Below are 72089 nucleotides of genomic sequence, written 5' to 3'. Positions count from 1 at the left end.
ACTAGAGTCGACCAGGAAGTAAACTGGGCAGAGTACATGGGCCTTATGTGCCCAATCTGACGTTACACTCTATGCTTTTTAAATATTTTCAGTGAATTCATTTTCTTTAAGTGGGGCTGCATATGAATCTGCTCTATAATTGGCTCATTAGAGGACAAAGATTAGCACAAAGCAGAAAATCTCAGAACTGCCAAGATTTTTGAGTAGTTGTTTCTAGTTAAGGTTTCTTCTCAGAGTGATGGAAAACACTGATAATTAATGATATACATCAGCAGCAGCAAAGTTTAACCACAATGAAAAATGTCCAGCTGTGCTGTAGATTTATTTATTTTTTGGTCTGGGCTCCAGTTCCATCTTTCTTTAATATTACATACAGTGGCAAGAAGTAAATTCATAAAGTAACTTTTTAAAACTTAGCAGGGCCGCCAGTGGGGGGGGGGGGGGGGGGGGGGGAAGATTCCCCGGGCCAGGCCTCCAAGGAGGGCCCGGCACTGCTGCCAGGGCTTTTTTTGTGCCGGTACAGTGTACTGGCACCTTTTTTTTAACCTGCTGTTCATTACAGGCATCTCTACGGGTCTGATCCCGTTTCCCTCTCCTGCTGCCTGCCTCTGAGAGTCTGGCTGCCCCCTGCAGTAATCAGACATTACTAGACCCGGCGTCAGCACTAACTTCAGCAGTGAGGAACCTTCAAGGCTATCCATTCCTGGAATTCGTTGCCGGAGAACGTGGTACGAGCGGTTAGCTTGACGGAGTTTAAAAAGGGGTTAGATAGATTCCTAAAGGACAAGTCCATAGACCGCTATTAAATGGACTTGGAAAAATTCCGCATTTTTAGGTATAACTTGTCTGGAATGTTTTTACGTTTGGGGAGCGTGCCAGGTGCCCTTGACCTGGATTGGCCACTGTCGGTGACAGGATGCTGGGCTAGATGGACCTTTGGTCTTTCCCAGTATGGCACTACTTATGTACTTATGTACTAACTGTTCCCTATAGTTTAGAAGCTTTTTTATTGAACCACCCTCCACACCCGGCCTCACATGCTCAACGATCCTCCATCTAATATCTTCAATCGTATGATGGCACTGCACCCAATGGTCTACCAGAAGGGCTTGAGCATTATTGGTAGTGATCCTAGATTTGTGTTCTGTCAGTCGGATCTTGATAGGTCTAGCACTCCTCCCTACATAAATCAGTCCACATGGACATACAATACTATATACTACATTACTGGTATCACATGTCACTCTCTCTCTAAGCTTCACAGTTTTACCCTTCCCCAGGACATCCCAAAACTGCCCCGTAATACTCAGCCTACATCATTGACAGTGCCCACACTCCACCTGACCCCCATCCAATTCCCTCTCTCTAGTTCTAAAAAATTTTTTTGAAGACAGACGCTCTCCCACAGTTTTCCCTCTTGTGTAAGATATACAAGGGAACTCCTGAAAACAAGAGTATAGTTGCATAATGTGCCAATGGTTTCTAATACTCCGTACCACCCTTTGGCTCATCTCAGAAAAAGGGAGTACACACGTCAAACATTCAATTTCAACCTGCACCTCATTGGACATAACGTGTTCTTGTAACAGCAGGGGGGCATTGGGCATATCGGGCACGTAAATACGCTTTTCTAATAGACGACTGAGGATACCCTCTAGAGGCAAAACGCTGTTTCAACTCCACATCTTGATCTTTAAATTCTTGCAACGAGGAGCATACCCGTCGCACTCGCAAAAATTGACTAATAGGTAGATTGTACTTCAGACGATAGGGGTGAAAACTCCCAAACTGTAGCAGGGTATTACGACTAACAGGCTTACGATATAAAGATGTCAAAAGTTCACTGTCCCTTTTATATATCCACAAATCCAGGAACTCAATAGCCCGTTGATTAGCGGACATAGTGAATGAAATATTAGAGTCCAACGTATTCAACTATTGAACAAATACGTGTAGATTTTGCTCAGAATCAGTCCACAGGAAGAAGACATCGTCCAGAAAGCGTTTCCACAAACGCACAGATCTGAAGTAATCCGAAGGATAAATATAGCGCGATTCCATTCTCGCTATATAGAGTGTCGTGACTGATGGGGTTAAGGTCGCCCCCATCGCCACCCTCTGGGTCTGGAGGTAAAAAATTCCATCAAACCAGAAATAAGTTTTACTAATAACTAATTCAGCTAGTTGAACCAAAAATTCTGATGATATCCGTTGGGGTCTGTCACGTGCTTCAACTATTTCTTGAATAATTCCCACCGCTCCCTCCTGAGGACAGTGGGAATTACAGACAGTGATGCCAGTAGGTTTAAATGCCGAGCTGGAGTGGACATCGCTGATTTGAAGATTTTTTCTTCGTCCAATAGGAGTCAGGGGGTGGTACTAAATCATCATCGATGATGAGGATATTTAAGGAGGGTGAAAAAACGCTGGCGCCATCTTTGAATGAGAATTTAATTGTCAGAGCTGGCGCTAGATTAGATCGTAGGTAAGAGAATGGGATAAAATTGTTTTTTCAAATGCTCTTTGCTGCTGAAGATGTTGAGGGCGATTTTTGGGAGCAAGGAGAGAATTTTATGCCTGCTTTCTTGCTTTTGTTTGCAGGGGAGGTCCTTGAGACAGCTCTTATTGGAGCGAAACATGCATGTCGGGCAGCAGAGCCCCTGGATCTGATTGTTGAGATAAGTTTCATTATTAGACAAAAGAAAGAAAAGAAAAGTTTATGTATAGTATACTAATCGGGTGTACCGATGACGAAGTTTGCGATACTGATACTGCCATATTAATATAGTGTTGGCAGTAGACGCTACTGAGGTACCCTAAGAAATGAATGTAGTTGTGTTAATATGAAGAAGAGGGAATATGTGACGTTGAAGCTGTTGTCTGAAAGAATATATGAGTAAGAAGTTGGGTCCCATAAACCAAATATACCGTTCTTCATTTGTATGACAGTAGGACTGTTGAAGATCTGATTTTTGATATAGCCATTGAATACATATTAAAGCAAACCACATAGCTAAAAAGACATTTCAAATTAAAAATTTTAAATATGCTCTGCCTATGCTTCTTTCAAATATTTTTGAAATAAAAAAGTTTTCAGATGTCTATGAAACACAATATAAATTGGTAATTGTTTAGCACATGTGGGAATCATGTTCCAATAATGAACTGCAGAGCTGCCAAGTTACCCATTCCAGGAGGGAGACTTTTTGGCTGGTCCTGGTTTTAAGCTTACATCCCAAAGCAGTGTAGTATTTTTAGTCCATGATGCTAGCCATTGAAATCAGTGCTGCAGGTCCCATAATGCACCATGATGAGGTTAGCAGAAATCCGGGACCAGCCAAAAAGTCTCCCTCCTGGAATGAGTAACTTGGCAGCGATGGAACTGCTAAGTGAGTAAAAGAACTATTCAACATTCTTTTAAAATGTATCCCTCTACAGGGTGGAAATCATTCTGGGACATGTAGTCCTGGATTGTGTACAGGACAACATAACCCAGAATGCTTGGAAGCGGTAGCCAAAAGAGCAGGACTGGCTCAAAGTATGACCTGAAGGATTGGAGGTAGCTTAGGGACATGCTTCAACTGTTCAAAACGCAATATAAATAAACCATGCCCTTAAATTCAGAAAGAATCTTGAATAGGTGGGCAGCAAGACTTTTGAGGACCAGCAATTAAATATTTTACTGCCTCCCTGCAGCAAAATGGTAAGTTACAAAATCTCTTGTATTAATAAAAAGAAATTAGAAAATTTAGGTATGTAGGTTGGCGATGACTTGGGGTTAAAATCAATGGACAATTTTACCTTTCTGCCTTTCTGCCTCGCCTCACCCCATGCTTGGAATAAACTCCCTGAGCCCATATGCCAGGCCCCCTCCCTGCCCATCTTCAAATCCTTGCTCAAAACCCGCCTCTTCAATGTCACCTTTGGCACCTAACCACTATACCTCTATTCAAAAAATCTAGACTGCCCCAACTTGACATTTGGTCCTTTAGATTGTAAGCTCCTTTGAGTAGGGACTGTCCTTTTTTGTTAAACTGTACAGCGCTGCGTAACCCTAGTAGCGCTCTAGAAATGTTAAGTAGTAGTAGTAGTAGTACTTGCAACTGACTGGCTACATTCAACAGGCTGGAAAATGGTTTGACTCAAATGGTTGAAAGACTGTGCTTGCAATTTTGAGGTAGTATAAATTCTGCTGTGGACTTTGTAGCTCAAAGGCAATCTGATACAGATACATTTATTTATTGATTGATTTACAAAATTTATATCCCGCATTATCTGATAGTCTAAGCAGGTCACAAATAACATACATAGCAAAACACCATAAATATAACCAATCTAAGACAGAAAAAAACACAACATACAACTCTGAATGCCTCTACTCGTTTTTAAATAAAAATGCCTGAGTATTGCCTCTAAATCCCAATAAATACTCAATTTAATGTCAGCAACTACCAGACCCTGTTCGGGAAGAGCTCCTTGAAATAAATAAGCCTTTAAACTATTCTGAAAAAGTACCTGTGATGTGATAGCTCTTCGTTCCTGAGGAAGAGAATTCCATAGTTCTGGCACATTTGAATCTGCATACTGAACTTGTCAAAAGAAAGGAACCTTAAGAAGACCTTTATTCACTGATCATAACTGAGATACGTAAGGAAGGTACATTAAAGTAATGTTTCCCTACACTGTTCTGGAAAACACATCTAGCCACTTTGGATTTCAGGATTGCCACAGTGAGTATGCATGAGAGATATGCATACAACAGGTCCCCAGTGTATGCAATTTTATTTATTTATTTACTACATTTATATCCCGCCTTTATCCAAAGCGGGTAACAATATTCACATACATAGTCTTGAACACGCAACAATCTCTAAGCATTTTAAGCTAAACCATGATCACTACGCTGGTTTCAATCAAGAAAAGAAAAAAAAACACAGATAAAGAGAGAGAAAGGTCAATCAGATAAGTCTTTATGTAGCCAAAAAGGCTTTCACAAACAGATGCGTTTTTAGCAGCCGCTTGAATTGTTGAGCGTCTTCACATGATCTCAGGTATCCGGGTAGAGCATTCCACGCAGATGGGGCAGCGATAAAGAAGGCCTGCAGTTTTGTCTCAATGCAATTATATGATTTAGCGGAAGGTAAACAGAGCTGATGGGATGCCTCGGATCTTAGTGCTTGTTTTGGTTTATATGATTGCAGGGTATTTTGAAAATAGGCTGGGACGTTCCCAAATAAGCATTGATGAGTCAGTACAAGAGTCTTGAATTGAACTCTGTATGTTACCGGAAGCCAGCGTAATTTTTTTAATGTTGGAGTAATGTGTTCAGACCTTGAGATTCCAGTGATCAGTCATGCTGCTGCGTTTTGGATGGCCTGCAGAGCTTGGATTCGTAATGATGATATTCCCAGAAATAGAGTTACAGTAATCAATCTTTGTCAGTACCAAGCTCTGTACAATTGTCCAAAAATCAGATGGTGTTACCGTGCCTTTGAGCTTGCTCAACATGCGAAGTTGACCCCCCCCCCTTGAAATCACATAGTCTATATGTTTTTGCATTGTCAGATTGGTATTTAGGAAGACTCCCAAACTATAGACAAAGGGCTTCATAATCAATTTTTCACCCTGATATTCAAACATTGTTGGTAGAGATAAGTCCAGAGTCCTACCTACATATATTATTCCTGTGTTTGCAGCATTTAAGGACATCTTGAGGGACATAATCGAATGGGGCGCCAAGTTTTCCTGAAGACGTCCTCGCAGGATGTCCCCGTGAAGGGACGGGGAAACCCATATTATCGAAACAAGATAGGCGGCCATATTTTGTTTCGATAATACGGTCGGGGACGCCCAAATCTCAACATTTAGGTCAACCTTAGAGATGGTCGAACTTAGAGATGGTTGTCCTTGGTTTTCGGCGATAATGGAAACTGAGGACGCCCATCTCAGAAACGATCAAATCCAAGCCCTTTGGTCATGGGAAGAGCCAGCATTCGTAGTGCACTGGTCCCCCTCACATGCCAGGACACCAACCAGGCACCCTAGGGGGCACTGCAGTGGACTTCAGAAATTGCTCCCAGGTGCATAGCTCCCTTAACTTGGGTGCTGAGCCCCCCAACCCCCCAAAACCCACTCCCCACAACTGTACAACACTACCATAGCCCTAAAGGGTGAAGGGGGGCACCTACATGTGGGTACAGTGGGTTTCTGGTGGGTTTCGAAGGGCTCACATTTACCACCACAAGTGTAACAGGTAGGGGGGGATGGGACTGGGTCCGCCTGCCTGAAGTGCACTGCACCCACTAAAACTGCTCCAGGGACCTGCATACTACTGTCAGGGAGCTGGGTATGACATTTGAGGCTGACATAGAGGCTGGCAAAAAATATTTTTAAAGTTTTTTTTAGGGTGGGAGGGGGTTAGTGACCACTGGGGGAGTAAGGGGAGGTCATCCCTGATTCCCTCCGGTGGTCATCTGGTCAGTTTGGGCACCTTTTTGAGGCTTCATCGCAAGAAAAAATGGATCAAGTAAAGTCGGCCAAGTGCTCGTCAGGGATGCCCTTCTTTTTTCCATTATCGTCCGAGGACGCCTATCTGTTATGCACTCCCCAGTCCCGCCTTCGCTATGCTTCCGACATGCCCCCGTGAACTTTGGTCGTCCCTGCGATGGGAAGCAGTTGAGGACGCCCAAAATCTGCTTTCGATTATGCCGATTTGGGCGACCCTGGGAGAAGGACGCCCATCTCCCGATTTGTGTCGAAAGATGGGCGCCCTTCTCTTTCGAAAATAAGCCTGCTTGTGTCATCCAATCAACAATTTTGTCATACACATTTTTCAGTTGTACAGTTAGATCCTGATCATGTTTGTTAACAGGGATGATGAATTGTACATCATCTGCGTATATTCTATATGATATGTGCAGGTCTTGGAAAACAGCTCCCAGAGATGCCATAAATAAGTTAAACAGTACTGCCAAGAGGGCTGAACCTTGTGGTACACCACAAGTGATTGGGAAGCTAGTGGAAAACACATCCTGTACTTTGATGTGAAATCTTCTTTTCTGCAAGTACAAGAGAAACCAGGATAGGACTTGTCCATCAATGCCAAAATTTGGCAAATTGTTGAGTAGGGGATGATGGTCAATAGTGTGAAATGCTAATGTAGTATCGAGTGTGACAGTGCAGAAATTGATGTTCTGGTCCATTCCAGTCCTTAATTCGTTCAGCATTGATAGCATCAAAAGTTTCACACTATGGGTTGGTAGAAAGCCATATTGAGAGTCGTTTAACAAATGATTTTTTCTACAAACTCCATTAGTTGGTGTAAAACAGTTTTCTCAATAATTTTTGCTATGAACAGTATGATTGAAATTGGTCTGTAATTATTCATTATCCTTACATCAAGTGATGATTTCTTTAGTAATGGTTTCATTTTCATTGTGACAATCCTAAAAAGCACTTAACCTGATTGATGTGCCTCCAGTATAGGGTTGGAAAACAGTGAGGTTGGATAGTCTACCCAAATCATCCCTTCCCCCAATAAGTTTCTGGAATACCTAGAGGCCCTTTTATTAGGCCATAGTAGGTACTAGTGCATGCCTATCACATGGCAAAAAGCACTGAGGCATGCCTCAGTAGTTTGCTGATCAGTGCACGCTAATCCTGTGCTAAAAAATGGTTTTTATTTTTTGGCATGGAAGGTGTGGCTATGGGCAGAGAGCAGGCATGCCTAGTGCTAATCAGGTACCGTGGGTACATTGTCGCATGCTGCCCGGTTAGCACGGGTGTTGTGCTGGAGCCCTTACTGCCTAGTAAATAAATGGCAGGAGGGGATCCCACGGTAATGGCCATGCACTAAGTGGGAAATTAGCACATGGCCTTTACAGGAAATTAGACAAATATGGCCATTTTACCCCCATGCTCAAAGTGGCAGCAATGCACGGAAAACCCACGCACTACAAACAGCGCCGACCACTTTTGAGCACGGCTTAGTAAAAGGGCCTCCTAATGTTAATTAATCATTCATGATAAACCAGATTTTCCTTATTGATTAATAAACTATTTAGTCAATAATCAGCTGCTGAGGTCAGTGCTTTCATTTAAATGCCAGCTATGGTGGTGAAAATAACATCCAGATATTCAGCGCTGCTGTGCGGAATATCCAGATAAGGTGGTCAGCACCATAACTCACCACTATCCAAATAATTCTGGGACCACTCTGGCTCTGCCCCGGTCAGGGCCACTGAAGGGGGTGTGGTGGCAAAATTTCCCAGGCCTGGCCTCCAAGGGGGGCCTGGCACTGGGGGTCTGTCTCTCTCCTGTTCCTGTCAGGACCCAGGTGATTAAATTAATGTGATAACCTGAACACAGAGGCAGGAGAGAGACAGACCCCAGAGCCAGGCCCGCCTTGGAAAATTGGGAGGAGCAGGGGCGGCAGTGGCAGCTGTGTCCTGAGTTGGGGGGGGGGGGGTGGCTGTCTCTCGGCAGCCCTGGCCCTGGTACTATCTGGATAGTGCAGAGACAGTCTGTAAAGATCTTAACAGACACTGTTTGGATAGTGCCTCTCAATATCCCAGTCAGCAACACTTATTCAGATAGCAGGTGCTTTTGAATTTTGACCCATATGTTCTTTTTCAGCTTAGTCTTAAAAACTACTGAAGAACTGTATTGCTAGCATGTGTCGATCTTTCATGAGAATAAACTGAGGAATTTAAATCCCAAGATTTTTTTTTTAAATAAAAATAACGGTATCGCAGCAAAATCTTTTAATGGATTCCAGGAGTAAATAAATATTTCAGAGTACTGAAAAAATGAAGCTTCAATTGCTGTGGACGTAAACCCCTGGCATCTTATGGTTTCCGTCAGTCACTGCAGCTAAGACATGTTCATTCTCTTTCTTCTAGGACAGAAAGAGAAACATTTCACAGGCCTCCTGGTTCTTTCAAGAGAAAAGCTGGCATGGGGGTGGGAGCGTAACACATTAACTGGCAAGAAGGCATAAATCTCCACATGAGAAATCTGCACTGAATTAAACAGGCAGCAAAATATACAGCCTGGTGGAAGGAAGAACAGAATGTGCTGTAACTCAGCTCCGAGGAAAACTCACTGTCAGAGCCCTTGCTGAAAAGCAGCAATGGAATATAATTGTCTGTCTGAGAAATTGAGCATGCTGTACTCATCCTCCTGGCTGGCTGCAAGATGTTATCTGAGGACAGACTCGTTCCTGCAGTACCAGACTTGGCTTCACAGCATAAAAAATGGCTAGAACCAGAGCAGTAGTATCATGAATGAAAATGTACAACAGATTGGCTCAGTGACTGGCAGGGAGACCAAAAATCCCAAATTCAGTTCCTGGGGATAAACATATGCAGAAGGAAATGCAGGAACCAGATTTCTCAAGAATGACTTTGCACTGCAATCAGAATGTGCTACTGACTCTGTGGTATCATAGCAGGGAATCTAGACATATTTGGCTTGTTAGTGGAGGATAAAATTCATACAACTACCTGTTTTCAATGCAATGATGTATATTAATTGAATGCCTCGGTGGCCTGCTTTCTATGAAAATACTGCCACTTAATTTAGCCACGCCCCATAATGAACCCCCTTGCTGAGGAGAAAGGATAATATTTGTTTTACTTATTAGGATTTATTTACCGCCTTTTTAAAGGAATTCACTTAAGGCAGTGTTCAGTAAGAATAGATCAAACACGAGCAGTAAACTATTATAGCAGTAAAAATATTCAAACAATAATACAAAGTATGGCATAGTATACACATCAATCCAATACTTAATTGAACATGTAACTGATAGTGAAGGGTAAAGCAAAGATGGAACATACAGACAGGTAAGAAGAGAGTAAGAAGAGTTAGAAAGTAAGGTGTCTAATTTAAAGACAGTTGCACATGAGATCAGAGATGGCTTAATATTATCTCATCTAGGGTAGGAGTGGATAGTATTTTCTATCCAGCTGATATTCAGTGCTATTTAAATACCACGTGGAGGGGCATAATCGAACGGAAACGCCTATCTCCACGGGCGTTTATCTCCGAGAACGGGTCCGTGAAGGAGCGGGCCGAACCAAATTTTCAAAAAAATGGACGTTTTTGAGCTGAGCGTTTGGTTTTTTTTTAGCGATAATGGAAACTAAAAACGCCCAGCTCAAAAACGTCCTAATCCGAGCCATTTGGTCATGGGAGGGGCCACGATTTGTAGTACACTCGCCCCCCTGATATGCCAGGACACCAACTGGGCACCCTAGGTCAGTGCGGTGGACTTCAGAAAAAGCTCCCACATGCATAGCTCCCTTACCACAGGTGCTGAGCTCCCAACCCCCCTCCCCCAAAACTTACTACCCACAAATGTACAACATTACCATAGCTTTTAGGGGTGAAGGGGGCACCTACATGTGGGTACAGTGGGTTTTGGAGGCCTCCCATTTACCAGCACAAGTGTTACAGGTGGGGGAGGGGATGGGCCTGGGGCCACCTGGCTGAAGTGCACTGCGGTACCCACTAAACGTTCTCCAGGGACCTGCATACACGCAGGCCTCTAGGACTGGTTGCTGCTATATAACATTGGCACACCAGTTGACACCTGAAGACTAATCTCTCCAAAAACGTCCTTTATTGGAATAAGCCTTTACTCACAGTTAACTGCAGATCAGAGGTTGTGCCCCACTGGCAACGAGTCTCCCTGGTACTGAGAAGAGCAGTAGGTCAGAGCTGGCAGAATGCTGTACAATGCCCTCTTTCAGCCAGGGGCGTATCTGCGTGGGGCCACAGGGGCCTGGGCCCCCGCAGATTTCGCCCTGGCCCCCCTCCCCGCCGTCAACCCTCCCCCGCTGCTTACTTTTGCTGGCGCCGAGGTCCGACCCGCAATCTCCGTTTTTCGTCTTCCTCCGTGGCCATGCTTCCAGGAAGTAACGCTGCAGTGCTGATTCGTTGAATCCAGTTCGGCGTCTGACGTCAGACGTCGAACTGGATTCAACGAATCAGCACTGCAGCGTTACTTCCTGGAAGCATGGCCACGGAGGAAGATGAAAAACGGAGATTGCGGGTCGGACCTCGGCGCCAGCAAAAGTAAGCAGCGGGGGAGGGTTGACGGCGGGGAGGGGGTGGAGAGAGGCGGCGGCGGCGGGGGGGGGGGGGGGGGGGAGGCAGGCAAAAATGTGCCCCCCCTCTCTGGCTGTGGCCCCCCCTACCGCCGGATTCCAGATACGCCCCTGCTTTCAGCCACATTCAAGTGAAGAACTAAGTTGTCTAACGTGGCTAACACAGGAAAGGGAACTAAAACTGGCTTACAAAAATGGCCACTACCGCATGGACTACAACAGGAAACACACCAGGGCACACTCTGACCCAGTAGGCAGGGGGAAAAGCACCATGGAAGAAGAGCCTACCAACTACCAACATCGTGAGACTGTAACACAAGCTAATGAAATCATGGAGCCCAATACCCTACACCCATCACAATACAATACTGATGTGACCCTGTACTGCACCCGAGAGCCACATCTGACCCAGGGAAAGGCTGTGAGAGGATCGAACACATTCTGCTGTCATGGAGGTGGGTACAGCATTTGAGGCTGGCATACAGGCTGGAAAAAAAGTTTTTAAAGTGGGGTTTTTTTGGTGGGAGGGGGTTAGTGACCACTGGGGGAGTCCAGGGAGGTCATCCCCGATTCCCTCCAGTGGTCATCTGGGCAGTTGGAGCACATTTTTGGGACTTGTTCATGAAAAAAAGGGTAAAAAAAAGTGACCCAAAATCGCGGTAAAAATGCCTTTTTTTTTCGATTATTAGCTAAAGACGCCCATCTCTCCTCGGCTGATAACCACGCCCCAGTTCCGCCTCCACCACGCCTCCGACATGCCCCCGTCAACTTTATTTGTTTCCGCGATGGAGTGCAGTTGGAAACGCCCAAAATCGTCTTTCGATTATACCGATTTGGGCGCCTTTGCGAGACAAACGTCTATCTCCCGATTTAGGTCGCACTATAGGCGTTTTTCTCTTTCGAAAATAAGCTGGTTAACCTGCTAAGCAGTAATAGCGCAAGAGAGACTGTTACCTTCATTGAATATTAGTGCTTACTTAGATCATAGCAACTTTCCAAGGAGGAGGGGGGTGGGGGTGGGAACTCTTCTTCAATGCTCCATGTCATTCCGCATCTCTGTTTGGGCAACCTAAATACCTTCTTTCCTCTCCTTCCACTCCTCTGAGGGGCAGGCTGACTAAATAAATAAATCCACAGCATATGTTGAGGTATACTGAAATCCAGCTTGATGGAAACATCAGCAAACTTCAACTTTTTGACAGTATCTTCCAAGAAGACACTTGGACAGTGGATTTATAGCCCTAGTAGCAGGTTTAGATAGTCTCTTTCTTCTACCTTTAGATCAGTGGCGTAGCTACAGGTGGGCCTGGGTGGGCTGTGGCCCACCCAAAATTGTGGCTCTCTTGATGTGTGGCTGGTGGGAATCCTCAAACCCCACCAGCTAAAGATTTCCTCCTTGTTAGGGCAGCCAGTGCTCTGCCATACATCAGCCCCTCTGCACGTGCTCAGTTTTCACCAGGCAGAAGCACTGAGCATATACGGAGTACTGGTTGCGGAAGAGCACTGGCTGCCAAAGGAGGAGGAAATCTTCAGCTGGTGCAGTTTGGGAATCCGCACCAGCTCGGGTATTTAATATTTTGTGTTTGAGGGTAGGGGGAGAGCAGAGTTGAGGGGGGCCAGAAGGGGCTGAATTCCATGCCCATCCATTTTCGGCTCAGGCCCACCCAAGATTGGCTGTCTGGCTACGCCCCTGCTTTAGATTTTCTCCACTCTATACATCAGATGTTCTCCATCATTTATGCTGTTCCCTCACTCTTTTTCCTTGGAAAGAAAACTTGTTCCCTACCTACAGCTGGTTTAGTTTCACATGCGTCTCACTGAATTTGACAAGATGGATTTATCCAGGAGAAAAACTTCCCTCTTTCTTCCTAAACCCCTTGGTCCAGACACACAGCAATGCTCCTCTCCCTTTGGGAATCTGTGAATGCTGTCCAGTTCCTGACCCTTTCCCTCTGTGGGTTCAAGAGGATTCCTCTTCACAGGTTCTGCAGCTCACTTCCCTATCTGGAACTCGGACTACTGCTAGGCAAGAATTTAGGGTTAACTACCTTCCTCTGACATAGCGGTGGTAATCAGGTCTTGCCTTGCAAACTTTAACTGCTTGCTGTTGGCTAACAGAAATGAGACCTAGAAAAGACAATTTCCTTCTAAATCTAGGGCCTTAAATAGACAAATTAAACCTACCTAGTTACTGAGCCAGAAAACTCTAGGGGGTTATCCCTTCTTGCTGTTTTCTACCTGTTTTCTATTGCTCTTTTTATGATTTTTGATACTTTCTAAACCATCTCAACTGGATTTCATTTTCATTTCATTTATTAGCATTTATATACTGCCCTTGTCCAGAGCAGTGCACTAATCAAACATCCATAATAAAAACATTACATAACAAAACTCATCAAATACAAAACAAGCACACTCATCAATGTACTGTGTCCATCAGCCGCCTAAATCATTATTTAGCCTGTAGCAACAAATGTTGTCTCTGCAGTCTCTTAAACTATCCTGAGTTCCTCTGAGTCCTGAGGACTCCAGGGAGTATTCTACTCTGTTAGACTTGCTACAGAAAAAAAAATCGCCTCCTAGTGTCCTCTAAATGAAACAACAGGAAATGGGGAATCTCCAACAAACAAGTATTGTCTGATCGAAGTACCTGCTACGGACAATACAAATGAAGACAGTCTGATGAATATCGGGATGAATTATGATGCACACCAGTGCATTTTTTCTAGCAAAAAAGGTGCCGGTACTCAAATGGCAGGCCACTCTTCTGGAGTGGGGTGATTACTGAGGGACCCAGCCCACAATAGCCAGGACCCCTGCAACCAGATACAGCCTGAGCTCTTTTATTAAAATTTGGGGTCCATGGGTAAATTTTGGCAGTCAACGGAAAAGGTGCCGGTACTTAGTACCCCCTCAAAAAAGTCCTGATGCACACAATAATGAACCATCATCAACAGTTTAAATTTAATTCTGTCCTGCATGGATAACCAATTCAATTTCTGAAAACAAGGGGTAACATGATCATATTTTAATATTCCACATAATAAACAAACTGTTGAATTCATCACCATCTGCAATGCCTGTGTATACACAGCAGGCAACCCAACATAACAAATAATACAGTAATCTAAACCTGAGAAAATTAAACTCTAATAATCTAAGTAGAGGGTCTATAACAGCCATTCCCAACCCAGTTCTCGGGGCACACCTAGTCCCATTGGTTTTCAGGATATCCACAAAGAATATTCATGAGTTAGTTTTGCATGCAATTGAGGCACTTCACAGGACATGGTGGGACCCAGGGCAGAAATTAAGGAGGAGGCCCCTGATTCCTCCTCCTCCTGTCCTGATCTCCCTACCTGCTCTGCTACTACGCAGTCTGAGTATCTCTTCCTCTTCTCCCCACCACAGTCCGTCTACTTCCCTTCCCCTCACCTTGCGATCTTCTTTAAAATTTTTATTTCTGTTCTCAGAGGGGCCCTGGCGTGGGCGGAAAGCGGAAATTGCATCAAAGGGGGGCAGATCATGGTGGCAGCAGAGAGGGAAAGCTTTGGAGCAGCTGGAGGCAGCTTCTGAGAATAGCTGCCAGGCCAGGGCCTCTCTGAGAAGGGAAATAAATTTTTAAAGAAGATTGGGAAGGGAGGAGGAGATGGACTGTGGTGGGGAATGGGAATAGGACTTGATATACCACTTTTCTGTGGTTTTTATTTTTGCAACTACATTCAAAGTGGTTTACATAGTACATACAGGTACTTATTTGTACCTGGGGCAATAGAGGGTTAAGTGGCTTGGTCAGAGTCACAAGGAGCAGCAGTGGGAATTGAACCCATTTCCCCAGCATCAAAGTCCACTGCACTAACCACTAGGCATGACGTGAGGGGAAAAGCAACCACAGGGCAGGCATTGGGGCGGAGAACAGCACTGGAGGAAGGCTTCTGTTTGCGGAGCTTGGGGACCCCTGCCAGCCAAGGTACGTGGAGCTGCGGCGGGGGCAGGGAGGTGGGGCAAAATGTGCCCCCCAATTTTGGGCTTTGCCCTCCCCCCAAATTTTTGTGGTTTGGCTACGTGGCAGTCCAGGGATTGGCAACAGAGGTCCTAGGGGGTCCTGGCAGTGGTGGTCCTGGGGGGCCCAGTGGTGGCGGCCCTGCCCCAGGCCTGGCTCAGTCTCTTGGCAGCCCTGCCCCTAAATAAATACATGCTGCTTACAGGGCAGTTTCACTTCTAAAAGGCAGAAAAAGAACACCTTCACTTTTATAGACAGGGCTGTTAGTGACACCTGGGTCATACATATATTAGTCTAGGTTATTAATATTAATAAGGTACTAAAATGTAAAGTTAGTTTGGAAAAGAGATTTATGGATTTAAAAAAACCTTGCAAAATGCACATGGGCATTGGAGTGGAGCGGTACCTGTGAGTAGGCATGAAATTCAGCCCACTAGCTAACCTGGTAGTGGGCTGAATATTGAGTTAGAGTCAGAGCTTGCCTTTGCTCTCCAACTCCTTCCAAGAGCAAACCCCTCTCGGACACCCCACCCAAAGAGCAGACCCCTCCTGGATCCCCTCTAAGAGCAGCCCTCCTGTTGAAGCAGCCTATCTGAAGTTCCCTGGTGGTCTAGTGGGGTAGTACAGGCAGGAGCAAACCACAATCATTCCTGCCCAATGCCCATGCTGGCTCCAGGCTTAAAATAGCGGCTGTGACCCCTAGCAATGCCTGTTCTTTGTGATTAGCACATGCTACTTCCCCATAGCATGCCTCTGTCATTCTGTCTAATGATTTGCCACCACTACTTATGATCCAGTTTGCAATAAATTCTTTGATATTCTTTAGTAAATGCAAGTTTGCGAGATGGAGACGTTTGAGTGTTCTTCAGAGGCAATTTCTAAGTGAGCTTTTTTCTAGCAAAAATGTATTTCCTCTGGAAGACGGAAAGATCTATTCTTTAGACTCTAAAACCTGCCTTGTACTAATTTGATGCTAGGGAATTGCTATAAGAATTAAAGTTTATCAGTGAAAATGATGTAAGAGGAACCAAGTTTTGTGAACAGTATTAGCAGCTACGCTGGAAGGTGATAAGAACCTTTGAGTGAAGTGAGAAGGGGAGATAGAAGGTACTGGATACAAACTGAAAAAAAAAAAATTAGACCCAGCTGCTTTCTACTGGCTAATTACATGAATGTCTAATCCATGCCAACACAGCAATTAGTGATGCAGCTCATAACACTCGTGTGCATTAGACTGGTGACATTTAATTATGACATTGGATATGTTAGTGATTCTGCCATAGTGGCGTGGAGAGAGTAAGAAGATATTTGGATGGAAGTTACACCCATATTAATCACAATGTTGGATAAATCAAGTAAGAAACTTGGAAATTTTCAGTTTTGCCACAAGTAAACAGTGTTATCTTTCATGACCTTTTATATACCATATCCAGGTGTTAAATAAGCGTTTGGTTTTCTTTGTTCTGGAAACTTGAGCTTCATAGAAAAAGTCCCTGAAGTTCTATATTACTTATTCCTTCACCTCTTGAGAATAGAATTGCAAAGTTCAGTTTGTCAGCAGCATTCATTTCTGTCATACGATATATTGAACAGGTTTGGATATTGTTGCTGTCACAAAGACATGGTGTAATGAGTGTTATGACTGGGATATGGCGCAGGCCCCAGTCTCCTTTGGCAGCTCGAGATACTGTGGCAGGGGTTAGAAAATTCTGTGGCACATTTACATGGTTTAGCATATAGTTTACATGAGTCCATACACAACACCAATGTTTTAAAATGACAAATGTTTCGATGACTTTTATTATATAAGTCAATGGGGTAAATATTCAGCTGATGGCAGTCAGTGATTTTTTGGCCGCCGCTGGTGTTATGCCCGGATAATTCAATCCAAGCTCATTTCCAGGCACCGATGTTGAATATCCAGGTTTATGCAGCTGGCTATCTTTTATTTGTTTATTTTATTTATTACATTTGTATCCCACATTTTCCCACCCATTTGCAGGCTGAATGTGGCTTACATTGTGCCGTACAGGCATTCGCCAGTCCGGCAGAGAGACAAATACAGGTTATGTTATGGTCAAATAAGATAGGTGTAAATCAAGGACCATGGAGGTCGAAGAGGGTCCAATACGATCCAGTTACGGGGCCCTTTTACTAAGCTGTGATAAAAGTGGCACCGCACTAGCAGCAGCAAGTGTTTTTGCCGCATGCAAAGGAGTGGCCATGCTGTAAGTTCGTACTTTCCGTCGGGCTATTTCAGAGGGGAAGCACTTACCGCTACCCATTGAAGTGGCCATAGGGGCTACCGTTCTAACCCGGCAGTAACGAGGCAGCCTGCGATGCTGCTCGATTACTGCTGGATAACCCCTTGTGAAAATATTTTTGAAATATTTCCGCTAGTGCTGGAAATGGCGCTTGCTGTGGGTGGAACTACCGCTGGCATCCATGTTGGGCTTGCAGTAGTTCCGGGTTGCTGCCCAGCAATCCGTTAGTAGTAAGCCCCCCCTAAGTGAGATAGTCAGCACTTAACCCTCTAAGGGGTCCTTTTACTAAACTGCGGTAGTGTGGGCGTGTTTTTGGCGTATGCCGGGCCATTTTTACCGCGTCTGGGGAAAAGGGCAATTTTTTTAATGGGCCGGGAAATGGGTGTGCGCTAAAATTAAAACAGTCTGAGCCCTTACTGCCACCCATTGACCTAGCATTAAGGACTCATACGCTACACAAGTGGTAACCATTTGCCATGCGCCAACTGCTGATTACTGCCAGAAATGCTGCACGCAGTAGAAAATAAAAAAAAATTATTTCTATCACTGGAATGAACACGTGCCAAATCCGAAATTACCTCCGGGGGTGTGCTGGCCTGGTGGTAGTATCATTTTGGCATGCACTGCATGCACGTAGGGCCTACCACAGTTTAGTAAAAGGGCACCTAAGTGAATAAAGTGATAAAGATAAGACTGTGCTTTCTGCAGTCTGATTTATCCAGTTAACTTAGGCAGTTAAGTGTTGAATATTGGCACTTAACTGCATTAGGGAAAAAGAAAGGGGATGGGATTTGATATACCATCTTTCTGTGGTTTATACTGTATATTATACACAGGTACTTATTTTGTATGGGGGACAATGGAGAGTCAGAAGGAGATGCAGTGGGCATTGAACCCAGCTCCCCAGGTTGTCAAGCCACCACACTAACAATCAGGTCACTCCTCCACTCTGACTCCAGGTCTGACTCTGTCCTCAGACTGCTCAGAAAACAGCCAATTTCCAGTTTGGGGGTTAGTACTGATATTCAGTGGCACTAACCAGTTAAGTTATCAAACAAACCAACCTCTTGTTTAGAAAACTGCAAAGTACTTTGACGGTACTAAAATCCTGTGAAGTGCCAAGACATCTGATACCAAGAAAGGGAAAAAGCCTCTGAGCCCACACCTCTACCCAATATATAGCTTAATAGGGTAAGGAGGAAAACCCGTGGGTAAATTTTCTTCATTGGCATAAAAACCCCTTGTCCTCCTTTTTCTGGAGCCATATGGTAACCCTACCAAAGCCCCCCTGTAGCTAGGCCACTGTTTGGCACATCCTGGAAAGTGGTGTGTGTATGTATTAATCTATGTGTGCTGGATCTCTGGTTGAAAGCTATAGGCCTCTGCATCCCGTTGGATGCTAACTCCTAATATCATCTCTCCCAAAGGTGGAGGAGTGGATTGTCATGGTTTGCTGCAATAAAAAAATGCTAATTAGATAAGTGGCAGATCAGGGATCACACAGAGCAGCAGCAGCTACAGAGAAAAAGGGACAATAAATGCATCTACACCTACAGAAAAGGATATTGCTTCTATTTCAGGGTCAGCCCCAGGTAATGCAACCTGCCCCCCCCCCCCAGTATTCACCATTAATGGCTTCTTTTATCACTGCCTAAACCTCAAACACTAGTACCTTAAGGGATGTATTTTTCAATAGGAATGCTTGAGAAGGATCTACTTCCTTTCCGCTGCAGCAAATTTTGAATAACTGTAAGGCTGTATTGTCAGCATTATGAGGTACTTCACCTGGGTGTAGGAAGACTTAGCTCCCTGTATGGGCTACCACTTCTGTAGTATCCTTGTCAGGTAAAGAGAAATTTGCAATACAAAGAGAGGCGGGTGGTTAGCAGAAGAAGTATCACAGTAAAAAAAAGATTCTCATTTGTAAGGTGGGGGAGTGAGAAAGACAATGTCCAAAAATTCCCAAACCAGGCCCCAGCTTTTCTTCAGCATGCTGCATGTGAGAACTGACCCTTGTCAGAAACCATTAACTTCAGAAAATGGCACATGATACACTCTATAAGAAACCCAGTAAAACTTTACTGAAGGAATCACTTATTAACTGTACACGAGAATATTAAGGGGGGAAGTTATCAGCATGGACTACTTTTAAGATAGGTTATTCCTGTTAATCTAGGTTCTTAGTAACTAGGTCATTGCATAAAATGAGACCTGTGCTACAATAGCAGGAGCTGTAGTAAAATATCTCATCTTAGCAGTAGCCCACGTTGATAACTTCCCCCTTAAATCAGTTGAATTGTCACAGAAAGGAAAAACAGGTTAATGCCTATTAAAACATTCAAACAAATCAAATATACCAGGTTCAGGGTGTACAGAATAATAGGTCTTACTCACTGCACTGAGGGTGTACTAGTTAAACTAGGAAAAAACACCAGAGCAAAATGTCTGTCAGGCTGGGGCAACAGTCTTAAGCAAGGATTGCAGGGCTTTTATCATCCTCTGCAACTATTTAAATGATATATGTTAGGTAGAATTACTGTGGTTGACCGTATGGCATAGTCTGGACTCTAAAGTTCCTGCTAAGTGTACTAGTTCAAGTGATAGAGTAGACAAGTCAGCTCAAATCTGCAGAGAGAGACTTAATACAGTTCACTGTGTGAAGAGATCTGACTTGGTGTTCCTGACTGAAGAATACACTTGTTTCTAGCAATATTTCTCTCCCTTCCAGGCCCAGTTCCAATATTTTTCTGTTCCTGTCCTAAACAAACAGGGAGAGGAACTGGTTGCTTTTTGCAAACCAAATACAGTTCCTTTGCAGCTTTGGCAGTTAGAAGGACAGTAATTTCAGCTGACTGTTCTTATCTGAACACTCTCAGAGAATGAATCCTGTTACTTAGATGGAAGCCTTTCATTATTCACGTTTTCGTGTTGTAACAATGAAGTCTAGCTTGAAGTAACTTTCCACTCATCTGTATCAAGTGCTTAACTGAAAAAAGCCCATCAAGAACTCCAGCTCTCTCTGTGTCGCCATCATTTTCCTTATGGTGAGGAATAGAGTCTGTAGTTAGGTGATGATCTCTCTCTCCCTCAACATGCTGATCCCAAGGTCAGCTCTACCAATAGGTGAGTTAGGCTTCTGCCTAGGGTAGCAGGCTTGGGGGGGGGGGGGGGGGGCAGCAGCTCCATGCTGGCAAGACACTCAAAAAGCAGCACTTTTACTGTGGCAGGCCTTTGAACATGTGCACATATTCAAGATCTGTCTGGTCCTGACACCCACCCCCTCTGACAAGAAGCTTGCATTACAGGTGGCAGGACTCAGCAGGCCTTGAGCTTGGCAGGTTAGCGCCACCTTCTGCAAGGTGGCTCAACTGCAACATCAGTGAGGGAGTGTTCTCAAGGATACCTGCCACTGTACAGCTCACTCCCTCACATATGGATATATATTGTGCCAAATTTGCTGTTGCTCAATGGCCCATAGCCACACTGCTCGTACTTGTGATGCATGTTAATTGGATCAATCTGTTCAGGTTGAGGTAGAGTAGGCAGCAGTGGTAGTGGTAGTAGAGGGAAGAGAAGAGGGGATAGAGAAAGAAAGGAATGCTGGTTACCTTGGGGGAAGATAGGGAAGGAGAGATGCTGGAAAGGGGAAAAAGAAGGGTCGAGAAGAAAAGAGAAGCTGCTATCTGGAAGCAGACAGGGAGATACCAACCACCGGGGGAAGGGGAAAGGAGATGCTGGTCACCCGGAGGAAGTCAGGGAGAGGAAGAGAAGATGCTGTTCATCTGGGAGGTTAGGGAAGTAGAGATGCTGCCTTATGGGAGGGGAGAGGAAAGGGAAATGAGATGCTGGACTATGGGATGATAGAGTCTTGAGCTACTCCAGGAAGGGGAAGAGGGGGTAGTGATTTCAGCTGCTGGGGGGGGGGGGGCATAAGGCTGAAGGTTTGCCTAGGGTATCAAATGCCCTTGGCCCAGCCCTAGCTGATCCCATACCTGATTGACTTACCCAGACAATGGAGAGAAGACTCAATTCCTTCTGTTTTTCTTAAACAATGCTCTGCTTTGTTTTTGCCTTTTATTCATACAATGGTAATAGAGAGTCTAGGGTGTGGTCATATGCCTCAGTCTTGGAAACAAATGGCAGTTTGTCCCAAGCTTAAGGATTGCAAGCTTACAGATTCAGATGTAGTTAGTTACTGGCCTATTGCCAATTTACTTTTTCTGGGGAAGCTGATAGAATCTGTAGTCCTTTCACAGTTTGATGATTTTTTGCTCAAAACCGATGCTTTATACCCCAATCAAACACGATTCAGAAAGGGTCACAGTGCAGACACGGCTCTTCTTGAGTTGACTACTTTTCTACTCCAATTTGCAGAGAATAAATCTGTCACTCTTATACTGTAACATTAGATCTTTCTTTGGCTTTTCATATAGTTGGCCACGATCTGCTTCTTCATCGTTTGGAAGAGGTCGGTCTGGTAGGTACGGTGTTGGTCTGTTTGCTTCTTATCAGAATGGATATACTAATACAGTTTGTTGACAGGAGTCTCAATCTCATTCATACTGTCTTCCTTTGGAGGTCCCTCAGGAATCACTGTTTGGCACCCATGTGGTTTAATGCGTTTTTGTCTCCACTTCTTTCTTGGCTCAGTATCTTGATCTTATACTTGTGTGGATGACATACAAGTTTTATGTCCTCTCGATCTTACTGCATCTCAGGACATTGCTGTCATTACAAAAATTAGATCTTCATGCTGGATGGGTTGACTCCCATGGGTTGAAATTGAACCCTGGAAAGAAATGGGGCTTCTGTTTGCCAGGTCTGGAATACTGGCTTTGAATTTGCTCTGACAATTGCTGGGAATTGTATCTGTTTTCATCCTGTGGTGAAAGTTTTGGTGCTTTTTGGGCCAAAATTTGAACCTTTGGACTTAGATTTCTCATGTGGGTTGACCAAGCTTTTTAAAGCTATTTATATTATATTCTGTCTGAGGTCTTTTTTCTGTTTCGGCTCTTCGGGTCCTGATTCACTCTCTTATGATCAGTCAGCTAGACTACTGTAATGTTTTATATAATGGGTTGCGTCAATTAGATCATAGATGCCTACAGATAACCCAAAATGTAGCTATTAAGTTGCTGAGTGGTTACAAGAGATTTGAACACGTGACTCCATTGCTATATGAGGAGCATTGGCTCCCCTATTAGCTCTTGGATAACTTTTAAAATTCTTTATTTGGTTTTACTAGGTTTTAACTCTTGATTTTTTTTTGTTACCTATGTTCCCACTTGAATGCTTCAGTTGTCCTCTCAAAACCTTTTAGTAGTTCCTTCTATATGGGAAATAGCTCTACAGTCTTTCAGAAATAGACTATTTTCTGTTATAGGCCCTTGGCTTTAGAATACTTTACGTGCGCATATTTGGTAGGAGCCAGTCTCTTCTATTTTTAAGAGGAAGTTAAAGGTTTTTTTTATTTGCATCTGCTTTTGATTCTTGATTTTGGTATTACTCCCCTGTGTTGCCTTCTCGAAGATTGTCTTCTCATGAATCTTTGGGATCTGCTGTATTTGTATTTGTATATGTATATATTTGATTTGAATGTTTGTGGTGATGTGTTTGCTTATTTTTTCTCCCTTTTCTATCACTTACGGCGTGCTTTTCTGATTTTATGGTTTTACTGTTTTAGTACTGTGAATTGCCTAGAATTTTAATTGAGAGGTATATCAAATTTTAATAAACTTGGAAGATGAGAGAAGCCCAGAGCAGCTTCTCACAAGTTTGTAATTTGTTTTGTCTTTGGAGCTGCTCTAACTGCACAGTTAACCCTGTAACATCTGGGTTGCAGCAGAAGAGAGCCATAGATTAAGAGGAAACAAACAACATTAAAATAAACTTTGGTCCACAAATATCAGAAAATAGCAACAATTTGGCATAATATGTATCCATATGTGAAGGAATGGGTAGTATAGTGGCAGGTGTCTTTGAGAATACTCCTCACTGATGCTAACCTGCCAAGTCAGAGGTTGAGTTAGAAGGGTGGGGTTCATGCTGGGAGATGGTTAAATACCCTGGAGTTGACTGGATCAGAGAGGCCCCGAGGGAAGAGGTCTCTGGAAATGAGGCCCTGAGTACAGAGGTCTCCTGGAGGACTGGGAGTGAAGGAATCCTCCTAAGGTGTTGTCTGGGCTGGAGTACCTGTGGGAGACCCAGGGAAGCAAGGACTGGCCCTATTTCCAAAGTTTGCACCCAAGGGTAAAGAGTAAATCCCTAGGGCAGTGATTTTCAACCACTGTGCAATGTGCCATGAAAGGCTCTCAGGGGGACAGGTAATGTTATTTCCAATTTTTTTGCTGCAATCCATATTAAAATCTAAAATCATACTTTTTTAGTCATTTATGATCAGTACACAGATTTTTATAATATATTTTTTCTATATTTTTGCATGTATTGTGCTAAATGTTAAGGTGGATAAATTTATATAACTTGGGGTGTGTGTGAAAAAAACCCAATTTATAAAACTTTACCAGCCATTATATTTGGCAAAATATTAGAGAGAAGGAAAAAGACAATTGTAGAAAATATGTATGATCAAATTGTTTAAACCAGAGAAACTTTAGGAGTATTTTGTTTACATTGTGAAACTCAAACTACAGTAATCCCAGTTTCAGACATTCCAACTGATTAATGCCATTGAACTGGTCTGATCTAGCATGGTTACGAACATCCAAATCAACACGATCATACCTAAACCTGCACTACCCAAGCTGCAAAGGACTAAAATACAAATCAACTTACGCATCCAGTTTTTCCTACATCATCACACAACTATGGAACGCACTACCAAAAGCCTTGAAGTCTACGTACGACCACTTACACTTCAGAAAAAACACTAAAAACTCACCTGTTGGCATACCATTCCGATCCAACATAAATGTCTGATCTCTGCGACACAACAACACTAAAGTTCGTAATGGTCATTGAACAACTATCCTGTTGTACGATTCCTTTATGTGGCCCTACCACATGAACCTTATCTTACCACATCAAAATGTTGTATTTGTTTACTCCAGAGTCTGCAACAATTCTCTGGCATTATGTAAGCCACATTGAGCCTGCAAATAGGTGGGAAAATGTGGGGTACAAATGTAACAAATAAATAAATAAATGGTGCAACTCGGAGAAAGATAAGCATCCAAAATATTTTTTTTCATTTTTTAATTTTTCATGGAATGCTACTTCTTAAAGGATCCTTTCAGGTAATTTGTCAGTCTTATTGTTCAATAGATATCAGACTTCAAACACTTACCCCTCTGTTTACAAAGCCATGCAAGCAGCTGCCGGTGTGGTAATGCTGACACAGCCCGTTCACTTTGAATGGGCTGTGTCTTCATTGCTGTGCGGTTTTATAAACAGGGTGTTAAAAAACTGATGGGGTGCTTTGACAATTTTGGCGCCTTGTCAGTGTGACGTTAGTCGAAAAAGGTTGAAAATCATTGACCTAGAGAAGGAATAGAAGACTGTAAAGGTAAAAGAGTGTATTTCTTTATTTGTGACAGCTCAGACCTGAAAGTCCTAACTAGAGCCAGACCTGGATCTATGCATCAGTGACTTCAAGCAGGAAGCTTGACAAGATAGGACTGCTGAAGGGAGGAGAAACCATTGTTAATATGACTGCTGTTTTGTTTGTTCCACATTAAAGTTTTCTTTTCATTTACACTGTACGCTGATGGTGTCTGTGGGCCTCCCATTCTGTCCACCAGCCACTCTGCCACACCATATAATAGCATAACACAGATGGCTAAGGTAAAGGAGGAGTTATCTTCCATGGAGGAGCCAAAGAAGTAATAGAAGGTAACATGGGGGCACAATAACCAATAAGAAGGAAGAATAAGAATGGAAGGCTAAAATACATAGCAGATGAAAAACATATAGAAAATAACAGACAGGACAATTTGTAGTCACTTGACAAACTCTAGTCCACTGTACACAGCTGGCTCTGGTTTTTTTTATTTTTTTTTGGTGCCCTGTAACTGACTTGCACATTCAGGGAACTAGCCAATAGAACCAGAGTGCAGGCTAGTGTGCCTGTGCTTAGTGACACCCTTAAGAGAGCAGTTGTTAATAAATTGACACTATTACAAGAGCCCCCAGCCCAGGATTAAAGGAGACTTTCATCTGTTGTCAGTTGCCCATAGAATATCACATAAATCACCACAAAAAAAAGGAATCAGGATCCAGACATTCCTCCACATGGTGGAGGACTAGCTGTTTCACAGCTGATGCAGTCTGTTGTGGCTGGGTTTATCCTGCAAACACACAGATTTATTTTTTCCATGCATAAGTCATCAAATACAATATTTAATGGGATTATCAAAGGAGTTCAGACTTGGTTGGAGGGCAAGCTCTAGAGCCATTTTTTTCTGGTGAATTGACCTGTCTATAAAAGTCTCTTTGTTCGGTTAAAAGGACACACCAATTCTGATAGCACATATGTTATTAGCTGGGTTAAAAAGAGATATTTCCGGGGCTGTATTTAGGCTTCAGGAGGATTTTAACCCCAATGTTCCCATCAATCTGTTCCCATATGGCTTATTACAGGAACATTGGACACTAAAGTGTTAATCCCCTTTGCCCTGGGTATAAAGAGTAGTGCAAAGCACAGCACATGGCTGCTTGTACTGTACGTACTATGCCCTAGAGCACTAGACTTCACAACCAGTCCTCAAGGACTGCAAACAGACAGATTATCAGGATGTCCTTAAGAATATGAATGAAATAGATTTGTGTACAATGGAGGTGACGTGGATACAAATCTTCCTCATGTATATTCATTAGGTATATTCTGAAAACCTGAGCTGTTGGTGGCTCTTGAGGACTGGGAGTGATTACCACTGCTCTAGGATGTAGTTTCTCAAAAGATTTACCCTACCAAACTTCAAAAGTTAGTCAGAAAATTCCAACAGGATGAAAATTTCTCTCCTCTCACTGGCTACATTTGTTCAGCTGAATGTGCCAGGTGTAGAGTTTTAGCTTAGCAGAAAAGTGGTGTTCCTGGGGCAGGTTTTAGATATTAACCTCATTGCTATTAATGAACAAGCACTACCACTTTAATCCTTATGTTGAAATTGATCTTTCTATAGTCGATGACTTAACGTATGTTACAATCCAATCTATCACTCAGGAACCTATATGCAATACCATATACCAATCCTCTTTGCTAAGACTTATCCCTCAAGTTACCATGTTGATTAAAGCATCCCTTGTCCCTTACCCTACCTAGTTCACTTTGTTAGTTTCTTCCCTCCTACTTACTTCTTAATGTTTGCCTAAGCTGTTAAGTTTGTACTCTTATTTAATGCTCTGTAAGCCACATTGTGCCTGCATGAGTGGGAAAATGTGGGATATAAGTATCAAATAAATAAAATAAAATAAATAAATAATGTATTCTTCTTTACCATGTATGTATGCACCTTAATTCAATGCCATTTGTTATTCTATTACCCGGAAATGGCAATCGCCATTAAGGCAAATGTAAGCCACATTGAGCCTGCAAATTGATGGGAAAATGTGGGATACAAATGCTACAAATAAATAAATATTAAGGCCTAGTTAACATAGAACATAGAGACTGGAATTGAGATGTCCGGGCTGGAATGTGTTCAATCCAGTGGTATTTTAGAAAAGGTTCTGCAGCATACATATATTTTGGGCTGTACATGCAGTGGGAGCAGACATTATACAAATATACATATTGAAAAATGAACAGCACAAATAGTAGCTTCCATTTGGATGTGGCACTGCTTCCACATGTATCTGGTCCATTTTACAAACTTAGGGGGCCCTTTTACTAAAGGGTTTGGTGCGGGGCAATAGGCTTACCTGCACCAATCCGGAACTATCGTCGGGCTACCGCAGTGGCCCAGCGGTGATTCTGCCCCCAGTGCGTACCATTTCTGGTGCTATGGAAATTTATTTCCATATTTTTATCACCAGGGTTACCCAGAAGTAATCGGGCAGCGCCACCTCAATGGGTAATGGTAAGTGCTCCCACCAAAATGGCCATGTGGCAAGTCCGAACTTATTGCACGGCCATTTCTTTTTTTGGCCTTTTTACCCTCTGCCGTAAAAGGAGCCTCGGCGCATGGGAAAAAAATGTGCTGCTGCTAGAGCAGGGCCCCTTTTACCAAACAGCGGTAAATAGTGACCTTAACGTGCCCTTACATGGGTCTTTCCTGTGTGCTAAGGCCATTTTTACTGCTGGGGTAAAACAGTCAAATTTCCTAGTTTTTTTGTATTAATGGTCACATGCTAATTTGGTCATTAGCGTATGGCCATTAAAACAGATTATTGCATGAGACCTTACAGCCACCCTTTTGTAGGCAATAAGGACTCATGCGCTAATCATGTGCTAATTGGTTAGAACGCAGCAATGTAGTGCACTGATTAGCACAGAACATGCCCACTCTCGATTCCCCAAACATGCCCCCACTGCAAAAAAATACATTTTTAGTGCATGGGTAGTGTGCACATCTGAAATTACCACAGGACGCCTCAGCGTACCCCACCGTACACTGCCATTTTTTGGCTGTGGTAAGCACGTGTTAGTGCTTTCTGCAACTTGGTAAAAGGACCCTTTAGATGTGTAAGTGCAGCCAATGCAGTAATGAGGGATGGAGGAGTGGCCTAGTGGTTAGAGCACTGGTCTTGATATCCAGAGGTGGCCAGTTCAAATCCCACTGCTGCTCCTTGTGATCTTGGGCAAGTCACTTAACCCTCCATTGCCTCAGGTACAACCCTCTATTGCCTGGGACACAGAAATACCCAGTGTACCTGAATATAATTCACCTTGAGCTACTACTGAAAAAGGTGTGAGCAAAATCTAAATAAATAAAACAATGAGGAATTATGGAGAATAACTCCAATCCTTTGTGTAAAACCTTGGTTGAAATCGGCATTTAAAAAAATATCTGTGTGTGTCTCTGAGCTCATGTAAAATCTAATGGATAATTTTTCCTCCATTAGTGTGTATTCCCTTTGTAAAATGGGAAATTCATTGCAGTTTTTTGTCTTGCCCAAGTCATTTCCCCCGCTAAGCCCTCTTGAACTCTCTGCAAGGGGTGGATCTATATTTGTAAACAGTGGCTTTCTAAGATCACCATTCACACATGTATGCAAGATACACATGTAAATGCTGCTAGCTACACGGTAACCCCCAGCCTCCTCTGGAATCAGGTGCTAACCTATGCTTATAGGAGGTAGGCCGAAAGACACATCCAGATATAGAAGGAGCGGGAAAAACAGGGTTCTGGGAAAGAAGGTATCGCAGGCTGCTTGAAGGATTTTTCTGTCAGTTTCACATAAAAATGAACTAGAGAGGCAGGTGTATAATTCACAACAATAACTTTACTGAAGAGAACTGGGTTTAACAAGAAATATAGGAATAACAAAGGAAAGAATCAGTAGATAAATAGTACTTCCTTTTAAATAGCAAGTGTTACTGTAAGACCTGGGATTTCAGTCAGTTACTTAAGTTGCAAACATGACAAAGAATGTATTAACTAATATAAGTTCAGTTCAAAGGTAATAATATATCAGGGTGTTGGGGCCCAGTTGGAGCTCATAGCTTTCAGATAGGATTCCAAACAGTGGGTATAATAACCCTCTCAGTGCTGTTTTATAATAGGAATAGATATGTCCCTCTGTGTTTAAGTTTAGAAGGAAAGAATACCCTGTTTTCCTTTCTTCTAGAGTAATACACTTCTGTCTTCTCCAAACAAGTTTATGACAGTTTTTCCTTTCTTCCACTGTCTGTGAGAGACACAATAGCTAAACTATCCAGAGGCTGTGTGTTTTCTTTTGGGCTGGTAAAATCCAAATTATTTCTTGCGATATTTCAGGTCTTTATGAGTTCCTGAAGCTGGCTCTCCTATCTTCAGCATGCACACCTCACCTCTCCAAACTCCTGACCTTTCCTTCAAAATAGCCAATAGTGGCTCTGCTCCTTTCAGCGGGAGGAATCCATGTAGTGTATAGACAGCTTCCCTGCTGGGGTCTGCTTGTTGCAGTTCCTGTTATTTCCTTTGTAAAGGACTCGATCAAATAAGGAATTTCCTTTCTCACATATACATGGATATGTTTCTAAAATAAAGCCTTAGACAGCATGTATTTTCAGGGCTAGCTAGCTAAATTACCTTCAAGATATGTTCAGTCGTACACAGAATTATCTACGGCCTCACACCGACCTATATGAATGAACTAATTGATCTACCATTAAGAAACCTGATGGAAACAACAAGACCTAACCCTCCACTACCCCAGATGCAAAGGCCTGAAATACAAATAGTCATATGCCTCCAGCTTCTCCTTCATAGGCACCCAACTCTGGAATGCACTACCAAAGGACCTGAAACTCACAAACAACTACCTCAACTTCCGGAAAAACCTAAAAACACACCTTTTCAGGAAGCTCCATCCCTCTGCGACTTCATAACTTCTTAACCACAAAAAATACCTGAAATAACCTCGGAAATGGAAAACGATGCATATGTCACTCTCACAAATGCTACTTATTCCTCCCACATGCTTTGTAAACACAATCTACGCTACTACTGATCATTGGCATTAAGTAATTCACATCAACTAACTAATATTTGTAATCCGTCTCTGTTGTAATATGTAAGCCACATTGAACCTACCATAGGGTGGGAAAATGTGGGATACAAATGCAACAAATAAATAAATAAATTAATGTCTTTGGACAAGTCCAATCACACACTAGCAGACTGAAATGTAGTTGGTCAAATTTTCAACCATAAATTAAACTGGTTAAGGGGCAGTTGACGATAAGGCTAAAAATAACCACTCAGCAAGAATTTGGATAGATAGAAGAAATGGACATAGGAAAACTGATGTCTTTTTCTTGCTTTATCCTGCCCTGAAGTTGATGGGTAATAAAGCAGGACAAGAGGGGGTAATTCCATAACAGGGCACAAATGTGGAATACTAGTATAACTGGATAGGTGTGAGCACTAATGCCAGATATATAGAGGGGCCTTAGAAAAAAGGTCTAAGTCCACAAATAACTGTCCTGCTCATAGCATCCAAAGAACCCCCCCTAGCCATCTCACAGCCATAATCAAACAGGAGAAACATCTAGATTTCCCGTTCGATTATGGTTGTGAGCAGTGGCGTAGCTATGTGGGGCCTGAGGGGGCCTGGGCCCCCATGGATTAGGCCCTGACCCCCCTGCCGAAGATCCCCTTGAACCCCCCTCCCGCCACCAACCCTCCCCTGCCGTCGCCGCCCACATCAGATACCTTGTTTGCTGGCAGGGGTCCCCGAACCCCACCAGCTGAAGAGAGTCTTCTTCAGTGCCGGAGTAGCGCCTTCGTTCAACTAAGTTCCTGGTGTGATCAGCTGTTTTTGACGCCTTACGTCCTGCACGGGGCTACATGCACGGTGCAGGACGTAAGGCATCAGAAACAGCTGATCACACCAGGAACTTAGTTGAATGAAGGTGCTACTCCGGCGCTGAAGAAGACTCTCTTCGGCTGGTGGGGTTCAGGGACCCCTGCCAGCAAACAAGGTATCTGATGCGGCGGCGGGGCGGGCGGCGATGGTGGGGGAAGGTTGGTGGCAGGATGGGGGTTCAAGGGGATCGTCGGCAGGCCAGCAGGGGGATCCAATGTGGTGGCGGCGGTGGCTCAGGGGGGGCGGCTAAACAGTGCCCCCCACCTCGGGCTCTGGACCCCCCTCCCGGCGAAGTCTGGCTACGCCCCTGTGAGATGGACGTTTTTGCACTGAAAAATGTCCAAAATGAATAGCCATTTTCCAAAGTGAATCATCCTACTTTTGAACAAAAGACCAGGGACATGAATGTCTGTCTAGCATTATTTACAAAAATATGGCAACACAGCTATCTTTGTAGAACAGAAGAATAGCCAGGACCAAAAAAATACCTACTGTACCTGAATATATACCACTTCAATAGCTTTCAGGCTTGCAAGTGTCTTATATATTTAGGTACAGTAAGTATTTTTCTGTTTCTGGAAGGCTCAGAATTATTTTTTAAAAAGTTGAAGTTGGACTTGAACTTGAGTCCCTTGGTTTACAGTCCACTGCACTAACTACTATGTTACTCCTCTAACCTGCTTACTGCTTTGTTCAGAATGGGCATAATACCTGCCTGACATAAAACCTGACTTTCCCTTCCAGTTTCACTTTCAGGGGAGAGGGATGGGGACAGCAATCACTGGGGGATTATGGAGGGGGTCATACCTTAATCCCTCCAGTGGTCAGCCGCTCAATTAGAGCAAATTTTTGTAACTTGGACGTGATAAAACAGGTCTAGATAAAAATGCCTTTTTTAGACATGAACCTTTCTTCCCATTTGAAAATCCCGGTTGGACGTCCTGCTTTTGGGCCCTCTCTAGTCCCGCTCAAAACACACCTACAACAAGCTCCTTTGCTATTTGGAGAAACTGCAGTGTGAAACGTACAAATGCTGACTTTCCAATATCAGGATTTGAACATTTTTAGCACATGGACTGCTTTTTAGGCATTTTAAGATGTCCATCTGCTTGGAAAATGAGCACCAAACTATTCTTTAAGTGTGAGTCCTCAGCATGCTCAACCCAGACTCGACCTATTTGTATACCAGTGGCTCCCAAACTGTGTGCCATGGTACACCAGGGCTGTGCAGCAAACTCTCAGGGGTTCCATGGTATATTTTCCCCACCTCCCTCCAGCCGCCACCCAAGTGCTATTGCTGCTTCTCTAGCTGTAGCCACTGCAAGGCTGGACTCTTCATACATGTGGATGACAGCCCTTCTGGATGCTACTTCCTGTTCCGGGGCACAACTGGCAGCAGTGTGAATGACGAGTCCTGCCTTGTAGTGGCTGTAGCTTGCTTTGCTGCCTCTGCTGGTCTAGAGAAGTAGCAGTGGCAGGGATGGGTGTGTGTGAGGGAAAGGGGGATAGAGAGGAGGCAGATGCTGTATTGGGGGGAGAAAGAGAGGGGGTATAGGCTGGATGGAAGGGGAGAGAGAGAGGGCAGAAACTGGGTGGAAGGTGGAGAGGGGACAGAGGCCGGATGGAAGAGGGGAGAGAGGGAGGTCAGAGGCTGGATAAAAGTAGGGAGAGAGGGAGGGCAGAGGGAAAGGGGGAAGAGAAGGAGGGCATGTGTGGGATGCAGGCGTCGGTGGCTGAAGCATGCCACCGATTTGCTTCCTGCATGAGCAGCATGGAACTCAGACCTCGGGCAGTGGGCCTGTTTGGCTGGTAGGCCTTGGGCATCCCCACCGGCAAAGGAAGGACTCAACATTGTTGGGGGGGGGGGGGGAGGGGAGAGACCAGAGAGGAAATGTGTAGCTGTCACAATTGTGACTGTTTTCCTTGGTTGTGCTCACCTCGCTCTCTGGTGGCCAGAACCAGGGGCTGCCATAGACTGTCTCGTTGTCTTCCTATACATTCAAGACTTTCATTCCAGTCCGGTCCAGATATTCTAGCCCTCCAGACTTGGTTTGAAGTTTGGCAGCTAGCCTTACCCTTAGCTGCCTTGAGATTGCTGCAGCTGAGCCTCAGCTGCTGATGGGCTTTATTAACCACCTGGAAAGTTTCTACTTGGCCTTTGCAACGCCAATGGTGGAGATTAGTTGGTGTGCTCTTAGGAACACTTCTGCCTTGCTTTGTTTGAGTTTCCCTGCTTTACCCTTTTGGTGCTGTTAGAAGCACTTCTGCCTAGCTTTACCCTTTTAGCTTCCCTGCTTTACCCTTTTGGTGCTGATAGGAGCACTTCTGCCTTGCTTGTTTCTGTACCTTGTATCCTGTGTGAGAATCCTGAACCCTATTTCAGTCAAGCTTGTTTCTGTATCCTATACCCTGTCCGAGTCTCCTGAATCCAGAAGTCCTGAACCCTGTTTTAGTCAAGCTTGTTTAGAATCCTGTTGGTCCAGTAAGTCCTGCCGGCCGCCTGCACCTGGGGGCTCAAACCCTGGGGAACGGTGGTCAAGCGCAGGTGAAGACCGGTAGCTCTGTCCTGCTTATTCCCTGCTTGCCTACTGCTTTAGTTCTAGTCCTGTGGTTTCAATTCGGTTGTTCCAGCCTTGCCTGTCTACAGCTTCTCCTGCCTTGCTTGTTTGCCCAGTGCTGGTTGGAGGGTCTTGCCTACTGCTGCCGCTTGTTGGCAGAGGTCCAAGGGCTCACGTGGGTCCAGTGTCTGAGAGTCTGAGACCGTGACAGTAGCACTGTGACCTGAGAAAGTTTGGGAACCACTAGTTTACACCCAAATATGTGCTCTTTTGCTGGGGAACACTCTTGTCATCAGTGCTGCATGAGTTATTTTTCTTAAGTAACTAGTTACAGCAACTAGTTACTTAAAATAAAAAATAATTGGTCCCACTGTTGTACAAGTGGCCTAGAGTCTGGAGCCAGACTTGGGACCTATCTTGACTGCGTGACATGACTGACCTTGTCTCTCACTTTTAGTACCTGTACTGCTTGCTTCTAGCGCCATATCAAAGGCTACAAGCGGTGCCGCCTTGCAGGGTGCAAAAATTGGTCCCATGTCACCATTGCCTTTCATTGGCAGTGGCATTTCAGGCAGGGTAGGGGGCGCCAGTGGGTGAGTCTTTCAGGGTTCAGCTATAGCTTAGTATGTTCCAGCCTGTTATTGCCTGAAGTGAAGAACTTTGACAGTACAGCTGTGCCAAAGCTTCAACTTCAGATGACCTCCAAACAGTGGCGTAGCAAGGGGGGGGGCCTGAGGGGGTGGTCCGCCCCGGGTGTCAGCACAAGGGGGGGGTGCTTCGCCACTCCCGCTGCTTCCAGGCACCCCCCGCACCCAAAATCCCCCCCCCATGGGCACCTCATAGAACCCTCCTCCTCCTTCCTTCCCGCCCTCGGCAGCCCTCCTCCTCCTCTCCACCCCCCCTCCGTGTCATAACCCTTTTACTTCCCATAGTGGCAGCAACGTCAGTTACTTACAAAGAAGGCTGCAGGCTCCCCTCCGGCTTCAGCTTCTCCCTTCGCTCTTCACACAGTGACAATGAGTGTCCCACCTTCGTGATGACGCATTTCCTGTTTCCGCGAAGGCGGGACACTCACTGTGTGAAGAGCGAAGGGAGAAGCTGAAGCTGGAGGGGAGCCTGCAGTGCCTTCTTCGTAACGGAACTGACGCCGCTGCCACCACGGGAAGTAAAAGGTTATGATATGGGGGGGGGGCAGAGAGGAGGAGGAGGAGGGCTGCTGTGGGCGGGAAGGAAGGAACGGAAGGAAGGAACGGAGAGGGCAGGGGAGAGAGGAGAATGCTGGACATGGATGGGAGGGGAGAGCAGAGGGAGAGAACAGATTGCTGGACATGGGGGAGAGAAGAGGAGGGCATGGGGGAGAGAAGGGGAGGGCATGGGGGAGAGAAGAGATCGCTGGAGGGGAGGGCAGGGGAGGAGAATTGCTGGACATGGGTGGATGGATGGAGGGGAGGGCAGGAAGGAACGGAGAGGAGGGCTGTGGGGGAGCTGAGGGAGGGCATGGAGAATCGCTGGACATGGATGGAAGGGGAGGGCATGGGGAGAGAAGAGATCACTGGAGAGGAGGGGAGGGCAGGGGAGAGAGGAGAATTGCTGGTGGATGGATGGAGGGGGCAGGGGAGAGAGGAAATTTGCTGGATATGGATGGATGGAGGAGAGGGCAGAGGAGAGGAGAATTGCTGGACATGGATGAATGAATGGGGGCAGGGGAGAGAGGAAATTTGAAGGATATGGGTGGATGGAGGAGACGGCAGGAGAGAATGGAGAGTTCCTGGACATAGATGGAGAATTGCTGGATATGGATGGATGAATGGGGGCAGGGGAGAGAGGAAATTTGCTTGATATGGGTGGATGGAGGAGAATGCAGGGGAGAATGGAGAGTTGTTGGACATGGATGGATGGATGGAGGGGAGGAAAGTCAGGAAGGAAATGCACATGGATGGAAGAGAGAAGAGAGGAGAAATGTTGGACAAGGATGGAGGGAAGGAAAGACAAAGGAAGGAGATGCACATGGAGAGAGGGCAGATCCTAGATGGAAGGGGCAGGGAGAGAGGACAGACTGGATGGAGGGGACAGGAGAGAGAGGGCAGACACTGGATGGCAGGGAGAGAGAGAGAAGGCAGATGCTGGATGGAAGGAAGACAGTGAAAAGAAGATGAGGAAAGCAGAAACCAGAGACAACAAACTGCAAGTAAAATATATATTTTTTTATTTTTTTGCTTTAGGATAAAGTAGTATTGTAGCTGTGTTATTAAATAAAACATGGAAATAAGGTAATCTTTATTGGAGTAATTTTAATATATTTTGACTAACTTCGGAGAACAAAACCCTCTTCCTCAGGCCAGAATAGGATATTGTAAAATCACTATACTGTACTGATCTGATCTGAGGAAGGAGGTTTTGGCCTCTGAAAGCTAAATGTATTAGTCCAATAAAATGGTGGTATTTTATTTTCTGTTTCTGTGGTGTTGCATTGTATGCTCAGTCTGGCCTCTTGGGGGTTCAGTTTAATTTTTGTCTAAATAGAAAGTTTGATTACTTATTCTATAGTGGTTTAGGGTTTATCTGTGTTTGTGGAAAAGACATGGCTTTCAGTTGGCATTGACTGTGCAGGATCGACGATCTGTACTATTCTGTCTGGTTACGTTTTACAATAGGTGAATTGATGTTCTAGTGCTCACTGTAGTGTTTAAGATGCTTTCCTTTTCCTTATGTGACTCGTAGAAATTACTGCTTATGGTATGCTAAAATTGTTCTAGAGATCCTGAGTGTTTTGTATTCTCGGTATGCCTAGTACTGGATTTTGGAGGGGGGTGTTAAAAAATGACCGGCACCGGGTGTCAACTACCCTAGCTACGCCACTGCCTTCAAACACTGCCTCCCATAGTAGGGATATGAATTTGATAGCAAGAGGCTAGGGCTTTTCAGCTTGGAGAAAAGATGGCTGAGGGGAGATATGATAGAGGTTTATAAAACACTGAGTGGAGTGGAACGGGCAGACATGACTCACTTGTTTACTCTTTCCAAATATACTAGGACTAGGGAGCACACAATGAAGCTACAAAGTAGTATATTTAAAATGAATCAGAGAAAATATTTCTTCATTCAACGTGTAATTAAACTCTGGAATTTGTTGCCAGAGCAGTTAGCTTAGTGGGGTTTAGAAAAGGTTTGGATGGCTTCCTAAAGGAGAAGTCCATAGGCCATTATTAAAATGGACTTGGGGAAAATCCACTGCTTATTTCTAGAATAAGCAGCATAAAATGTATTGTACTGTTTTGGATCTTGCCAGGTACTTGTGACCTGGATTGGCCACTGTTGGAAACAGGATGCTGGACATGATGGACCTTCAGTCTGTCACAGTATGGCAATACTTATGTACTTATGATTTGTTAGTGCACACAAAATCAATTTATATTCATTAACTTACAAATTAATGCTTGTGTAATATTTTTGGGGATTAAGAAGCTCTAATTTGCATAGAAAAACTTTTATTAAATCAAATGTGTAAAATAAACCAAAAGATCATCCCCAAATTAAGAACTTTTCAAATATTCCAAAACAAAATCTGAAGTTTATGGCCATACACATCCTTATACCAACTAGTTATAGACTAGCTATAGGGATGCTTCTAAGTTCAAATACTTTTCTAGCTATTGGAAAAGTAAGGAAAAAATAAAATAACCCCACTCTCAGACACTACAGTATTTTAATGGCTGGCACTTTAAGAGTCATCACAGCCAATTAAGATTCCAGTTTTCTTTGCAAACCTTTATACTTTACCATTCTCTCAAATCCACCTTCTTCTCTTTAAATTCCTTTCCAGCCACGGTTCCCTCATTGGTCCTTTCTTATGCCTACTACAATTCTCCATACAGTGTTATTCATTTAAAACAAATCTCTTGTCACCTGTCTACTCCATATCTCAGTCAGTCAACCATAGCATTCCCCTCTACATCCACTTGACTTGTGTTTTTTTTCATTGATTTTCAAATCCTGGCTAAAAGATTTGTCTTTTTTCTTACCTTTTATCCAATTATTCACACTCCCTAGTGTTCGCTTCATCCATGTTTTTGCAGAGTTTGATATTTACCTTCTTTATCAGCTCTGTATTTCTCCTTCACTAGGTTTTATCTCTGAGCTCTGTTGGAATTTGCTTTACATAAATCTACCGAGCATGTTCCTTTCTCCATTAATTTTCTCCACCTTCACAAAGCTGATATGTTTAGGATGAAACATGACTTTGACTGTAATAAAAGTATTTCACAAATATCTTGTAAGTCTTGTCTGTGTCGTGACTAGATTGTAAGCTCCCTAGCATATGGGCTGTCTCTTTTGTGTATCTGCAGAGTGCTGCTTGTCTAGTTGCACCATAGGAATGATAAATACTAATGTTGTTAGTAATAATGAGCCCAATGCTCAAAACAACATACCCAGAGAATAGTTAAGTTCCAGAACTTGTTGCCAGAGCAAGTGGCAAAAGCAGTTAATGTAGCCATATTAAAAAAAAGGGTTGGACAAATTCCTGGAGGAAAAGTTCATAAACCATTATTCTGTGACTCAGCATATTTTAAAATGAGTGCTCAGTCATTTCACCATGCCAGCAGTCATATAGTCTTTTGCCTTTACCCAACTACTGGAATTATCATTCCCTGTTTGTCATTCCTGATGGGTTTGAGTTTTCTGTGTCAGCCCTAGTTCTGCAAAATTCCAGAGTTACATAAATGAGCAAATATCTGACGTTTACCCTAGGCAGTTTTTATTCTGCAAAAAAAGAAATGTGTGTGTGTGTGTGTGGGGGGGGGGGGGGGGGGGCGGGGGGAGGGGGTAAAGGGAAATTTTAAAAAGCATTTTCTGTGTTTAAAGCATGTTTGGAAACAAACACAGTGGGAATGACCACAACAGACGAGCCAGGTGATCCATCACTGAATGTTCTTTATTGTGAAAAACAATATACAAAGAGCAGCAGGTGATAGAAGTCACAAAAGTCTCTGAAGATAAAAAGCAATGGATTTGACATAGGCTGTGTTTCGGCATGAGTGCCTTCATCAGGAGTCCACAAACAATATGTAGTTTCCATATGGCATATAGCAAAAAGCAAAAGGAGAGCTCAGAGATTCTCCGGTATGAAGAACATCTGTCTCTAGAGCAGCAGTATAGCACTGTTATAAACCCGCACGGCTGGAACACACATTTATTTATTTATTTGTAGCATTTGTATCCCACATTTTTCCACCTATTTGCAGGCTCAATGTGGCTTACATTTGCCGTAATGGCGATTGCCATTCCGGACTACAAATATGCACATGGTTTTGCAATCAAGTGCGTACAAACATGGTGAAAGAATGCATTGTGATCTTGCGTACATATTAGTACATGGATAAAAAGTAACTCAATTTAATGTGTGTTAACCTATAAGTTAACACATAATGGGCTAGAATGGAAATCAAAGCCTATTCTATAAAATACACTTTAATTTAGGGGTACTTTATAAAATACGCTGAGTTCTGCTCCATGCGACTAAATTTAGTCGTTGTCAATTATGCCAACTAAAACCTGGTATAAATCCCGACATGTAAATTATGTGCAGAGCATGTGTATTATATAACAATGCATTTAGATTTTAGAAATGCCTACGACCTGCCCATTCCACTCCTATAACCACGCTCACTTTTCAACTATGTGACTTAGAATTTACACGCACCACATTACAGAATATGCTTAGTGAGTTCTATGCGTAAATCTTAATTAATGCCAATTAGTACTGGTAATTGAGTGGAGGAGTAGCCTAGTGGTTAGAACACCAGTCTTGATATACAGAGGTGCCTGGTTCCAATTCCACTGCTCAAACATGCTCAAAGAACAGAATAATCCATTTGTGTATCTAAAATGAAAATTTTTACAAAAGAGATGAGGTGAAGATGCGATTCCATGTTTACTTCCATTTAATTTCAGTCGTCCATCTTTATAACACCAGGCTTTCCAAGGCAGATTACAACAACAATTAAGATGAACCCGTCAGGAAACAGGATATCCTCACTGAAATTTACCCATCTGTATTGTATAGAACAGTGTAGAAAAATGTGCGCAAATAAAGAGTTTGTAAGTGCTGTTTCTACCAGCTCCAATAAATTTTGAAGCTGTTTTAGTGATATTCCGTTTTTATTTCATGATATTTATATCTAGATATGGGAAGCTTTCAAACAAATTAAAAAGCTGTCAAATAATTAAAAAGAAATCTTTTGCCCTCCACCTTTTAAGGCACTGCCTATCCAACTGGAACAGCTACTTTTTACAGATGGATCACGCATTGGTAGTCCCTTATTTCTAATAATCTTTGGCTATTGTTTTCAATAGCGTTTGCTATTGTTTTGGGTGAACTAAAACGGCGTCAAGCTTCGCCTATTGCTTGGAAGCTCTGCCTACTGGTTTCAACTCGTATAATGGACTAGATAGGAATACCCCCATCTCCTGTTTTCTTCATCCTCCTTGCATTAACGCAGTCACCACTGGCTGTGTAGAGTGAGTCAAGCAGCTTCATGTTTATTCCTGCGGAACAATATAGATGAATACAGCCCAAACTTTTCCAGCACCTGACTGCAGGGCTTGCTGTAGTCCTCTAACAGCAGCACTGACTTCTCTTCAGATTTTTACTCTAACCACAGCATGATAGTTCTAATGCTCAGTGTATTTATAAACTGGTTGTGGAAGGCTCTGAGAAATGAGTGTACAAGACAGCCTTTCCTAGGGACTCCTCACCATCTTCTTCCGTTTTGTGGTTGACATTTTCTTCTGTTCCTTTTTTTTTCTTGTTGCAGATTTTTCTGCACCCAATGTTATCTCTTCTGTTCCTTCTGCTTCTGGCTTCCATGACACTGGCCTAAATTTAGTGAGGCCTTCACAAAAGGTTATTGTTTTCTTCTGTCAGCAAAACTGGGAGATGATTCCACAAATTTGAGCCCACATAAAGAAAAAAATGTTGGCCCAAACAGATTGCCACTAACAATGACAGTTCTAACATTTGAGAGGAACAAAGTAATCCAATGGGGCACACTTAATTAATCGTCTAGCTAATAACTTGGCAATCCCCTGGATACACATTTATAAATTATACAGAGTTTTAAACCTGTACCTTACTTTGAAAGAGAGCCAATATAGCTTCTACCAAACAGGAATGATGTGCTCATGTTTCTCAATATTCTGAAATAATTACAACCTCTTAACCTTATTCTGGAACAAATCCAGACATAGCCAGGTCCAATTGGCTCATCAGCTGGTCACCATCAAATAGCATAATATCAGAAATGATACATTGATATAGCAATAATAAAACAAACCCAAATGATACTGTGACCCCCCCCTGAAAAGTGCCTCTGTTACAGGCAGACAGTGAGAGGATTTTCTGGGGGTCACTATCCAGCTTATTTTTGAAAGAGAAAAACGCCTATATTTTGACCCAAATCGGGAGATGGGCGTTTTCCTCGCAAAGGCGCCCAAATTGGTATAATCGAAAGACGATTTTGGGCGTTTCGAACTGCACTCCATCGCGGAGACAAATAAAGTTGACGGGGGCATGTCGGAGGCGTGGTGGAGGCGTGACTGGGGCGTGGTTATCAGCCAAGGAGAGATGGGCGTCTTTAGCTGATAATCGAAAAAAAAAAAAAGGCGTTTTTACCGCGATTTTGGGTCACTTTTTTTGGACCCTTTTTTTTCACGAACAAGTCCCAAAAAAGTGCCCCAACTGCCCAGATGAACTCCCCGGACTCCCCCAGTGGTCACTAACCCCCTCCCACCAAAAAAACCCCACTTTACAAACTTTTTTTCCAGCCTGTATGCCAGCCTCAAATGCCGTACCCACCTCCATGACAGCAGAATATGTTCGATCCTGTCACAGCCTTTCCCTGGGTCAGATGTGGCTCTCGGGTGCAGTACAGGGTCACATCAGCATTGCATTGTGGTGGGTGTAGGGTATTGGGCTCCGTGATTTCATTAGCTTGTGTTACAGTCTCACGATAGTGGTAGTTGGTAGGCTCTTCTCCCATGGTGCTTTTCCCCCTGCCTACTGGGTCAGAGAGTGCCCTGTTGTGTTTCCTGTTGTAGTCCATGTGGTAGTGGCCATTTTTGTATGCCAGTTTTAGTTCCCTTTCCTGTGTTAGCCACGTTAGACAACTTAGTTCTTCCCTTGAATGTGGCTGAAAGAGGGCATTGTACAGCATTCTGCCAGCTCTGACCTACTGCTCATCTCAGTACCAGGGAGACTTGTTGCCAGTGGGGCACTACCTCTGATCTGCAGTTAATTGTGAGTAAAGGCGGTTATTCCAATAAAGGACGTTTTCGGAGAGATTAGTCTTCAGATGTCAACTGGTGTGCCAAAGTTATACAGCAGCATCAAGTCCTAGAGGCCTGCGTGTATGCAGGTCCCTGGAGTACTTTTAGTGGGTACCGCAGTGCACTTCAGCCATGTGGACCCAGGCCCACCCCCCTCCCCCACTTGTAACACTTATGCTGGTAAATGGGAGGCCTCTAAAACCCACTGTACCCACATGTAGGTGCCCCCTTCACCCCTAAGAGCTATGGTAGTGTTGTACATTTATGGGTAGTGGGTTTTAGGGGAGGGGGTTGGGTGCTCAGCACCCGTGGTAAGGGAGCTATGCATGTGGGAGCGTTGTCTGATGTCCACCGCACTGACCTCTAGGTGCCCAGTTGGTGTCCTGGCATGTCAGGGGGGCGAGTGTACTACGAATCGTGGCCCCTCCCAAATGGCTCAGATTAGGACGTTTTTCAGCTGGGCGTTTTTAGTTTCCATTATCGCTAAAAAAAACAAACGCCCAGCTCAAAAACGTCCATTTTTTTCGAAAATAAGGTTCGGCCCGCCCCTTCACGGACCCGTTCTCGGAGATAAACGCCCATGGAGATAGGCGTTTCCGTTCGATTATGCCCCTCTATATCAACGAAAGATGGAGCCACTAGCCCTGTGAGTGGATACAGAGAATCACAGCCCTAGTTGGCAGGTTGAGGAGGAGATAAAAAAAAGGATTGAGTTTGTGGACAATGGGGTCTTTGGTTGCCTGGTCCTGCTGAGACCTTGAGTACTGAGGGGGAAGTCCTGGAACAAAGTGGGTGAAAACTGTGGTGACAATGTATGAGATCATTGCCCAAGGATAAAGTGGGTCTGCAGCTTGTTTCCTCAGTGTGGGAGCCTCAAGGAAAGGAGTGCTTGGTGGGAAAAGACACCACAGGTAGGAGAGGGATGAGAGTGGAGGAGCTTCATTCCTAGTGGGACACTGCCATTGCTCAGAAGAACCCTGGTCCAGAGATAAATGTGATTTTGCTTGGATTTGACTTGTCTCTACATGTGTTGGAGCTGTAAATATTAGACTGTTTCCATTAACTTTTTTTTTTTTTTTTTCAGTTTGTTGTTCAGTAAAAGAAAAGTTGAAGTTGCTCACCAGGACTGCTGGTCGTTTTTGAGAGTGAACTATTCACGGGAAAGTTGGGCAGACTGGATGGACCGTTCAGGTCTTTATATGTCGTCATTTACTATGTTACTAAGAAAGAGCCCTTCAGGCCTGCATCCAGCTCAACTGAAGTACAATCTGTTTTGTGGACCCTGACTGAGAGGTAAACCAGGTTACATAAAATGGTGCCCATAACATGAGGCAAAAGGGTAAATCCCCCTGAGGCGGAAAAAAGTGAAATTTTGTTGAACTGAATGATTTTTATCTGGACTGACTTCTATCTACAACAATCTCTTCAAGCTTCTTCCAGTCATAACCTTCTGTAATTCCAAGTTCATCCCCAACCCAGCCTATTCCACAAAACTAGTTAAAGAATAAGAATCTCATGTTATATAGAACATAGGGGCTGGAATTGAAATGTCCAGCTGGGGCTGTGCTCAGTTCTGGTAGTAGTTTAGAAGAGGATCTGGTGACACAGAGTGCTCGTGTATGTGCTGGCATGTGCAGTGGGAGCAGCCATTTTACAAACATGTACATTGAAAAAATGAACGACATGGACCCCGCTGTTCCATATTATTATTATTTTATTATTATTGTTATATTTATATCCCACATTTTCCCACCTATTTGTAGGCTCAATGTGGCTTATATAGTACCAGAGAGGCGTTACAGACTCCGGTGTTGTAAACAAATACAAGTGATGTTGTGATAAGATAAAGTTCACGTGGCACAGCCACACTAGGGAATCGTACAATGGAGAGTTGTGTTATGCCCATACGTTCTTTAGTTTTGTTGTGTTGCAGAGATCAGGCATTTATGTTGGATCAGTAGGGTAGCCTTTTTAAACAGGTTAGTTTTTAGTGTTTTCCGGAAGTTTAGGTGGTCGTTCGTAGTTTTCAAGGCTTTTGGTAATGCGTTCCACAGTTGTGTGCTTATGTAGGAAAAACTGGATGCGTAAGTTGATTTGTATTTGAGTCCTTTGCAGCTTGGGTAGTGCAGATTTAGGTACGTTTGTGTTGATTCGGATATGTTTCTAGTTGGTAGGTCGATCAAGTCTGTCATGTATCCCGGAACTTCACAGTAGATAATTTTGTGAACCAGAGTGCAGATTTTGAAAGCAATGCGTTCTTTGATTGGGAGCCAGTGTAGTTTTTCGCGAAGGGGTTTTGCACTTTCAAATCGCGTTTTTCCGAAGATAAGCCTAGCTGCCAATTTTGGACGTCCTTAACTGCCCATTGCAGAAATGTCCAAATTTTGGACATCCTCAACTGCCCCGTCACAGAAACGTCCAAATTTTGGACGTCCTCAACAGCCCCTTCGCTATACCTCTGACACCCCCTTGAAATTTGGCCGTCCCTGCAACAGGGCAGTTGAGGATGTCCATCTTCCGATTTAAGATGGGCGTCCTTCTCTTTTCATTGCTCTCCAGCCCAGACCTGTCAAACAAGTGTGGGAGGATTGTGCTGAGCGCATGCTCAGGCACAATTCTCCTGCACGTCTACCCCAAAATCAGAGATAATTGTGCTGCTTAAATTTGCATGATCTCAAATCATAGGTCTATTTTAGAGCGCTGTTTGGAACAGCACGGGGCTTTTGATCATTTGCCTGTGAGAGAAATACTGTTTTTTTGGTTGCTGTTAAGGCTTGGCAGTACTTTGCCATTGGTTTCCTACAGTTTAGTCTGTCTTCATCCAGGCAAGATTTGGCACATCCCCTTTCCAGTTTTCGTCCTTCGTGTTTAGGGATCCAAAGTTCTGGAGAAAACAAAGGTGAGTGTTTGTAGCGGGGCATAAGACCTTTTTAGTGGTGCTGTTTTCTCTAAGGTCTTGGCTAAGTGTGTATTCCAGATGTCAACTTGTTCTGATACTGTTGTTGTCTTTTCATCCACATGTGGATAGTCCAAGGGCCTCTAGGAAATTCTCAGCAGTCAGCTTTTTTTTGTCTTAGATCTCCTTCCCAAACTCTGGGAGGTGACATTTTGTTTTAGGTGGTCACTTAGGGAGAATTTAATTAGAAATGGTTCTGACCATGATAGGGGTGTTATTTCCAATACTGTTATCCAGAATTCTGGGATATCCACCCCTTTGTAGAATACCAGGTCTATTAAGTGACCTGGGTTGGAGAATCGATCACCTGTGTAAATCCTAGTGCTGTCATCGTGTCCAAGAAGGCAGCTGTGGTGGTATCTGGGTTTGATGAATATAACTTTGTGAAGGACATCTAAAGACGGAAACAACCTCATGAAAAGCATATTGCCTTTGACAACTTCCATACAAACTCTGAAGGCTTTCTACAAAGGCATGCAGTGCCCCCAGTGTGCACCAAGTTTTAGTGCTTGCTCAATGACATAGACACCCATATATTCCTATGGGTGTCTCTAGCATTCAGCACGCACCAATTCCCAGCCTCCAAAGGTTTCCCACTGAACTGCCCCTTCACTCTGAAAACTTGAAAGTTAGAATCTATACTTTTGCAGATGCTGTAAACAAGCTGAGTTAGGCAGCTCTACAAGCACTTCCCAGTAACACACTTCTCTAAGAGCAATTACCATTGCCCCTATATATTTACTTATTTATTTAAAAAATGGATAGACCACATCGTACAATTCTAGGCGGTTTCCAAAATAACTTACATAATAAAATTCATAACAATATACAGTGTTTGGTGTAAATCCACTTTATTTGTCCATCTGAGTGAAGTGGTGTAGAAAGTCATAAAGCTTTAGAATTCTAAACATGTTGAATGCAGAGAGCACAAGAAACTTCAAAAGCATTCCTGATTCTTGACGAGAAGAAACCAAATCTATAGGGCAAAACTCAGGAAGGAACATATAAAATCTCACTAGGGCTTCAACAACGAAGTAGCTCAGTCATGAAAATAATGTTTTTTATTCACCTCCCACTGTGTTATATTTAGCAGAGATATTTGCTCGACTTAGACTCCAAAGAGAGCTCCATAATCCTGCATATCAGGTTTACCAGAGATGACTACAGTGCCTCTCGTAACAGATGACAGAGGAGGAGGAAACTTTGCAGAGGCACCCCAACAAAATATGATATTCCTACTGCTGATACTGATGCCTGCAGCACGTGTACATACTTATCCAATCTGTCTGTGCCTTGCGTTTACATGTCAGTCTTGTTTCTACTTTACCCCACAATGTAGAATTCCATGTCAATGACTTTAAGGATAGGACTCAGTATTCTTCCCTTTAGGACAGGTCTGGTTATATTTTCTAGTCTTTGATCCTATGAGGCCTGTAGCAGAACCCCTGCTTCTCTCATCTATATTTGTCTCTTAAGTATATCCCTGCAGCCTTTTGTGTGATTCTAACATTATGGGGTCCTTTTACTAAGGTGCACCGAAATTGGACTGCGCTAGTGTAGTGTTTTGGGCGCAAGCATATCCATCTTTTAGCGTGCCTGTAAAAAGGCCTTTAAAAAAATTTTGCCGAAAATGGACGTGCGGCAAAATAAAATTGGCGCATGTCCATTTTGGGTCTGAGACCTCTGCCACCAGCCATGACTTAGAGGTAAGGTCTCATGTTGTAACTGTGCAGTAATCATCTATGCGCATAGATGATGATTACCGTAAAAATTATTTTCCAGTGCGCGTATAAAAAATGAAATTACCTGCCTGGCCTCGCAGTAGACCGGGCGGTGTACGCCAATTGATGCACGTAGGCGCCTTCGTGGCTTAGTAAAAGGGCCCCACTATATTCCTCTTTCTTTCTTACCCTCACTAATTCTCTCATCTCTTTATGTTGTTTCCATGTCTTTTAGGTCTGCTATCATCGTCTTCTCTGTGTTTATTTTGCTCCCTTTATTTGATACATCTCTAAACTTTCCTCAGGTAAGGAAAAGGTATAGTAAGATAATAGGTAAAGGTAAAGAGAGTCCCCTTTGCCATTGCCTTCCCTAGTCAACGCATGAGTAGGAAAACATTTGGAGTAGCCCTAATGGTTATTGCAGTGGGCTAAGAACCAGGAGCATTGGTTCAATTGCCAGTATGGCTCCTTGTGACGGGGCAAGGTCATTCAACCCTCTATGACCCAGGTACAAGAGTTAGATTGTGAGGCCACTAGGGACAGATAAAGTGCCTGACTACAATATGTAAATGATTTAATTATACCATAGAAATGTGGTATAAATAATCAATAATATAGCGCTGTATCTTTCATCTCTATTTGAAATGTGTTATAGCATTGATCCACTGAAATAATCATTCCATGTTTCCTTCCTGAACTGGTAGTTATTGTGCCTTTTGCAGTCCAGTACAACTCTCTGTAAGTAATTTGGTATAAGATGAATAATGAGATTTTGAAAATACGCTAACATAGTTTATCTTCTTTTTGAACCTTTGAACATTTGACTCTAGCCAGTGATTATATTGGATGGGAAAGGCCCTTTAACTTTTATTTACTTTAGTACCACTCATTGGACTATGTCAAGAAAAGAATGTTTTTTGTACAATCTCTTCCATGTAACTTTACAGCTCCAAATGATTTTAATTCAGAATTGCACTGAAACATTGATTTGGAACAGTTTTAAACTCTAGTGAAACCTCAGCTTCCATTCTTAGATATTGTTCCCAGTTGGGCTTGTTTTTACTACTCTTGGCATAAGCCTGTAGAAAAGAAAGGTCAAAATAGCAAATGCACTTATCACGCAATTACAACTTTTGCCACTCCTACCTTTCAGCCTTCAACTAGAACCTGAAAAGGTTAATCCAAAAGACAAACCCATTCAGCCCTATCCTCTTAATCTTGCTATATCCAGATCATTTTTTCTCTTTTGGCAAAGAATCAATTTAGTTCACAAAGCAAGTGATAAGAAATGCCTTTGAAAGTACATCTGTGAGCTGAAGTAGATTAAGGCTCTTGCCTTTTTAAAATGTAATTTGCAGGTTAAAGTGTAATAAATGAATGCAGTAATTTGCAAACAACAACCTAAAATTTCTAGATGGAATGTCTGCTTAAAAGAAACTTTTGTACCGCTTAGCTATAGAGAGCTCTCTTTGTAACAGTGATATACAAGATTCTATTAGACTGAGGAAAACCTATTTGAATGATAATAAAGGTAAAAAGGGATTTGAAAAGAAGCTTGCCTACGAGTAAAAAACTCATAACAAAACTTTTTTTTTAGGTATATTACAAGCAGAAATCTGTGAGGGAGGTCAGTTAGATGATTAGAAGGGGCATTTTTTGATATGATGTTCAAATGTCAAAATAAATGTTTATGGGGAGATGTGTAAAAACGCAAGTCCATAATGGAAGACACACATACACACACACACACACACACACACACACTACACACACACACACCACACACACACACACAACCCATCTAGAAAGAGAATGCCCTGCAAACGTCATGGACGTCGGCGATAAATGTTTCCACCAATGAAAACTACACTTCACAAAACGTGCAACCATGGTAGGGGTTCCTACATCAAGAAAATGTCCGTAGCAACAGCAGCACGTTTCCCTCCAAGTGGAAACATGCATATAACCTCCTGCACATGGAGAAACATTCCCCAGTATGGACAGTCAGTGTTCTTCAGAGGGAACTATTTCAGTGTGCCAGAGACTGAGCTCCTGGTCCTCCTGTGTCTCACCACCTGCCCCCCCACACAATGTCTCCATAAGGGCATGGAGATCCTTAGAGGCACCCTGGCAAGATGAGTGTGAAGCAGTACCCCCCAGAACCACAGCACCACTCATGTGCCAAGACCCATACACCACTGATAACATCCTTTTCCTTGGAGGCAAACTCCGTTTACCACTACCACTCTGTCTCCTTCCATATAACCAGTTTTTAAACCAGTTCTATATGAGCAAAACAAGCACTTATGAAGCACTATAGGTGTTTCCTATATGTAAGGTAGTGAGGGACTTAGTGCAGATGTTCCAGGAGATATTCCCTCATGGGGAGATGCAGTTAGACATCTTGCAGCAGGTGGTGCTAAAGCCTGCTGTGTCAGGTGCTGAATGCACAGCTATTGCGAAACAGTTAGTGCATTGTGTGAAGGGTAGGTTGCCTGAGTAGGAGGGAGTGGGTCCACAATGCACAAGAGGAAGTTAAAAGCTCAGAGACAGAGCAGAACTGAGAGATCCAGGAGAGTAGAAGCCCAAGAGAGAGAGAGGAGAGAGACAGGGGAAGAAGACAGAAGCTCAAGCATATGCCCTGACCCCAATACAGAGGTTTAGGGAGGTGATTGAGAAGCCCTGATACAGAGGTCCCAGGAAGGTAGAAGTGATGAGTGAGTTTGATTGCTGTGAGCTGGCTGAGGGAAGCCATGGGTATGTTTAACTACTGAGAGATGGCTGAACCTGATACAGAGGTCCTAGGAAGGTAGAAACCATGGGTGCATTTTGATTGTGATGAGTTGACTGAAGGTTATAGAGAGGCTGGGAGAGAAAAGCCTTAGAGGAAAGTTATTACAGCCTAGATAGGAAACCTGGAAGAAGGTGTTGGGCTGGGGAGAAGGAAGGCTAGAGGTGGGGAGAACCCTTTGTATGTTAAGCATTGTAATCTAAGACAATAGTATTAGTGGGCTGAACTGAGAGAGGATTTGAGAGCTCAGGTGTATTTAACTGAAGGTATGGAAGAGTGCTAGGAGCCTTGGCACTACTTAAAGGAGTATAGAAGTATTGCTAGAAGCATTGGCACTACTTACGTGAACTATGTAATTGTACTAGAAACATTGGTATCACTTTGGGTTTATGAAGAGAATTGTGAAGTGTACTGGAAGTCTATCCAAAAGCCACTGGGAATTAGATTAGAGAGGAAGGTTTTGAATGTTAAGTGAACTTTTGAAACTGAATAACGACTTAGTTTTATCCCTGCTGTCAAGCTGCCTTATTTCATAGGCCCGAGTCCAGCCTTTGCTCGGGGCCCTACACTATATAACAAAGATATATGGGGTTATAATATATGGCACTCTCCAGCATTAATAGTCTGACTTCAAAATGCAGACTTAGTTTATTCTGTCTTTCAAAGTAAAACCTCTTATTTGCTGAAGCTGTGACGTTGCATTCAGACGAAGACTGCTGACAAGGGTCCTGATATGCTAGAATCACAAGGTTGTTATCAGAATCAATGTTATGGCCAGAACAGCCAAGGACTCTTAGAATTCCCTTTGCAGCTGGAGAGACGCTGTGGCTGACAAAATTGCACATTGTTTATGAAACCACGGCTTCTTGTCAAGGTGACTCTTTCAATGTGGTGCTAGTGAGACAATCGGGTTGTCCCCTGAAGCCACAGTATTTGAGTTAATCAAGTTATGTGTGCCCTCACACAAGGTCAGAATGCATGTCATTAGCACAGCTGCAGCCCCATGATTTCTGTATAAAAGGGGGCTCTTATCTGAGGTAAGGGGCTGCTGTGATACCATTCTATCCAGAGAGTAGACGCACGAATATGATTGCACATCTGAGAAACACGCTGTACCTGCTAGAAGCCTGTATCAGGTTGTATGTGTGCCAAGTACTTTGTATATGTTCTGTGGGCTCAGTGGGGCTCTGTTACTTTGGTGTCTATTTAGGATTTAAGTGCATTTATTCGAGCGTTTCTATGATAAGACTTCCTGTGTCTTATTCTGCTTTCTTTTGTCTACCTTATCTTTGCTACTATTGTAAATAAATGGACACTCTGTTTTTATAATACTGGTTTTAGAATTCTTTCTATTATTTAGGAGATAGTGAGCTGGATCTAAGGATAAGAGGAAGCACATTTTCTTTGACACTTCACTCACTATGCATTACTAGAGGCCTATTTCTGTTAGAATTTATGCTGTCAGGTACCCCAATAAACCCCCCAAAAGGATTGTATCTGTATGTGCTCACAGACTGGAGGTTCAACTGATATCTAGATTTAGATTAGATCTAGATAAGATAACAGTTAACCCAAACCCCAGTATTAATTTCTTAGGATTCTGGGCTTCAGTTAACCTTACTTTCATAGTGTAGACTGTGTTCATACAGCTACTGGAGATTTGGAACTCTTCCCGGCTATGCTATCTTTGTTTATTCTTCACTGGGAATGTTGTTTTTTAACATTCTACTTTGGCAGGATTCCAAGACTAGAGGTCCTTGAACACAAAGTTTTGTTTTCTAAATCAGTAAACAGTCTAATGAACAGTTTTTAAGTAAACTTTTTAATTTTAAACATAGAGACAATCCTGTTTTTATGTTCATAAGCATGGGTGTCTCATTCACTGTCAAAGAACTATAAAGCATACTGTGCAAGTATTAAGGCTGTTCCTTAGAAAAGTAATTATTTATAGTGACTAAATTGTCACTAATAAATTGAAGCTTGAATGATAACAGCAAGAGTGTTTCATTTCTGTAAGCAGAGTAAAAGGACATTGCTAAGGCTTTCTGTTCATTAATGAAATAGTGCTTTCTCATTTCCCTGCTGTTATTGCCTTTTCTGGCACTTGGTTAATTATAAGCAGTGGTATACTTGTGTAATTTAAGTTAACAAGCTAGCAGTCAATATGGCAAAAGTTGAGGTTACATGTCCATTATCTGCCCTTAGCAGCACTACCCCAGTAGAATGCAGGATCCTTATTATAGGGAGACATGTTCTATGATCAGGAATGACAGAGATTTGTTCCCCTCAGAGACGGAAAAGGCTGATGAGGCAGCCAAACTTTGAGGACTAGAGTTAGAGTAGAGCTGGAGGAGTGTTGTGAACCAGAGCGGCATATTGTGTTATCTTCTGTTCCTCAGCCAGGAAACAGTGCTTCTGAGCTGAGCTCTATTTCAGTGGGCACAGAGAAAAGTTCTGGTATAATAGAATCACTTCAACCCCTCCCCCCTCTGATAACAGCAGTGTTGATTTACTTCCTGTGCAGACTGACAGCATTCTGGGACAGGAAAATCTAGCATAATGTTAAAACAAACTCTATTGTTATCAACACTGACAGGGATAAATGCCATTCTGAAAATAAAAGCCTGATGCACGACCCCAATGTCAGGAGTCCACAAGAGTTTGATACTGTTTCTATGATCCTGCCAGAATATGATTTAACTATACCAGTCTCTCCAACAGTTCAGGATAAGAGACTGACAGAGTTTGCTGCTGTTCATGTGATTTAACAGGAATGGTACTGACCCCTTCCCCTCCAGGAGGGAGTGCTGATGTCATGCTGTTTGGACTCAGCTATGCAGAACTAAGTTACACCTCTGCATGGATTAGAAAGAGGAGGGGCTATGAAGCTACTCATCTGCCCACTGAGTTGGAGAAGTATATTCCCTCTGATAGTGAGCGTGGCTTTGGCATACACACTGAAATAGATGCTGCGGTAGAGAATCTTGTTATTAAGCCACATGCCTTGGTAAATACTAACATATCTTCCTGTGTTGAAAGTTGATTCTATTTCAGAGAGAAATTCTCATGCTGTCCCTTCAGGTAATGATGAAAATCTGCCTGTTGTAAGTAAGTAGCCACAGATCCCTAAAGCAGAAAGTACTGCATATCTCTGTATCCAGTGGTGTGCTGGAGCAGGCTCTCACAGGCTCGCAAGAGCCGGTTGTTAAATTTTTAAGAATTTGGGAGCCAGTTGTTAAAGTAGGGCCCTCCATGGCTTCTTTAACAACTGGCTTCCAAAATGTGGGCTTGGGCCCCCTGCTGAATTATCTTTTTCTTTGCTGGTGGGGATGCTGAGCCCTGCCAGCCAAGTAAATAGACTACTGCTGCTCCCCGCTCCTTTTTTCCAGCTCTGGGCAGCAGGCTGGGACTTCTCGAGCATGTGAGAGAAGTTCCAGCATGCTGCTCAGAGCAAGACATTGGGAGTGGTGGCAGTCCATTTATTGGCTGCCAGCAAAGGTATGCCTAGCATGCCTGCAGGAAGGGAGGGAGGGAGGAGATAGAGGCAAGTATTGCTCCCCCCCCCCCCCCCCCACGGCCACCCCTGGCCCTTCCAACTGCAGAGCTGGCTACGTCTGGAGAAAGAGCCTGTTGTTAAAAATTTACCAGCACACCCCTGTCTGTATCCCTTCCTTCTAAGGTAAAAGTACAAGACATTCAGAGTAAACCCACTGGTCAGATAAATCAGCTTAAATGTTCCTCAGATGGTCAGGTTAGAAAAGGCAGGCAGAGAAAGGTTAGGAAAAAACACACACATACCAGAGGTACTGCTGAAAGGTTGCAGACAGGCAAAGATCCAGTCCTGGCTTTAGTTTAGCCAGGAAAATGGACAGACCAACCACTCCAGACTGGGGTAGGGGGAGGGTGGGATTAGAAGACCTGCACCGAGCACTGCAACCTGGACTCAAGCAGGCATGAGGAAGTTAAAAGCTTTATTTCTCATGCTCTTACTGTTGTCATTTGTGTGTCTGATGTGGTGAAGGCCGAGCTAGAGAGACTGGGTCCAAAATCAGGTGTATTCAGGGCTGGTCTTAGCAATTGCGGGGCCAGGGTGTAATCTGTGAGGGACCATGTCCCCGTGGCCCCACATAGCTACACCACTGGCAAGCGTGACATTGATAATCAGATACCATTACTAAGTAATAGGTTTTATGTCTTTGAGCTTCTGCTATTTTCTTCATCCATGTGCAGTTTTTGTCCTCTCTTCCTTTCCCCTCATCTCATCTCCTTTCTCACTCTTCCCTCCCCTCCATCCATGTCCAGCATTTCCTCTCCCTCCCTTCCCTCTCCTCTATCCACCCATGTCCAGCAGCCCTCCTCTCCCCTGCCCTCTCCTCCACCCACCCATGTCCAGCAACCCTCCTCTCCCCCTGCCTTCCCCTCCATCCACCCATGTCCAGCAACTCTCTTCTCTCACCTGCCCTCCCCTCTCCAGCCACCCATGTCCAGAGACTCTCCCCTCTCCCCTGCCCCCCTCCAGCCCCCCACCCAGTGATTCTCCTCGCTCCCCTGCCCCCGCACTTCCAGCCACCCAGGTTGTCCAGTGGATTCTTCGGGGCAGGCAGGAAAGATCCCCAGTCTTGCCTGCCCACTGCCAGCACTGACTCTCCCGCGGCGCTACTGCATCACTCTTCAAAATGGCCTCCGAGACTTACAAGGGCGGCCTCCAAGACTTCAGCAGAAGTCTTGCAAGGCTGCCGCTGGAAGTCTTGGCGGCCATTTTTAAAGAGCAATCCGGCAGCGGGGGAGGGTCATCGCCGGCAGCGGGAAGGCAAGACTGGGGATCTTTCCTGCCTGCCCCAAAGAATCCATTGTACAACCTGGGTGGTTTCCTTCTTCAGGTATGACTGGAACCCTGTAGCTCGGGGGAGGGAGGGAGGGAGGGAGGAGAGCTGGCTCACCCTGAAGAACAACCGGCTCTTGCGAGCTGGTGCGAGCCGGCTCCAGCACACCACTGGACCGCACAAAAAAGGTGCCAGTATGCTATACCGGCGTGTACCAGCAAAAAAAGCACTGCTCCTTGAACTCCATTCAAAAGCTACCTGATCTCTTGAATCACAAAGATGACCAATTTGCAAACCACTTCTGTGATTCCTTCCTCTACCAACCTCTGGACTTTCATCAGCTTGGCTTATCAAGGATTCAGATTTCAAGATTATCACAGGTTCTGCAGTCACCTTGTGGACTCACACAAGTGCTTCAACAAACCTTAGCTGTATAATTTGTAGGACCAATGCTGCTAAATAGCTACCTGTCCGGGTACGTGTAAATTAAAAATGAACTAACCCTTTTTTTTCCTTTCCCAGGGTAATCTTTGTTTGCCTTAGAAAAGTGTGGAGCCTAACTGAGATGCAAGAACAGAGAAAGAACCTGAGGAAAATATGTTTATGCTAGAACAAGTAATCTGACACTTATTAATGCCTTCATTGTCTCTTCATTTCTATCCTGTGTGTGTGTGTGGGGGGGGGGGGGGGACCTCCTCTCAAGCTGTCAGGATCTAGAAGAGATGTCACTGTGTATAATGGACTAAAGAGGTACTGCGTTATCTTTCAGAAACCTGCCCTTTGCAGTAGGGGCCTGAGTTTCCTTTCACTGATAAGCACAAGGTACCCAGTCACAGGTAAATTAATGGAAAAGCATATACTTGTTGACCCCATTCCACGTTATGTGGAACCACTAAGGGGAAAACAGGAGAGAGCTGAGGCTGATCAAAGGATGAATCCAATTCAGGAGATGTAATCAAAGACTACTTTATTAATGCAGATATTGAAGGACCTGACACGGTCCGTGTTTCGGCGTATCACAACGCCTACATCAGGGGTCAAATCAATAGTTCTAAAGAAACAAAAAACTTTTTGAATATATAAAACTATAAAAACAAATAAACATCTAAAATTATGAGAACAAGATAAATAGAACAATATAAATAGCAAGAAATCAAATTTAACCTAAAAACATGTATAAATTTGCTATAAATTAAAGCATAAAAGTTTCCATGATATGTAATTAATGTTGTAAGAAAAGTAAACATGTGATACATGTGGATAAAGTTTAAAAATGTATATAAGAGACTAGAAAGGAACCAAATGAAGACACATTCAAAGGTAATGGATGTGACAACATGTATTCTATTTAGGTGGTAATAAATGGTATGGGAAACACATTCCTGAACCTCCATTACCTCAGTTGCAAAGGAATTAAATACAAATCAATATATGCATTGCTTCTCCTACATCAGCACGCAACTGTGGAATATACTACCAAAGGCCTTAAAAGCAATGCGCGACTTAAAAGCATTCCGGAAGTTACTAAAGACCAACCTGTTCAAGAAGACATACCATAATGACCCATCATCAATGACCTAACATGTAAACTCTATCAGTACCAAATGAAACTGTATTCCCTTCACCTGATTGCTTCAATCAATTTGCCACCAATGAATATTAACGATTTACCCTCTTATCTCTTATGCTGAAATTAACTGTTTATCTAATTTACTTTATATTGTACTTTAACATCTATGAACTTTATTGTAACACTACTTTGTATTTCTCATTCCGTAAATGGCGATCACCTTTACGGCATAATGTAAGCCACATTGAGCCTGCAAAAAGGTGGGAAAATGTGGGATACAAACAAACAAACAAACAAACAAATAAATAATAAATGTATTATAAAGTGAATAAGATTGACTGGAAAATTTGTAAACGCAAAAGTGTGTCCTGTTTATTTGACCAAAGGAGGACAGGTTTTTTAAAGAAATCATAATGATACCAATGTGAACGGATAAAAAACATCAAATAATAAAAACTAAAATAACTGTACTCACCATCCAAGAGAATTCTGGAGAAATGCTGCAAATGTCAAACCATAGAGCTGCAATTCTATCAGACAGATGGAGAATCGCACACTGTGGTAGTATATCAAAAAACGCAGAGTATGGCTTATAAGAACAGTAATCAAAAAGAAAATGACACTAAAACAAGCGAAGCTTGAAATGTGTAATCGTGGGATGTGTGCAGTAAACAATTAACAGATAACATTAAAAAAGGCGCCAAACTGCAGTATAAGAAGACACAGATTATCACTGGATGAAAACCTCAGTCTGTTGTAGAGATAAGATACAGAGCTTGATGGTCATAATAAAGATGCTGACACACAAAAATAACACCCAAAACTCTATAAAAGTCTCATTTAAATGTGTTATAAGTGTAACGAGTGTGTAGTAAAACCTGGTACAGAAACAAACAAAAATATGGCGCAAAATTATAAGGCGCCGACAGCTGCTGTAAAAAACACCAACCATTATAGAAATGACGAGCTCAATGTTCCAAGTAAAAAAGCTATTGCGCAAACTATTAATAAAATGAACTCAAAACGCTACTCACCAACTGAACCCTCACTAGCAAACACTGCAGGGTCCGCTCATGTACAGAAAAGAGGAAGTGACACCATCATTGTATTTTAAAGGGACATCTTTTACATATGTATGAGTTTCTATTAAATATGGAAAGAGACCTGCATCTCACTTAGGGTAAAGACCGTAGACCAAAAGATGATAGTTTGCAGAAGAAACCTTGCTTAAAAATAAATGAATGCAGAAGGTAGTAGCTTTGTATATACTCCAAAAAACAAATAGTAGTCTTGGAAAAGGTGTTGTGATGAGGGAATCCAAAAATGTGTTATGGCCAATACTATTAAAAATATATATATAAAAAATATATTTGTATGTAGGAATCATATTGAAGGGGATTAGTATAAAAGCCTATGTGAAATTTAAAATGTGTAAAAAATAAGAGTATGTTGACGTAACTAAAACATGATGCATATGTTGTGTATGTAGGTAAAATGAGCTGCCAAATACAAATAAACTTATGCAGAGTAAATGTTTGCTGCTCAGTTATGTACAAATACAGTTGCCATAAGTACATAAATACATAAGTAATGCCACACTGGGAAAAGACCAAGGGTCCATCGAGCCCAGCATCCTGTCCACGACAGCAGCCAATCCAGGCCAAGGGCACCTGGCAAGCTTCCCAAACGTACAAACATTCTATACATGTTATTCTGGAATTGTGGATTTTTCCCAAGTCCATTTAGTAGTGGTTTATGGACTTGTCCTTTAGGAAACCGTCTAACTCCTTTTAAAACTCTGCTAAGCTAACCGCCTTCACCACATTCTCTGGCAACGAATTCCAGAGTTTATGCGTTAGGTGAAGAAACATTTTCTCTGATTTGTTTTAAATTTACTATACTGTAGTTTTATCACATGCCCCCTAGTCCTAGTATTTTTGGAAAGCGTGAACAGACGCTTCACATCCACCTGTTCCACTCCACTCATTATTATATCCTCTATCATGTCTCCCCTCAGCCGTCTCTTCTCCAAGCTGAAAAGCCCTAGCCTCCTTAGTCTTTCTTCATAGGGAAGTCGTCCCATCCCTGCTATCATTTTAGTCGCCCTTCGCTGCACTTTTTCCAATTCTACTATATCTTTCTTGAGATGCGGCGAACAGAATTGAACACAATACTCAAGGTGCGGTTGCACTATGGAGCGATACAACCGCATTATAACATCCTCACACCTGTTTTCTATACCTTTCCTAATAATACCCAACATTCTATTCGCTTTCCTAGCCGTGGAAGGTTTCAGTGTATTTATCGACGACAACACCCAGATTCCTTTCTTGGTCCGTAACTCCTAACGTGGAACCTTGCATGACGTAGCTATAATTCGGGTTCTTTTTTCCCACATGCATCACCTTGCACTTGCTCACATTAAACGTCATCTGCCATTTAGCTGCCCAGTCTCCCAGTCTTGTAAGGTCCTTCTGTAATTTTTCACAATGTACTTACAAAAACATAACTGATGCATGGTTCTTATAAAAACATGATTAATCCATGTACCAATGATTATGCGACATAAAGTGACATTGTATGTGCAAAATTAATTAAAGAATAACAGGTAAGATGTAAATTAAATTGTATACAAAGGGACAAAACAAATTCAAAGATTACATATAAGAACAGCATTAATATACAGAACGACTGGACAGTGACGCTAAACAAATAAATGATACATTCCACAATGATAATACACCACAGATATAGAAAAGGCTCTTAAGAAGAGCCTTTTAAACAAAATATGAATATGGTTTAAATATACATGGATTGTGCATAAAAAGACGTTTTTAACACCATCACTTGTTGAAAACATGTTAAGAATACAGAAGAATCTACCATGTATTAAGAATGGATTAATAAGGAAAACTATGGATAAAACATCATGTTAAAATGAATTTTCATGTACAGGTTGAAATCCCCCCAAAATGGCTGTAAGCATGCATATAATTGCATGTTGTGCTGAAAGCCTGTAAGGATGAATCAAACATGTTTGGGAGCAATATGTGCTTTTTTAATAAGATGTATGAATTCTAAGGCACCATTCAGTCCGTGTGGACTTAACGAATTCAACTCAAATATGATTCTCTGCTCCTCTCTGAGTAATTGTTTGTCAAAATCTCCACCCCTCCATGGTTTTTAGGACTTTGAACACCAAGAATTTTAGGTCATCAATACTATGGTCTTTGTCTATCCAATGTTGTACTAATGGTGCGCTGAGCACTTGCCGGCTGATGCAACTCCTGTGTTCAATATTACGAGTTTTGATTGCACACTTGGTTTTCCCACATATGAGAGGACAAGGACATGTGATGATATAGATGACTCTACAGGTACTATAATAGGATGAGTAGTCCAACTGATATTTTGGGGGGGTGAATGGATGGTGAAACATAATGCTAGTGATTAGGTGCTGGCAGACGCTACACCGTCCACGTGGTCTATGACCAAGTCTCAGATTAGAAAAGGGGTCGCATTCATCTCAGGAAGTGCTGATGGTACAATCTTCTCTTTGATGTTCCTGTTCGTGGAGTAAGCAATGACAAGGTCTTGGTCCCGAAAACACCCGTGTCCTTCCAAAATGTGCCAGTGTTTCCTGATGGTTTTCTGTATTTGGCTGGCTAAGTGGGAGTATCTCAGGGTGCAAACCAAGTCAGGTTTCTTCCTCTCCTTCCGTGTTTCCATAAATTCACTATGGGTCTTAAGGCTTGCCTTCGTATAGCCATCTTCTCTATGTTTTTCAGGGTAGCCTCTCTTCAGGAACCTCTGTCTCATAATTGCTGATTGTGCTTTAAATTCATTGAACTCTGTACATATCCTTTTTAATCTCAAGAACTGACTGTAGGGAAGATGGCATTTGAATGATAAATTATGACAGCTAGTGAATTCTAGAAAGGTATTCCTATCAGTGCTCTTCCATTATAAGGTTGTCACAAAACCATAATACTCTTTCTTAATTAGAAGGTCTAAAAAGCTAATCTGATGTTCATCAAAACTCATCTTAAACTTTAGATAGGGATTTCTCTCTCATTTAGCCAGATGAGAAATTCTTCCAGTAAATTCTTATCACCACACCAAAGCAAAAAAATGTCATCAATGTATCTCATATAAAAACCGATGTTGCTTGAAAATGGATGCTCCTTCAAAACTCTTTTTTCAAAATTTGCCACATATAGGTTTGTGATGTCAGGAGCCATGGCTGCTCCCATCGCTGTGCCACAGATTTGGAGATAAAACCAGCCTAAGAAACAGAAATAATTTTTAGTCAGAGCAATAGTGGCAAGTGTGATGATGAACCAATTTGGAATTCATAGGTGGGATGTTCTATTTTGCAAAGACCTTTCAATGATTTGTATTGCTTCAAGCTGTGAAATATTTGTATAGAGGGAGCCTATGTCCAATGTGACCAAAACAACATCCGCAAGATCACCCTCAAAATTTCCAAGTAAATTGATCATGTGACTGGAATCTCTTACAAAAGATTCTATAGATGGTATCATCAGGTGGAGGGAAAAATCCACAAAGGTGGAAAGTGGCTCCAAAATCGATCTGTTCGCTGATACTCTAGGTCTTCCAGGAGGCTGAGTTAAAGATTTATGAATTTTGGACATTAAAGCTCACTCAAGTGGTGTATCAAACACTACCTTCAACGCTGTGGTTCATCACTCAGTTGTTGCAATGCTTTCCTGCAAAGTGGCTTTTCTTCCATGAACTCACAAGCCATCTGACTTTTATGGACATTTGCTTATGCATTTCAAAGTCACTTAACCACATTTTTTTGTTACATTTGTACCCCACGCTTTCCCACTCATGGCAGGCTCAATGCGGCTTACATGGGACAATGGAGGGTTAAGTGACTTGCCCAGAGTCACAAGGAGCTCCCTGTACCTGAAGTGGGAATCAAACTCACTTCCTCAGTTCTTTAGGACCAAAGTCCACCACTCTAACCACTAGGCCACTCCTGGTGAACATCATCGCATGCGACTTAATGTGCTTTGCTTCATTGCATAATCCTATATTCAAGTATGATATATTGCCATAGTTGTATGCCTATCATTATTTTAAGCTATTGTTTGAAGCTTGATTACAATGTTATCTGTTTAGCTCATTTATTAAGCTTAGCTGCATGAATGTAGTCTAGTATGCTTAGTAAAACATTTCAAGGACATTTGTTGCAATTGAGTAAATGCACTGTGGTTTGTTTAGCTAGTGTTTCAAGCTGCTCAGCTTCCCTTAGAACTGAACCCTTGAAAGAGGAGGGGGGCAGAATTAGGAGCAAAGCAAGCACTATGAAGCACTATCCCCAGGATTCTATGTATCACACCTTAGTTTACCTGTGGAAGTTGAAGCGTATTCTGTAACAATGTCCGTAACTTAATTGTTTAACTAGCTAATCAGCGCTGTTAATTGGATATTGACAAGCAGTTATCAGCACTAGTTGCCATTAATTAAGATTTATGTGCAGACCTCACTAAGCATATTCTGAAACGTGGTGCACGTAAATTCTAAGTTGCATAGTTGAAAAGGTGGCATGGCCATGGATGGAGTGTGGACATTTCTAAAATCTATGCCTGTTGTTATAGAATACACCTGCTCTGTGCCTAATTTTGGCATCGAGATATATGCCAAGTAAAACATGGCATAAATGACCGTGACTAGGTTTGGTCACGCGGAGAGGTGTTTGGCATAATTCTATATACTGATTTCAAACACACTCCAGCTTATTATGACAAATAGCTTTATTACAAAAATGCGCTTTTATCTTGAGCGCTTATCATATTTAAAAACAATAATACTACCCACTCACTCATTCCCCATTCACTCGTAGTACCTGACTAACAGCATTCCAAATTTTCTTGCTAAACTATAGAAGTAATGATGTTACACTTAATTATTATATTCTTAATTATATATTCTACCAGAATATCAAATTACTACTAATATCCTCTTAAATTTCTCGCCCCGGCTTTCCACACGGGTACTCTGTATATTATGACTCCAAAGTTCTCCCCAAGAAATTGGTGTATAGTTTCTGACGCAATTCTCCGTCTAGATATAAAGTCTTTCAGTCCTCCACAGGTACTCGATGGGGGAATGGGTTAGTCACTCCTAGATTTGACGTCGGCTTGTTCCTTATGCAAATGTTGGGGAACCGCGGGTAGACGCATCGCAAGGATGTGTCTGTGAGACAGAGAGGAGGGGGGACTGGAACTCAGGGGAGGGACAGAGGGAGGGGGAGGGCTTGGAAATCGGAAGGGAAGAAAGGGGGCCGTGGGACTTGGAGGCGACAGAGGGAGAGAGCGAGGGAGGGAGGGAGGGAGAAAGGGATAACCTTGCTAGCGCCCGTTTCATTTCATACCGAAATGGGCCTTTTTTTACTAGTTTCTGTATAAAAAGAGGTTCTTATCTGAGGCAAGGGGCTGCTTTGATAACGTTCCATCCAGGGAGCAGACTGCACTGAATCTGATTGAACATCTGAGGAACACACTGCCACCTGCTAGAAGTCTGCATCAGGTTGTGTGCTATGTAATTTTGTATAAGTGCTGTGGGCTCAGTGTGACTCTTTTACTTAGGGGTCTAGTTAGGGATTGATGTGCATTTACTCTGAACTGTTTCTATGATAAGACTTCCTGTGTCTTTATTTTTGCCTTCTTTGCACATTATCTTTGCTACTATTGCAAATAAAGGCTCGCCTTTTCCACCATGTTTCTATTCATGCTAAATCAGATCTAAACCCCATAGTTGCTCTATCAATAGATGCTGAAAAAGGTTGCAGGTCTGTTGAAAGATAACTTATGTTGGTCATGTAATGAACATCAAGATACTCTTCTCCATGTAATCTTCGAATGCCGTTGTACCAATTTATTTTGGACCAAAGTGTGGCAAGTTATTTCATCCATATTCAACTTTACTGAAATTATGAATCCTAAAAAGATTATCTTTGGTTCATTGACATTAGACAATTCTCTAGATGTTCACAAATCTATACTTTTTGACACATTGATAGCAATTACCCTTAAATACACACTATCCAATTGGAAGGATAATTCACAATAAACATTTTTGATGGAATAATGTCTTACAAATTCACAGATATTGTACAGCCAGTGTTCAGATATCTAATCATAAAATTTGGTTAGCTTTACAAGAATTTTTGGAGTCAAATCCAACTAACTAGCTACCTGAGCATAATATCTAAGTCCTTTTTTTTTTATTCACTTCTCTTTTTTTTTTTTACCTACTGTTCATATTCATATCACTTCCATTAAAGTGCTTATTAATTTCATTTGCATATTTCTTGAGATTGTGTATTCATTCAATTCAAACTTTTGAACTACTATAACATTGTTCATTTTTTATCCAGTTACATGTCTTATTGTTCTACATTATCAATACATTTATAACTGTCTATTATCATATAGTTTCTCTTATGGAATGGAAGTTATATAACATTGTTATTTTGTATTGTATTTGGATGTTTGTTATCCTTAATAACATTTACTTCAACATTAAATGCACACTCTATTTTTATAATACTTGGTTGTGGAGTTAGCTCTTTCTATTATTTAGGGCATAGTTAGCTTGGATCTAAGGATAAGAGGGAACACATTTGCTTCTGACACTTCACTCACTAAGTCTGGATTACCAGAGACCTATTCCTGTTAGAATTTATGCTAAATGTCAGGTACCCCAATAACACCCCAAGAAGGGTTGTATCTGTATGTGCTCACAAGTCAGTCACTTTAGGGCCCATACCAAGGGCACACAGTTTATTTATCAGTTGCCTGTGTGGAACAGTGTCAAAGGCTTTGCTAAAATCCAAGTACGCCACATCTAGTGCCCCTCCCACATCCAAACTGTTTGGTCACCCAGTCAAAGAAATCAATCAGATTTGTTTGACAAGACCTGCCTCTAGTGAAACCATGCTTTCTTGGGTCCTTCAATCCATTCAGTTCTAGAAACCTCACAATCCTCTGCTTTAGAAGCGTTTCCATTAGTTTATTCGCCACTGAGATCAGACGAACAGGTCTGTAATTCCCAACTGCCTCCTTAATTCCGCTCTTGTGCACAGGAGCCACATCTGCCCTTCCCCAGTCCTGCAGTACCACTCCAGACTCTAAAGAAGCATTGAAGAGGTCAGACAATGGATCCGTCAAAACTTCTCTGAGTTCCTTGAGTACCCTTGGATGTATTCCATCAGGCCCCATCGCTTTGTCTACTTTTAGTTTAGCATTTTGTTTTCTGTGTCCTACCCCCAGCCTTTTATTCATAAACACAGAACAGAAATAATTGTTAAACAGTTTAGCTTTATCCTTATCAGCTTCTACATATTCCTCCCCTTTACCTTTGAGCCTCACAATGCCATTTTGGCACTTTCTCCTATCACTTATATATCTAAAAAATATTGGCTTTTCTTTCATTTGCATCTTTGCTTTTCTGACAGCTTTTCCAGGGATCATGTGACAGGAAGTGACATCAAAAACCCTCAAAAATTGCCCCCTACAGCCTCGGCGGAATTTAGTCGCACATAAACACCTTAATTTTTTTGTCACAGGAAAGAAAATAGACATTTTGTTTTTTTTTCTTATAATTTTTTTTTCTTTCAAAAGGATACCTCGTGCTTACTTTTAAAGCTGTTTCTTTACTTTTTTCTCACAGGAAAGAAATAGGTATTGTTTTCTTTCAAAAGGATGCAAGAGTTGGCCCCCCTCCTGTTTTCCAGAGAGATCATACCCCTAAACATCTGAAGTGAGACAGAAAAATGCCAAGGGATTTGCTTTTGTAAGAGTCAAGCTGGTTTTGTGGAATGGCAGCATAAATGTGTTTCTATAGGTATTGTTTTGCCCCCTTTCTTGGCAGTTTGAAAGGAAAAAAATCTGGTGTTTGCTTTTTTTCACACTGTCTGTGTGAGATCAATAGGATCTGTTGCCACCACTCCTCACCTCCCCTCCCCCTTTTTTTTAGTTAGCTTGGTTAATTTTGTGGTTTGTTCAGTAAGAATGCCACATAAATAGTCAGTAGAGTTACATATGAAATAAAAAGTAAGGTTTACTTTCACTGTGGCCATACTAGGACTAAGGGTAGGCAATTGATGCAGATCCCTAGATTTTTGGATACTAATGAAACTTTTACACCAATCCCTTGTGCCTATATAAATGCCAGATCTGTGACAAAAAAATTGATACAGTTAGGGAACTGATAAACAATTAGGCTTATTTTTTTAAACTGAAACATGGCTGACAATAAACAAGGGCCCCAGATTGAGAGATATATGTCCTCCTGGGTATAAGATTGTTCACCTGCCAAGAAAGGATAGGTGGGAAGGTGGACTTGTCATTTTATATGTCTGTTTAAATATTAAACTATTGGATAAGATTATCTCTCCTTTTATGGAAGCATTGTCATATGAAATTAGAGATGATTCTTTTATGGGTTCACTTAATTGTGTGTTGTTTTATTGTTTACCTGGAAAATGAAGTGCAAAGACCCTTTTTATGAGTTGGTAGCAAATCAATTAGTTCAAAATGATCATGTTTTATTGATTGGTGATATAAATTTACATCTAGATGATACTGTGAATGCTGCAGTAGGGAATGTAATGGAAGTTTTAGAATCCTCTGGTTTTTTGTTTTGGCCTAAACCCAATCAAACTCATGAGAAAGGCCATCAATTAGACTTATTGGCATTATCTAATAATCTAAATAATTATTGCACTTTGGAGTTTAATTCATGTTTACCAGTGTTGTGGTCTGACCATTTCCTTACTGATTTTGTGCTACATTGTAAAGACAGTTCAGCTATGAAGAATAAGAAGAAGCAGGTTAGAGTTTGAAGAGGTAAGTTAGAGCCCTCAAATTTTTGGCATAGAGTGGATGAAGTGGTAAACCAACATTCAAGACAACCTGAGGTTTTGATTCCTAATCTTTACCACCTTTGACAAAAATTACTATTACCAATGGCAAAGAAAACTTGATATGGAACGTGTTGGAGACCAGAAATTAGATATATTGATATATCTGTTATGCTTCTAAAATCTGATTCTGAGGACCTAGTTGTTAGAACTTTGTTGATCTAATTTGCCCTGGTTGCAGATCAGGACTGGTTATTTCATTTATATTTTAAACACATCAGGTGCCTTCTTTGAATTTTTCTATTAGAATGCTCCCAGATGTTACCAAGGACACGCAGAAGCACAGGAAACAATTTTTGCTGAATCATCCTGCCTTTCTTCAAATGGGAGCGGCTTTTTACTTAAAATTTCCTTGTAAATACATTATATAAAGACAGGAAATACGTTTTATTTGACCCTTCTTACCTATCTGCCTTCATTTCTACCAACAGAGTTTTGGAGTCATGTGTAGAAGATTCCTCTCCTGTGTTATCATGAAGCTGTAGACTGTAAATGCGAAGATCTTGCTCCTGTACCACATGATTTCTTATTTTCTTTCTTTTGAGAGATGTTTTCCTCAGCTTTTCTGTATTGATTTCTCCCTTATTGTGGACTAAATATGGACCGTAGGTGCAATAAAACATAATTAGCTGATTTGATTTCTTTTTTTTTTCTTTTGTTACTTCTTCTGTGATGAAATTTTTCTGTACAATAATTTTCTTGGAATATAATATAAAATTTCAATAAAGATAACTTTTTAAAAAAATTAATGTTAGTCTGTGCTACAGACTTGTGCTCTCAGAATGCATCTTGTACACTTTAATCATGTAATGCTCTGACTCTCTCACAGACTGCTTGTTTCAAATGTACCTGAAAAAGGTTTTATTATAATTTTTCATATTCTTCTTTTGTCTTCCTTATCACACTTTGCATCTAACCTGCCTGTGATTACTATTTCCTATATTAATATTGCTGAAGGGCTATCTGGTAAGGTTTGCCTTTTTGCCGATGGTACCGAAATCTGCAATAGGGTAGACACCCTGATTGTGTGAATAACATGAGAAGAACCTAGCAAAGTTTGAAGAATGGTCCAGAATTTGGATAGAGCTGTTTAAATAGCTCTAAGGCATGCATACATAGGAGGCAAGTCTTCAATTGAAAGGAAGATCTGGAATGAAAGGGCATAGGATGAAGGTGAAAGGAGATAGACTCAGAAGTAACCTGAAAAAATACTTCTTCAGGGAAAGGGTGGTGAATTTATGGAATAGCCTTCTTGTGGAAACGATGAAAACTAAGACTGTAACTGAATTCAAGAAAGCTTGGGATAGGTTCATAGGATCTCTAAGGGAGAGGAAGAGAGAGTAGAAAGCATGGATGGTCAGACTGGATAAGCCATATAGTCTTTATCTGATTTCATTTTTCTATGTTTCTCATTTTTTGAAAGACATTCTGTTAGCTATAATAACCTCTTTCACCTTCCTTCTCAGACAAGCTGACAGTCATTTGTTCTTCCTTCTTCCTTTTCTAATGCATGGAATACATCTGGTTTAGGCTTCCGAGATAGCATTTTTAAACAACAGTTCGTAATCGCATATATGTACAACTACTTAAATACCCATAGGAGATTCTCTGGTGACCTCAGTGGTGCTCATTGCTAATACATAGAGATAGCAATGTGTCCAGCACCCACCTCTTCATCGGCTCACCGATTAAAGTGTATCAGTTTATATTTGTAAACTGTTTTTATAACACTTATATATAATTCAATAATAAGTACTCATCTTTTTGTATGTCAGACTAAGGGATTTAAGCGTCCGACACGCATGTTTTGCCCATAGACTGTCTCAAGGACAATCCCCTAAAGAAAAAGAGAGAAATGTGATATGTCTAGAATCCCTACATAAGCGTCATACCTTCGTATTTTCATGCAGTGACCCTTTAAATATTAAAAGTTATTTTCCTTACCCTAAGCTCTCAGTGCCAGCTTTACTGTAACTTTCTGGGACAACCCCTTGCAAAGATGGCGACAGCGTTCTTCAATCTACTTATATCCATTTTGTAAGTCATGATGTCATGATCCCCTTTACTGAGGTTAGTCAGAAGTTGGTACATATCATGAAATCCCACTGGCATATAATCTAGCTCTACCCTTGTTTTCAAGAATTTCCATTGATATCTTATACCAGGGGTAAAACAGTGGGAGAACGGTTGGCATCAAATAAATTTCGTGAACCCCATGAAAAGAAGGGAAGGGGGAACACCTCATGTGTGGGAGGTGTCAATGGTGTAGGCTAGTGATGGTAGGACCCGAATGGCTAGTACCGGGAACGGGGAGGACTTTAAGGGCTAGAGACATCACTAATTGTGACACTAGCAATGATTTATGTAATAGAGTGCCCCTGTAAATTAGTCTATGTGGAGAGGAGCACCCACTCTATTAAGATACGTCTGACTGAACATAAATCTCGTATCACTATTCGCAATACTCAGGCACCTTTGGTAGACCACTGGTTACAAAATCAATACACGGTAGAAAATATCAGATGGAATAGTGGAGTATGTCCAACTGGGTAAGGATGGAGGCTCAAGTAAGTACTGAACTTTAGGGAACAATGGTAAATGTCTACACTGCAAACAATGACACCGGCTGGCTTAATACCGAGCTGGAGTGGACATCGATTATATAAATGAGTGAGCAATGATAAGGTCTGGTTATCCTATGGGAGCCAGGGGGAGGGATCATGATGTCATGATTTACAAAATGGATATAAGTAGATTGAGGAATGCTGCCGCCATCCTTGCAAGGGGTTGTCCCAGAAAGTTACAGCAAAGCTGGCACTAATGATGGCTTAAGGTAAGGAAAATAACTTTTAATATTTAATGGGTCACTGCATGAGAATACGAAGGTATGACGCTTATGTAGGGATTCCAGACATATCACATTTCTCTCTTTTTCTTTAGGGGATTGTCTTGAGACAGCTCGTCTATGGGTGAAACATGCGTGTCGGATGCTTAAACCCCTTAGTCTGACATACAAAAAGATGAGTACTTATTATTGAGTTATATAAGTGTTATAAAAAACAGTTTACAAATATAAACTGATACACGTTAATCGGGTGAGCCGATGAAGAGGGGGTGCTGGACACATTGCTATCTCTATGTATTAGCAATGAGCACTGCTGAGGTCACCAAGAATCTCCTATGGGTATTTAAGTAGTTGTATAATAAATGTGACTAGTAAAAGAGGCCGTTTCAGAGCAAATGAAACGGGCGCTAGCAAGGTTTTCGTCGCCAACACCCCCTCCCTCCCTGGCCAACCCCTTCGTTGTTCTGCCATTGCTCCGCCCCCAACGTCATGACGTTTGACGCGAGGGCGGGGCCCGGAGTGATTTCCAACCCCCGCCTCCCTGCCTCCCTCCCTGCCAACCCCTTCGTTGTTGTGCCATTGCTTCGCCCTCGAGGGCGGGGCCTGGAGCGATTTTGGTGGCTTCACCACCACGAACCTTTGAACCTTTTTGAAGGAAGTCAGGGCTTGGCTTCACTGACGTCAGTGTCCTCAGAACGTTGAGGGTGAGTTTTATTATAGTAGATTATGAACTGTGGATATTTATACACAGATTAATTGGGGTCCAGTATCATACAGTGGTGTTAATTGTGGTCCCATAACTATATATTGTCTGAATTTGTCATTTGATTGGTATTTTTAAACAACATGCACATCTGATATAAACTCTTTAACATTTTCAGCTGTTCATTTTAGTATTTTCTAACCATTTTCCTCATTTTATCATGGTTTCCCTATTGGAAGTCAAATGCTAGCACAGCGATTTCTCTTAGGGGGCTTTTACAAAGCTGTGCTAGTGCTTTTAGCTCATGGTAAATAATCATCTTGTTGGAATCGCTGAGGTGCTCATAGGAATATACCTCTGGATTCTATAAACTGTGCCTAGAGATCCGCACTGAAATGCAAGCATATTGTATAACAACACGCATAACTTAATTGACTTAACAAGCTAATTAGCATTGATAGCAGCTCTTAACAAGCAATAATGAGCACTAATTGGCAGTAATTAGAATTTAAGTGCCTAACTTGATAAGCGTATACTGTAATGAACTGAGCCTAAATTCTAAAGCATACAGGTAAAAAGGGGCATGGTTATAGGCAGGTATAAAATATGGCCCAGTCTATAAATCTGCATGCAGGGATTTATGCCACATTTTTGTTCGTGTAAAAGGATGTGCAGAGCTTTAGGTGCTGGGATGTCAACTAAGCGTTTCTATATGCCGAGCCTAAATTTAGGTGCCTGTTATAGCATTTGCTTAGTTGGCACTGATTTCCACACCAATTTTTAGGCACCATTTATAGAATCTACCCCATAATGGGTGTCTCAGCATTTACCGCCAGCTGATTTTTACCGTGAGCTAAAAACCCTAGCGCGGCTTTGTAAAAGACCCCCTTCATATCCTGATTCCAGTTATTTAATCAAATTTGATTACATTATGATCTTTGTTTCCAAGTGGTGTCAACATAGCAAGTTCTCAAACTAAAGCCTGCATTCCACTGAACATGTGGTCTGAAATTTCTCCCCCTCTTTCAATTAATGCACGTGTAGAAAAAAAGATGCAGAACAGCACAACATCATATTTTATGTCTGGCTGAGGGGCCACAAGGAAAAAACAAGTGATTTCCTTGAAACATTTATGCCTGAGAGCCGTGGAGGGGCATTTTCGAACGGGGACGCCTATCTCTTAGGGCGCCATCTCTGAGGATGGTGCCGTGAAGGGCGGGGCCAACCGTATTTTCGAAACGAGATGGCCGGCCATCTTTCATCTCGATAAATGGTCGGGGCCGGCCAATTCTAGTTTTTGGCCGGCTTTAGAGATGGCCGGCATTGATTTCTGCCGATAATGGAAACTAGTGCCAGCATCTCAAACCCGGCCAAATGCAAGGCATTTGACCGTGGGAGGAACCAGCATTTTTGATCCCCCTGACATGCCAGGACAACAACCAGGCCCTAGGGGGCAATTCTAAAAAAAAAAAAATAATAAAAATAGCTGCCAGGTGCATAGCTCCCTTACATTGTGTGCTGAGCCCCCTAAATCCCCCCCCAAAACCCGCTGGTCACAACTCTACAGCATTACCATAGCCCTAAGGGCTGAAGGGGGGCACCTACATGTGGGTACAGTGGGGTTTGGGGTTTTTTGGAGGGCTCACATTTAATACCACAAGTGTAACAGGTCGGGGGGATGGGCCTGGGTCCACCGGCCTGAAGTGCACTGCACCCACTACAAACTGCTCCAGGGACCTGCATACTGCTGTCAGGGAGCTGGGTATGACATTTGAGGCTGGCATACAGGCTGGTAAAAAATGTTTTAATTTTTTGGGGGGGGGGGGTGGGGGGGGGGTTAGTGACCACTGGGGGAGTCAAGGGAGGTGATCCCCGATTCCCTCCGGTGGTCATCTGGTCAGTTCAGGCAGTTTTTTTGTGACTTGGACCTGAAAAAAAAGGGTCCAAATAAAGCGGACCAAATTCTCGTGAAGGCAGGCTTTCTTTTTTCTATTATCGGCGGGCAAGCCGCCCATCCGAATGCACGCCTCCATTCCACCCCGTCCCGCCTTCGCTACCATGCCGACACGCCCCCTTGAACTTTTGCCGGCCCCGCAACGGAACACAGTTGAAACCGGCCAAAATTGGCTTTCGATCATGCCGATTTGGCTGGATTCAGGAGATCGCCGCCCATCTCCCGATTTGTGTCGGAAGATGGCCGGCGATCTCTTTCGAAAATCAGCTGGATAGTTTAAAATGTATAAAAGTCTTTGAAACACAGCAAGCCCAAAACAATATGATTGCAATTCCCAAGATTTTTTTTTTTTTGTTAATCTTGCTTTACCTGCAATTATTGAAAATTCTCCTGAAGTGAGCAAAAGTCCCACCAAGATGAGAGGGCAAGAAGTATTAATGGTATCTGAGTTCTGTAAAAGTATGACTATATAGAGAAAAATGTTCCTGGGAATGAGAAATCAGCTAAAAGAGCTGCAGGCAAGGTAGGATCTCTTTTATCCCACCAGGATGCAGGTCACACTAAAGTGAATCGAGAACTACATGAAACTAGAGGATCCTGCAGAAGTTTACTGATGCTTTAAAAAGGACTGGAATGGAGTCACATTTTATTAATTTATTATAATTTATTAACCACTTTTTTCAAAAAGAATTTACCTCAGGCAGTTGGTGTATAGCAAACTAAACTGGAGAACAGATCATAACAGTATGAGGAGTCTGAGTACCAGTCTGCAACTGGGACGGTGATACAAAGTGTCACACTGGTACATAGTGTCTCCACTAGGGTATGAAATGACATGAATGGCTGCCCTTCCCTAGTTAGTTACCCAGAAAAATAAGCCATGTTCTCCATAATTGCAGGGTTCTGGAAGGAGCACTGGGTGCATAGCCCTCTGAGGAAGACTTTTGCCTTGATAACTTGGCTAGGTGAGTTGGTGGGTTATAGAACAAAAGGAAACTTTTTCGGGTATCTGCAAATTAACGCTCAAAATTCAAGATCCTAAC

At 42.6% G+C, this 72089-nt stretch overlaps 1 long non-coding RNA gene across 1 annotated transcript; it reads left to right on the top strand.

The window, feature by feature from the left end:
• Window positions 1-43570: 43570 nt before the first annotated feature.
• Window positions 43571-70356, top strand: LOC115460292. Its single transcript, XR_003940450.1, has 3 exons — window positions 43571-43582; window positions 61747-61753; window positions 70236-70356. It is a non-coding gene; the product is annotated as an uncharacterized LOC115460292 (long non-coding RNA).
• The last annotated feature ends 1733 nt before the right edge of the window (window positions 70357-72089 follow it).

Source organism: Microcaecilia unicolor, chromosome 1, assembly GCF_901765095.1.
Source record: "Microcaecilia unicolor chromosome 1, aMicUni1.1, whole genome shotgun sequence".
Lineage (NCBI taxonomy): Eukaryota > Metazoa > Chordata > Amphibia > Gymnophiona > Siphonopidae > Microcaecilia > Microcaecilia unicolor.
This window is presented reverse-complemented; position numbering and strand designations above follow the sequence as displayed.